The 72,089-nt window shown below is 26.1% G+C and overlaps 3 protein-coding genes across 3 annotated transcripts in view; 1 reads left to right on the top strand and 2 right to left on the bottom strand.

Moving 5' to 3' along the window:
• The window catches only part of LOC145842149 (lysine-specific demethylase 8-like), a 9,414-nt gene extending 7,561 nt beyond the window's left edge, over nt 1–1,853 (top strand). Inside the window, exon 9 of the mRNA XM_082949544.1 lies at nt 1,127–1,853. Coding sequence (XP_082805670.1) covers nt 1,127–1,343 — 217 coding nt within the window. The 3' untranslated portion in view covers nt 1,344–1,853. The remainder of the gene's footprint in view (nt 1–1,126) is intronic.
• Nucleotides 1,854–11,803: 9,950 nt separating this feature from the next.
• Nucleotides 11,804–39,907, bottom strand: LOC145843038 (uncharacterized). Its single transcript, XM_082950507.1, has 7 exons — nt 39,545–39,907; nt 39,068–39,224; nt 37,692–37,754; nt 36,511–36,625; nt 36,184–36,333; nt 18,023–18,377; nt 11,804–13,276 (listed from the first exon to the last, which is right to left on the bottom strand). The coding sequence occupies exons 1-7, from the start codon at nt 39,905–39,907 to the stop codon at nt 12,353–12,355; spliced, it is 2,127 nt and encodes a 708-aa protein (XP_082806633.1). The 3' UTR covers nt 11,804–12,352.
• Nucleotides 39,908–55,783: 15,876 nt separating this feature from the next.
• Nucleotides 55,784–67,674, bottom strand: LOC145842530 (neuronal-specific septin-3-like). The gene is made up of 8 exons (XM_082949991.1): nt 67,526–67,674; nt 67,288–67,413; nt 66,259–66,340; nt 64,549–64,686; nt 61,884–62,001; nt 60,645–60,761; nt 58,649–58,797; nt 55,784–57,096 (listed from the first exon to the last, which is right to left on the bottom strand). Exons 1-8 carry the CDS (start codon nt 67,641–67,643, stop codon nt 56,709–56,711), a joined length of 1,236 nt encoding a protein of 411 aa, XP_082806117.1. The 5' UTR covers nt 67,644–67,674; the 3' UTR covers nt 55,784–56,708.
• Nucleotides 67,675–72,089: the final 4,415 nt, after the last annotated feature.

Raw genomic sequence — 72,089 nt, 5'->3', positions numbered from 1 at the left:
TAACGATATGACGAAATTTGTATAAAGTATGGTAGAAGTACTAAAAATAATATATGACATATAAAACACTTTTTTTTCTATTTTATTGTTATATTAAATATTGTTATTATAATATTGTTACAGTTAATCACGTAAAATCACACTTGACTGAGAACTATTAATTAAAATAAAATGAAAAAAGCAAAAACATCATTTTTAACAAATCTACTTTCAAAAATTTAAGTACTTAAACAATTAAATTTGTTATCAAGACCTTTTAGTAATAAAAACACTTTTACTAAAAAATAGTAAAAATGCAAGCGGATTGTAAACTTATAAAATTTTAAAGGACCTAAATTACTTTGATAATGAAAAAAACGTTAGCATAAAAAGATTCTATAAACATAAATAATTTTATCATAAATGTCTAAACAAAAACAAAACTAGTATGTACAACAAAAGTTATTAGTTTTATATTTGTTTTTATAATGTTCCTATAACTAACAACTATTTATTATATCATTTATACTTTGATACGACCATAATTGTAAAATAATTTTATTTTTTTCAGTATTTCAAAAGTATATTTTGTGGTTTACAAAGTATTTAAATATTAGTAATCTTTAGCTATAAAAAATAGCTTGGTTTATCAAAGTTTTATCTTTTGAAATTATTTTATGAATGGTTTTAAATAAAACGTTCTCAAGTCTGTTTTAATTTTTAGTATACTTTTTTCATTCAGGTAGAAAATTTGAGTAAAAATAAATTGACTACTTTCGAAATCAAAAAAATACATACATAACTACTTAGATTGAGTGTATACAAAAAAAATTATCATAATTTCTTTATACTACGCGCACTGTAAAACTTTTTAATTCTTTGAAAATTAATATTGTACTAATAGATAAATTTTGAATTAATACAAGATTTACTCACAAGTGTATTCCAAATCTAAACTTTTACTAAGTTTAAATCAAACACTAATTTATGTTATGAAATATATTTTCAATCTGAAGATGTAAAACAAAGTTTAAATCAAATTTTTTTTTTCATAAATACTGGTTTATGCGCTTAATTTGTTATTCGATTATAACACTATGCAACATGATTTTCATAAGCCTTGACGTTGCAAAATACTCGTGTGCAGATTTTATCCTTACTTTGAGCTCGCGAGAAACGAGGTGTCCGAGCGCAAGAAGCAGACTCCTCACGCCGCCTTTCGTCAGCTCGACCTGAAGAAGAAGAACTACCTGACGGCGAAAGACATCAGGAAGCTGCCGGAGAAACTGCTGGAGAGAGTGGCTTCCCTGTTCATAAGGCCGGAGCTGGACGAAGACGAGAAGCTTCTCAAAGTCGAGCTTTAGAAAATATATTCGTAGCTTGATATCCAATAACTTATAAGTTTTGATTTTTATTTACGTATTTAAATGTACTTACGTCGCACATGCATAATGTATTGTTTTTAATGTGTTACCTAATAACTTAAAACTGTTTTATCTTAAAATAAAAGTTATAAAACTGAATAAAAAAAACTTTATCAGTAAGTAATATAAAATAAAACGTTGTTTAAAATATGTATTTCAACTTATTTAATTTTAATTTAATATCCTTTTATAAACATGTTTAGTTTTGTTCGAAAGTATTGTTTCATTCTTTATTTGTTAACAGTATTGTTATATATAAAAGTATTAATTTAAGCTTAAGAAAATTTAAATTATTTAATATTGTTTAGTTTTATTTTACATATATTTTTATGTCGCTTTAAAGATAAAGGTATATAACTTAATAATAAAATTCTATTCTATTTTCATGTTAAAAATTCAATTTTTTATTTGACATTATTATGACATATTTTGTTTAATAAACTTTATTTTATCAACTTTATTAATTTATAAAGACTCAAATAAATTTATATATTAATTTTAAAGTTAAAAATGTACAAGTTCAACAATTTATAGTGTATTTATTTTTACATTGTTTATTAAAAACATTGATAAAGAATGCCTTGTTTTAGAACTTTAATATCAAACTGTTTATACAGTTTTTTAAAATGTTTGTAGTTGAATTATTAGCTAAGTAAAACTTAATGGTCTTGATATAAACTGGTAAGTGCCTTTAACTCAAATTTAAATTATTAGATTTTATAAGTATTATTTATATTTAGGATAAATATTTTTTTTTAAACCGTGCATAAACTTTTAAAATAACAAGCAGAAGAAATATAATAATTAAAGTTTAAATACAATTTTATTCATATGCTAAGATAATAACTTTTAAGTGATTAAAAGCAGCTTTGTCTAATTGATATGAGAAAGAACTTTACATAGCCAAAGACCATAAAATCTTTTAGTAAAATACTAAACTAAGCTTTAATTACAAGTTATTAGTTTTTAATTTAGTTGGTTTAGAAAAAGCTTTCATTAGTTTGTGAGAGATAAGTAGTTATAAGAAGGTTGATTGCAATCATTTGAAATTGGAAATTTTGTGATATATATTTTTTCACTTTTCATATTACGTTTTTAATTTTTCTATATGTTTTCTCAAAATAGTAGGGAATCGATAAAGTACACATTTAAACCCAGGAAAATGTGCGTAGCTTAGGTTGGATGCATACCTTATGAAATTGAGAACCTATTTCACACCAATTATTAGCTAATACCAGCTTATTTTTTATAAAAACACAGTATATTCTAGTTTTTTTTTTTTCGAGTTACTAGACTTTTTCAAAACATTCTTGCGTTATGCTTGCAGAATTTTTTTTCTTCATTTAAATTCATTCGAATTTTTTAACAGTTTGTTTTTATTTTTTTACCCCACTTAATTTTGAGGTCTAGTTTAGTGAGTACCTTGCGCGGGTTTGTACCTTATCGATGTTCCTACAGAAGCACAGTTTTTGACAACAGCGTCAACAAAACTTGCAAAATATTTTCTATTATCAAATTCAGCATTGATGATAAACAAAGATTGAAACAAAATTAATATTCTAGAAATAGTTCTTAGTTTGGTACTAAGGTTTGTAAAAAAACTATAAAAACTTTAATGTGTACTTTTAAAGCCTTTATCATTTGTTTTTAAAGTAATATCAAAACTCAAAACATTTTTTTTAATTTATTAAGTTTATTCTTCTTTATTTTTGCGGTTATCTAAATTTAAAGAATATAAATGTTCTTTAGTGTTTTTTTTTTTTTTGGAAACTAAAAAACTGTATATATACAACCTAACATGTTTTTAACTTCATAACTTCATTGTTTTATAAGCAAACAAATTTAATGCCATTTTAATAAAAATCTAACAAAGTTATACCTTTTTAAACTAAAATAAAAAACTCAAAAATTGTTTATGAACTTTTAAAATCAGGAGAAAACTTAGATTTGACAATTTAAAAAAAAAATAGTTAATTGATTGCTGATTCTTCATTTCCAAAAGCCTTCATATACTAAAAATAACTTTATGAACTTGAATAGTACTTCTTAAACTAGCAAGTATTAAACAAAACAATTATTAACAGCGCAAAGTTAGCAAAGAAACGCAATGTAAGCTTAAAAGTGACATTTTTAAAATAAAGATTAAATTGATTGTCACATCATCATTTTTAGACGAGACTTAGCATTAGCGAGAAACAACACATGATAATTTTGCATACTTTAACTTTTAAATTGTATCTAGTTATAAACAGGTTCAATATTTTTTTAGTTTTACGGTGAACCACTTCATATCATAATGATTTATTTACAGCTCTTTCGGCTAACAAAATTCAGCTATGTTATTTTTTTAATAATGTTTTTACCGATTTCAGTAAAGGTTTGTAGTAGTAGACTTTTTAAGTAAACTATTAAAAAGTGTGCTATGTAAATAGTGTTGCGCATAAACCATAAAAGAACTAAACTAGCTATAAAAGCTACTAACACAGTTATTAGTGCTTCAAAGTGTAAAAACTAAACAATTTATTTTTTATATTTGTAAAAAAACTTACACATTTTAAAATCGATTTTTCTACATTATTCTAAAATATACAAATTTAAATAATGTAAGGAAAAATTTTAGATATTTATGTTTTTTCAAATAAGTATTTTTTTGTTTTAAACGAAAACGCGTCAGTTTTCTAACAAAAATCGGAACAATTTTAAGAACATTCTAGTAAAAACTTTTATAAATATTGTTACTAAATCATAAACTAAAAAACCTGTATAGTTTTATTTCTGATATAGAGCGACCTGGGTTAAAAAGGAAACCTTAATTAAACAACTCTTAAAAATAAAATAGTAACTGAAGAGCCGGACTAAACTAAATAAAGAAAATAACTGCGGAACAAGTAGAGCCATGATAAAAACATATAATTAAATAAAATTATACACGAACCAATAAGCACAACAGTTAGATAAGTTCGATGCAGGAACCATACAGTTTATTTTATTCAAAGACATAAAAATTCTAGTTTTATTGGTCAATAAAATACAGATACTGTAACTTAACATAGGAAGTATTTATCAAAATAAACAAACAGTAACAATACATGTAAATAACTAAAACTTAAAGCTTTTTACATCAAAAAGTTAAAATAAAAACATTACTAATAAATTAAAACTATATTTGTAAACATAGTTTAAATATATATATACCAAATGTTTAAGTGTAACTAAAAAGTAGTTTGAAATAATAAAAGAACTTAAATTAGAAAATGTATATTAATAAACACCTTTAAATAAATATTGCTAAAGACTATTTTAAAAATAGTGTTTCACTCTATAAAATATCTTTAGTTATATTTAAATGATAATATATATAGCAATACTTGAACAATTAACTTATTAAAAATGTTAATTTTTTTATGCGCCACAATATCAGAACTTTTGTATGTTATGATTGCTGTTCGAAAAAACTTTTTACTTTTTTTATAACTACAAAGAGCAGTGAAAGAAACACAAAAATTTGAAAAATAGTTTTTTTTTACTTTTTACAACTATAACACTGACTATATATCAAGTCACTTTTCACTTAACACTTTTAAGATTTACCATATAAATAAATAGATATACATATAACTTTTTAAATATATTTTGTGCCTTGACTTTAATATTCTATCAAAATATACAATGTCTCTTTAAAACTAAAAAATGAGAAACAAAAGTGTTTAAAGCTGCATAATGTTGTCAAGATGTAAGCAATCATCTAAATCTAAATCTATTTCTTAAATCTAAATCAACATAACTAACTTATAAATGGTATAATCTATTGCATTAATGACCAAAACTTATACAAACTGGTTGAAAGCCAAAACAAACCATAAAGAAACCACAATTTAAACGAATAATAAAATCCAATTTCTTAACTTTTCTAAATTTCGTTTTAGATTGAAAGTACGTCATTTTTTAAAATAAAAGAGTGTCAATAGTCATTTATTTGAAAACAAACTTAGATCTGTTGGTAATAAAAACTTACAAAATTAAGTTTAATTAAATTTTGTCGTAGTTAATTTTTTCCTGTTCAACTGATGTTTTAACTATTGAAAGCCGTATCATGAAAATTAGAAATAATAAACGTGCTTTATTCTGTAATGCTTACTTTTTATAAATATTTTTTATACTATATAGCTATATATAATTTCATACACATACCATACGTATTTGTTTTCTTATTCTTTCATAAAAATTAAGACTATTTAACATTCATGAAACCTTATAAAAGTAAAAATTACTTGGAACATCTGCTATTTTGTTTTACGATTTTGTTGTTAAATTGTTACTTATGAATAAGTATTATTTTATTGTTAGAGCAGATATTATATTCAGTTTCAAATTAAAATGCACTTGTAGTTTTTCTCAATTTATATTTTAAAAAAAGTTGTAAATGTCTCAAAAGACTATTGTTAAAAAGGAGACATGTTTGTTGTTTAAATAATTAGAGAGTAATGATAGTTTTTTAAACAACTGATTCACAAAACTAGGTTAATTTGTTTTTAATGTTTTAAACTTTATAGAAACTCTAGAAAAAACCTAAACTGTACACGTTAACAAAAAGCAATAGGATAATTGTGATGTGTAATGTTCTACATAGAAGATGAGAAATTTTGAGTAAGTTATAGAAGACCAGCTAATTTAACTATTACTATAATTTGTTTTGGTTAGATTTCAAACTAACAAAGCTCTTCTTTTACAAAAAAACTCCAAATGAAAAGAAGTGAGGTTATCAAAAAATGTATACTAAAACAACTTTACTAAAACAAGCAAAGTTTTTATTTCTTTAAAACCTAGTTAAACTTTTAATAAGAGGTTTCATTACAAAGTAAACTCTCTGGGTGGTATAGTTAATTAAAATACTATTGTTAAGAACATTTTATTTTATAAATATTTGCCTGCCTCATTATATTTAAACATAATTTTATACAGTATGCAAGAAATCGTTCAGTCTATTATAAAAAATTAAAGCAAAGCTTTTGTAATTTTCTTGGTTGTATGAAATTATTTTTTTCTAATTCTTTACAAATAAAAACAAACTTTGTTTTAGAAATGTCTCAACAAAATTTTCCTAGTTTACATATTTTAAACATGTATAGTTTAACACTACTATGAATTCAATTTTAAGGTTAATCTTTTTTTTAACTCTATGTAAGTATAAAAAATATTTTTAAATTTTTTTTTGTTTCCTTGTGGTTTATCAACACTTTATTTAGGTTTGTCAAAATATAGTTTTTCTATTTCTTATAAAAGTTACATTAATAATAATTTTGTAATTCAAAAGATATACTTTTTGATGCTATTAATGAGATAAGTTTTTTTTCTATTCCACTTAAGTTTTATACATAAAAATGTGTTACAGTAACCTCTCGCTTACTTACGCACATTGTTCCACAGACAAATGCGTAAAGATACGAGAGATTGTAAAGATACGAGATGTACCAAATATACTTACTATAATGGCTGTTTTTTGATATTGCTTCTAGTTAAAAGCATACTGGGAGTTTCCCACTTTTAGCAATTTGTTTATTTTATTTATAAATATAAAAACAAGAGATAAAAATATACATATATAAAAAAGGTTTTAAATTTATATAAAATAATAATACTTGCAGAAAAATTTTACTAATTTTAATAATAAGTAGACTTTATCTTTATCTTTATATATATGTGACGTATTTGATACTTAACATTTATATCCTATTATACTTAGCAAGTTCAATTTATAATTAAGTATTTGTTTACAATTAATAAATGGTGTGGTGTCTATATTAAAGTGTTACAGAAGAAGAACTCAAACTAAAAAAAAAACATCAAATGAAAATCAGTGATACGATTGCTAAAAAATTTTTAGATTTAAGTTAGTTGTAAGCTCTATATTGATTAAGTATAACTGCTACTTTTTGTTAGAAAGTTTCATTAGAACTATATTTTAGATGTTTATTAATATATAGGGCAAGTGTGCTGTATTATTCATTTGTGTTTTAAACTCTCATTATTCCATCATACTTTCATTACTTAAAAAAGTCATATTTCTTTTAGAATTTTAACTTAATCTCCTATTGTTAACAAAGTTTCTGATTAACTGAGGTAAAACTAAATGTTTATCAATTAATCTAGGAACATAAATTTACAAAGTCTAAAGATATAGAGAGGTGAGTAAGCATTTAAAAACACATTTTAAATTAAAAATATACAATAAACATCGTTTGTGCAATATTAAAAAAAAAAAAAAAATTTTTGAACTTTTTAGTTTTCTAAATGCGTAACTAAACGAGAGTGCGTAACTAAACGAGTGCGTAAAGATGTGAGATGTTACTGTATATGAAAATTCAAATTCCGACAATTTAAATTCTTAAAAAAATATTTAAGATGCCATATCTCAAAAAGTAACAGTTATTGCAAAAAAAAAAAAACACGTGCGTCGATTCTATTAATATTGACAAGTATTTTTCTTTTTTGTAAAACTTTTAAAATTTTTTGAAAAATTTGAAATATACTAAGAATTAGTATATTTTTAAACTTTTAGAGCCATTTCTCAAAAAATATTTAAAAAATTTCAAAAATAAAAAAATGGCTTGTAGATATTAATAAGACATAAATATATATATATATTTTTTTTAATATAGCTATCTTTTTGAGTAGCTTCCTTTTAATTTTTTTAAAGAATTTGAATTTTCTGAATTTGATCGTGCACCCATAAAAATGTTTAGGCGTTTACAATTTTAACTTAGTGCAATTAAATTAATTCATCTGTTGAATTGTGCTACTTTTTAAAATTTTAAAGCAGATCACCAACGATTAAAAATCAAAATCAGACTGTTTCTATACTATAATTTGTATTTATTTTATTTATTTATAATGTATTAATTGAAGTTTAAAATTTAACTTAGAGTAAACTTGTATTAGTTTTAGCAAACTATTTATAATTACATTTTTTTGTAATTAAATAACTATTTTATTTGATTTTTTCTATGATCGGAATAAAGGATCCTTTTCAGGCTTATCTTGCATAAAATAATAACTTTAACTTTTTTGGATCACTAGACTAGGTACACGTTTTAAAGTGTAGATTTATACTGAAAGAATAAAAAGCTTTTTGTTTTTAAAGTAACAAGCAGTTACTAACAGAATTTTAGATTTCAAAGTTGTGTCGTTTACTTTTTTTCATAATATACTTATCGGTATTTGTTTAAATAAGACTAGTTAATTAATTAGCATTGTGTTAAATTAAGGAAATTAAAAATATCATAAGTTGATTATATATATTTAAAAAAATTAACAAGTAAATTCGAGTTATTTTTATTTTCTTATATGTGATATTTTTTAATTATAGTAATAAATAACTAAAAAGTAAGTATAAAAAAAAACAAGCTTTAATTAAAAATAGCTTAATATGAAAACTTAAACAATTTTATGAACAGTATTTGTTTCTCGTTACTTAAGCAGCTTAAAAATCTCATTGTTAAAAAAAAATTGAGTTTTTTGTATGTATTTATTTAAGTTTTTAGTAGTTGCACTACTAAACTCTAAAACTAAATATTTGATTATAACTTTATAGAAGCCACAACCTAGTTTAAATAAAATTTCAGGACTGCATCACTTATTTAATACAACATATATGTATGAAATTTTCTAAATTTTTTATGAAGTATATGTACGATGGTTCTTAAAATTTTTATCATATAAGTTAAAATATACTTGTTAATTTAATTTTTTTTTAGATATTCAATTTTTTTCTAAAATGTAAGACCTAAGCTTTATGTAGACTATGCGTGCTTATTAAGCTCTTTAATTAATTGCGCTTTACTTTATTTCTAAAACATAAATGCATTTAATAAAAAACGACAAAACATTTTATAAATAAACGAATAAAAACCAAATAAGAAAAATGTGAATATTAAAGTGACATTTAAAATCATCACATATGCTAAACTAATTTGTATTTACAAACAATATTTTGTATGAAAAAAAATCAATACTTAATAAAAAATAGTATATTATAATTTTCAAAAAGAGTATAATTAGTTTTTTCACACAATGAACATTTAGTTTATAATTATAAATTCAAAAAAAAAAAAAAACTTCAGTCAAAAGCGCTTAACTCGAATATTTCAAAAAAAATTTTTAAACAAAAATTTTTAACTAATTTTTATCTTTAATTTAAACGAAAAAAGCTTATAAAAATTTTTGCTACTTGTCTTAATTAAAAAACGGTGCTTTAAATAAAATAATTCACAATTGTTTCGTTTATAAATTAAATTTTTTTAACAAACTTTCATCAACATTTTATAACACTTGAACAAACCAATTAAACCCTCATCACGTGTGCGCATTATTCGTTATGTAATCAAACACCAGGAAACTTGAGCTCAGCGCGACTCGACTCTTACTTACATAACAACGGTGCGTTTAAACCGTTTCTTTTGTTACGTCACAAACTCCCAGCAGAGCCACACCCTTCCAATAGTTAAAAACTTTGAGTTACGCAACTACCGTAACTGACTAGACCACGACCATATAGCAACTCTGCAGGCGTCACGCATGATTTACGTTCATGGCAATAAAGAATATTCATAAAGTTCGGTTTTTCGGAGCAAGTTATGGTTTTTTTCGAGGTTTTTAAATTTTAGTTGCAAAAAAAAACTTAAACATATTTTGTAGCGACTAGGTTTCCTCTTTATAAATCTTATGTTTGAATTATTGAAACTTTTTCTAGCTGCTAAATTTTTTTTTAATGTAATAAAAACTAAACTTATTTTTATTTTTGTTTTAAACCTATGTTTTGTGAATAGTAAAAGTTTCAAAGAAATCATAGTTTGTAAAAAAAATAGTAGTTTATTGTAGCTTAATATCTTTACTTAATGTTTCTATACCAAAGATAGTGCATAAAAGTAACTTTTATACCTTATGTTTAAAAGAATTGTTATTCAAGTATTTTACAGTTTAGAAAAGTTACAAAACCATATATATTTTTTTATAAACTACAAGAGACCAAAAGACGTTTGTAACATTATTAGTATTTATTTGTAAATAGTGATTACCTTTTGTTTTTAATTTACTCAATTAAATAGTTATACTTATTGAAGAAATGAGAAACTTCAAGAAATCCTTTATAATTTAAAAGTAGTTAGTAATATTGAAAGTTTTACTTTTAACGCAACTAAATAAATAAAACAAATAAAACTTAAATATAAGTATTCAAAAATTAATAGATTTAAAAACTAAAACTTAATATTTGAAAGATAAAACTACAATTTTAATTCTTAATAGTTTAATCATGTTTTTATTATCTGTTTTTATTAAGTGAAACTACAAATATGATATGAAGTATAAAAATGTAAAGTCTGACGTTAATTACGAACCTTGTGTTTAAATACTATAAGAATAAAACTATTCATAAAAAAAATTACCTTGAAATCTAAAAACACTGTTTTATAATTATTTAACATGTTTTTACTGACATTTAAAACTGGAATAGATAAATACTGATTGTCACTTTATAGTCTTTTTTAGTTTTTTAGAAAACTAAGTTGATAAAAATCTCGTATTGTAACTTTAACTTTAACATTAAATTAAAATAGTTATGTTTTCATAAAAAACAAAAATTCAAAATTTCTTAAAGTTAACTTTTACATGGTGATCACAGTTTAGTTTCTTGTTAGAATAACTTATTAGTTGAATTATAGAAAATTGATAATAAAAAAAGATGTTTAGTTTCTTAAATAAAGCCTAGTACAAATGCTTTGATGCTGTTTTTAAAATACTTAATTTTAAAGAGGTTTTTTAAACTTTTACTACAACATAAAATATTGAACCAATAACATTTTGTTACAATAAACAACTGAATTTGTTTGAGTGTAGATATTTATATTAAAGTTATACATCTTCATTCCTTAAGACTTACAAAGTTAAACAAAAAACTAAATAAGTTATTTCAATAATATTTACAGCATACTTAATGAGTTTTTATAAGTTTTACAAAGAGCTTTGTCGCTTTGCAAATTTTTTTTTTTAAATTTCCCACATTTTTTTCTAGACAAATGATATCTTTAAAAAGTCACCTAAATATTATGTCTATATGTCAGAAAATTAAACTGATATTTCAAATAATAATTGGGTTTCTTTGTATTTATTAATTTGTATGTTCATATATTTTAATAATTTAGTAAAATTTTCGAACAAAATTAAAAAGTTAAATCTTTTACAGTGTTCACATTTTAATGCAAAACTCGTTCACTGCAACCACAAAATACAAATGTTTAACATAAGTAGCTTACTTGTGGAACATGTATATTATAACTTAATATTTTCAAGTTTGAAATTTTTTCAATGTTGTAATTTTATTTATTAATTAAAAACGATATAAGGAAAGAACCTTCAAATAAGATTTTACGTTGATTATTTACAAATTCAATCTCTTTCTATATAGCATAACTGTTAATTTTCCTGTAGAGTGTAAATGGAACTAAAAACTAAAACAAAAGTAAGAAAGTATAACAGCAAAGTATAGTTATAAGATCGTCTAAGGCTTTGTAGAGAAATAAATATTTATGGGTTGATAAATAAAGCATATTCAAATTTTTAGTATCTACAAAAAAAATATAGAAAGGGTTATAAGGCCTATAAAATATTTCGTTAATATACGCACTACTTTGTTATTTTTTACAGAAAGTTCAAAAAGAAATGATTTTACTAGCTTCAAAATGTAAAGCAAATACATAAATAAATAAATATAGAACTCATAATTTCAATAAAAAGCAAGCAAAAACAAGCCCTGAAAAACTTATTTTGAACTCGAAAAAAACGTCCGACCATCACATCCGTTACAGCGTAGTTTACCTTTTTTGATAAAGAGTCAACAAATTAGTTATGTACAAAAATTGGCCCAAACACCTCAACATTATTACGTCATAACGCTATTCCGACGAAGACAGCGACCTGAAAACGCTCAACCTGCGGGACCCGATGACTCCGACGTCGGCCGGTTTCTTGAAAGCGGAACAGAAAGCGTCAAAGTCGTAATCGTTGGGCTTTTCGAAGCAGCGCTCGCCGAAAGCGGCCGGTTGGCGGAAGCCGGGCGGGGGCGAGCTTTTGGGGTAAGCCCCTAAACTGTTCTGGCCCGCGTCAAAGTGGTGCGAGTGGTGGCGCTTCTTGCCCATCACGTCCTCATTCTCGGTTTCGCTGCTTTTCGCAGAGAACGCAGTTTGGTCGTGCAAGAAGTGGCACCGGCTGCCGTAATTGCAGAAACCGGTGGAGTGGAACGTCCTGCACGGCTCCGTCTTGTACTTGGGGTGCCTCAGCGTGTCCCTCAGCTCCCCCTTGCCGTGCGCGAACTGGCACTTGCTCCCGTACTTGCACGCGCCCGAGGAGGAGTACTGGCGGCACAGCTCGGTCTTGTACTTGCTCGTGGTCACCACGCTGGAAGGGGTCGTCTGCTGCAGGTGCTGCAAAGTGGCCACGGCTAAGTTGTTGGCCAGGAACTGCTGGTCGACCGCCGTCTGGAGGTGCGAGGCCAGCGGGAGAGGGTTTATGAGCATGTTGCGGAGCGAGTTGGCTCCCTCGCAGCAGGAACTTTTGCTCAACCCCTCCGCCGCAGTGCTCATGTTGAGCAAAGCCATCAGGGAGACTTCTGATTGGTTGGTGGGAGAGGGCAAGCTGGACGACTTGCCGCTCGAGTACACGCTGCTGCTTAATGAGTTTTGCTGCTCGCTGTACGATGAGGGGGGTTGCCAGTGCGCGTTCTCGGATAAAAAGTTGCTCGAGTGTTCCTTGAAATTTTTCTCGGCGTTTTCTAAGCTCAGCTGCTGCATCAACACGTCGATTTGCTGTTTTCGGTCGTTCTGAAATGTTAAAGTTTGTTTTTGAATAAATTTGTTAGTTTTATTTAAACGTTTTTCTAAGTTAGTTATTTTTTTAAGTTGAGAAAGTTTAAGCATCTTTCGAGTTTAAGTTTTTTTGTTTATATAATAATAAAGGCTATAGAATAAAAAGTTGAAAAATAAAGTATTGTGACGTATATGGTATAAGGATACAAACTTAGATAGTTCAAAAAAAATTTTAAGTAATGTGAAAAATATCTCATTTTTTAAACTTTTAAAGGTTTAAAAGTAAAGAAACTTTAAAGGACATTTATGTATATCGCTTAATGCTTTGAATTACTTTTTTTTTAATGTTGTCGAACGTCTGTAATCTTTAAAATGACATTAAAGTCTTAGTTAAGGTTTCTACATTGCTGCAACACAAACTTTGCTGCACTCTGTTGGTACTATTCGTGGTTACAAGGCCAAACAATGAACACAGAACATAAAAATGACGTACGAGCAAAAACAGATTTTGTTAAATCGCTTTTAGCAAACTTTGGTTTTGCCCTTTCAAGCTTATGCTAAGCAGAACGTTTTCATGCGTAACATTTTTATGATTTCCGCCTGCTCTCTGTTGTGTTTAGCGTTTGCAAAAAGTTCAACTTAAAAAGTTTTCATTTGGGTTTGAAAACTAACTTATGGTTTAAATTAATCGTCTATTAATGCATAAAGTATGTTTTTGTAAGCATTTATAGCTAAATTTTACGACTTTTACATGCAAAATTGCATGCTTTAAAATGTCTTACACTTTAAGCGTTTTGTTGAAAACTACACCTTATTAGTACCTATGACTTATTTACTTCTATTACAAAAAACGTTCTTAGAAAACTTTAGGCTCGTTTAAAACCTTTATAAAGATACAAATCAGTTTTAAAGCCGCTTTCTTTCTTCGAAGCGTAGTTAGGCTTAAAACTGAAACATGATCTATATGAAAAGCTTTAGATACTAATTTTAAGTCACTTTACGTGCAAAAGTATTATAGAGTGAACTATTTTAGCTTCAAATGAGTTTTAAACTGTTTTGAAAATCAAAGAAAAAAGTTATTACTTTTATTTAAAGTTTGTACTATAAATTCAAAATCTTTTGAACTTATTAAGCTGATATTTTTTTAAATTAAGGTTATGAAAGTTTAAAGTTTTATTTTTATAGTTAAAGTTTATTACTTGGTAAAATTAAAAATTTACTTATTTTAATATTTGTTGTATTCGATTTTTGTAAGTCTTGGCATTTATTTTTTATAGAACTGAATCTAGTTATATTCAAACACTAATTTTGCTTAATAGTTATTAAAACAGTAATTTTAAGGAAAAATATTTTAGTAAACATAACTAATTTAGTTTTAAATGTAGTTAACTAAGTAAACATAGAATATATAAACTACCTTAAGTATAAGACGATAGACAAAATGCATTATTAAAATTTAACATGTTTGATTAACTTTTAAAATTTTTGTTAATTTATAATAAAAAATCATAAAAAAAGCATGTCATATTATTTATACAAGCTAGGATTTTAAATTATTCAAACTTTAGAAATTTTGAAAGTTTAAATAGCCTCTTAAAAAAGAAACTAAAAATACTTTTACGGATAGCTAGACATTTATGGCCATACGTAACATACATTTTTTACTTATCACATAGTACTTTGTAAACAATTTTGAGTTGAATTTATATTATTTGTTCACACCAAACAAACTCTGTATAATGTATGTTTGTAAACGTTTTAAAAGTTTTCCTAAAAATATACATACATTTTTTACTTAACTATGCTTCCAACTAAAAATATTCATTGATGTTATACTATTTAATTTAGTTAGAAACTAGATAGTTAGAAACAGATGTCATAGATTTTAACGTTATAAACAATATATTTAGCCTTTTTGACTAAAATAAAGCTTATTGTATTTTAGAAACACTTTTCTGAAAAAAAACATTTTTCTGTAAGTTTAGCTTTTAGCAGGGGCGTAGCGTGGGGAGGGACACTGGCGCATGCGTGCCACCCAAAAAAAGAAAAGAAGTAAAAAAAAAGAATATAATATCTTTATTCTTTATTTATTTTTTCTGACTAATTTGCCTTTTTTCAACTATGTTTATCTAGTATTCGAAAAGTTAAACGAAATTTTGCATACCAATTAGCGACAAGTTAGGGAAATTACCTAATATACTGACTTGGTGCGCAAGCGAAAGTGCGCACCGATGTTGATGAAAGACTCCATAAGGAAAAATTTTATAACTTCATTAACTTTTAAAAATTTAGACTCAAAAAGAACGCAACTAATTAGTGCACCGCAGTAGTATAACCTTATGACAGATTTTTCTACAAAAAATTTACAAAACTACGTCACGTTTAAAGGAAAATTAAACAATTTTACAAGTTTTATTTTTATGCTACAATAAATGTTAAGACTACAGCTAGTTTTCTGATCTTTATTTTTGTAAACATACAAGAAAAAGTGTGTCGGCCTATGAGGAATAAACTTTGTTTGTGATTTTTATTTGAAAAAAAATACAATCAGATTAATTAAATTTAAAAAGTATACTTTTAACTATTTTACATATCTGTAATAAATTGTAATAACAGTTTTAAAGTTGGTCTATTTTAATTTCTGTGTAACTTTATTTAAATTATGTGCGATGAGGTGTTGTTATCACTTTTGTATTGTATATTAAAAAGATTGATATTTTTTTCGTAAACAAAACAGATACTTTCGTTTTATTGAATATATTCATTTTTAAAAATATAAAGTTTACTGTAAGTAGTAAAAACAATTTTTATCTAGTAAGTTTACATTTGTGCAAGTATAAGTAACTCTAATGAAATTTTATACTTTTATTTAACTGTTTAATTTTGTAATATATAAATAATTTTTAAAACAGTTAACGAACTTATTTTACTTAATAAATTTATTTCAATTATATTACTTATAAAAAGATCTTTTTATAGCTAATTAACAAAAGTTTTAACTTAGGGGACTTTTTGAGAAAATAATTTGCGCACCCGCTGACCAAAATAACACGCTACGCCACTGGCTTATAGGTATACCTTTTTTCAATAAAAAAATCAAAATAGCAAATAAGACAATAAACCAAAGAAATCAATTCAATTTACAAAATAAAAAAGGACCAAAGCTAGTACTATTCATGTTCAACAATTTTTTCAATAAGTTAAATAACCTCTCCTCGTTTGTTTATGCACGCATAACGCACATATATAATTGAGAACAATAAATTTGTATAAACAAACATGTATATTAAAGTCATTTCGTCCGTATCACATAACATTAAGTTTAAATTAATTTTGTTTGAGGTTTAAAAATAAGCTCAAGTTGTTTAAGGTTTTAACTTTGTTTATGTATAAACTTCTTTAAGCACAGTATTTTGACTGCTTGAGAAGTAAGAAAAGGGACATTTAATAACTAAACCTATGCTTCTTTAATTTTTCTTATGAATCTAAGAACTAATTAAATATAAACGGTTTTATTTTGTTATTAGAAATAGTTTACTTTTTGAAAGAATTGTTTAAAACTTACTTTTTGGTTACTTACGTAGTAGAAATATAAAAATCGCTTGAGAAAATCTAGTATTTTTCAAATAGTTTTACTGTTAACAAATAAATTATAAAATGAACACTATTTTTTTATACACGATAAGTTTTAGTATTTTTATTTAAGTAGTTATTTTAGCAAAATAAATACAACTTTAGTAAAATAAAGTATACTTAATCTAACAATTTTTTTTGAATATCCAGCTTAGTGCAATGACATAAAAAAAAAAGTTATTTATGATGATACGTATTTAACTTATACTTATATAGGTTATGTTTGTAAGCAAATATACGAAGCATGCTTAAGTTTGATTTTTTTTTAGTTCATCTAACTTCAATAAACTTAACAAAGTTTAATTTTTGAACTAGTTTTTTGATTAAAATAAGGTTATTGGCTAGTTTGTAAATATAGTTAATATTATATCTACAAAACTTTAGTTTTTCCCTCTTTAAAACAATTTCAGTGTTATGAAAACAGATAAAAAATAGTTATAGTACAATTACTGTTCAATTAAATTTAGTCTTTGAAAATTCTAAACAACTACTAAGTAAAGTTTAACAAAAAGAATACAAGTAAAACTTTAAACTTTAATGACTACATTTAAAATATATAGCTAGAAAAAATAAAACTAACAATAATTAAAATCTTCTGAAACGCTAAAAAAAAGTTTAACTTAGGTTTTTTTTTAATAGTTTTTTGTTATTTTATCAAACACAAAGTTTATGCAGCATTATAAAATAGAATGTTTTCTTAATTATATGTTACCTATTGTTTCAACTTTAGTTTTCACCTAGTGTAACTTCAGTAACCCCTTAATTCCCTCTTAGTACTAGAAACGCAGGTTTTTTCTCTGTATTATCTTCTATTAAAAATAAAACACTGACCAGACCATATTTGTTTTCGTTTAAAATAATTATATAAACTAGTTCAATATTAGATATTTTTAAGTATATAGACCTTGATATTTCAGTAAAAAGTTCGATGCATTAGCATCACGCCAGAAACATATTTAAAACCAGTGCTTGTTTTATACTAAGCATTAGTAAACCTATAATCAAAACCTAATTTTCATAGTAAACGTCAACAGCCGGTACTTTCACTTTAATATTAAAACTAGCAGCACAAGTGTACAAGTTGATGTTTAAAAGTTTTTCAGACAAACAACTCGTAACAAAACAAACCTGGTCAGAACTGGTGCTCATTCCGAAAAACCTCTCGCTGTTGATCATCTGCTGCTCGCAGCTGAAGCTCATCGGAACGTCGATCGCTTCTGTCTTGGTCATTTTCAATGTGCTTTTGTGTGTATTGTGCTCGCGTGGGTGCAGCCTCAAAAGCAATCGCCTTCTCCGTTCGCACTCGTCCGCGAGTTTATTTGCGCAGTTGATTTCTTCACTCAACAAAACCTTTCTTTTATCCTTTTTGCTTTTTACGCGTTTCGAAAGCCTTTCTGCTGCGCTGCTGAACGGAGGAAAAAAGCAAATGCAGAATGCAGCTTCTCTCGTTCGCTTTTTTTTTTCTTTTTCGTAAAACACCTTCCTAGTAGTTACAAACTTTTTGAACTGCTTTGCAGCAGATAAAGTTACCCGACGAAAATTACTTTTTACTTCACCCACGTTTCATATAAAACATTTTTGTCTTGCACAACGAGCTACAATAAAACTTTAGAAAAGATAGTTACGTCCTTTTAAAATTGACTTGTAAACACTACTACATTTGAAAACAACATTGCAAGGTTTAAGCATACTCAAGTTTCATGAGTATATTTATTAAATTTTTTAATCACTCTCGTTACTAACTTTATTATTTAAATCTTATAATTCAAACTATATCGGTATTATTTAAATGTTTCGATTTTTTTTAAAACTCTTACGATTTTACTCCGCTTAATAATTAAACTTAGAACTAAAACTTTGTTTAAATAAACATTTAGCCAACTAGACTTGTTGCTATTGATTATTAGTATAAAAAGATAACTTCGGTTTAAACTTTGTCCTTATATATGAAAAAACAATAATAAAACTTTTTTATTCTACATATCCAAAAAGTTTTAACTAAACATGCGTAATAGCGTAATTTCGGATTTATTTTGAAAAGTTTTTAATCAAAGTTGAAGTAGACAAAGCTAATGAGAAATAATTCCAATGTTTTGTATATAGTGGAATCAGACTACCACTTAAGACTAAATTTCATTTTCCACCTGTTTACATCTAACACTACACCTTCCCCATATGTTATTTTCCCACCAGTTTGATTTAGAAAATCTTTTAAAAACTCAGCTAATGAAGTTTAAAGTCTATTCAAATATAAAGGTATATTTTGTCGGAAACATATACGTTTTCTGTAGATTTCTTTCTAGAATCAAAACTTCTAAAAACTTATTTTATAACTGATGTTTGTTCTAGCTATTGTTTATAAATAAACTAGAAGAACAATGCATTTGAAAAACAAAGAAGCATAATTTTTGATCACTTTTTTTTTCTGTTTAAAAGTTTTTAATGTACTGATGTTAGTTTTTCACAGAACATAAAAAATCTTTTTAAGTTTTTCAACACAGCGAGTTTATTGAGTTTGGTATAAGCAATTTTTATGCGGTTAGTTTTCACAGAAACTAAATCTATTCCAGGTACTTTTCTAAATTTAGATAGTTCAAACTTTAAGGAACTGGTTTTTTTATTTACATACAATTTTATAACAAAAGAAAGAAATCTTTACTTTGAACTTTTAATTTTTAAAACTACTTATTAGAAAATACCATTAAAAAATGAGGAAGAATGTAGTAAACTTTTAAAATAGTCATTAACGTGTATGAATTTAAAAAGTTACTTCCGTAAAAAATATAATATGCTTACAAACGTAAAAGAGATTTTTTTGATATGTTTTAGATTTACTATGCAATAAAAATTTTAGTTGCTAAAACTAAATAAATTTTATTCCCAGTTATCAAACTAAACCTTTCTTATTAAATTTTTGATTTTGCTATTTTTTTTTGATTTGTGTTATTTAATAGAATATATAATGCTGATACTAAATTAGTAAAAGTAAATATCATTCTAAAAATTAAGTTACATTGAAAAACTTTTTATTGAAAACTTATACATACCTTTTTGCTTTTTTATTTTTTTTTTATAAAACAATATTTTTGTTCTCTACTTAAATTACTATAAATTGTATAAGCTTATTAAATATTTTTTAAAAAGGCTATAAACCTTAGTGTTTATAGATACTTAGATAATTTTATGAAAGGTTGTGTTTATAACTTTAATCAAGTGGTTTAAATTTAAGACAGTTTACTACCGCCAAAACTATTAAGATAGTTTTAACTCATGTTTTTATTTTTAAAGTCACTGTATGATTATACTGTTTAAACTTCTCTTAAATGAAACTTTATAAAAGTGTATATTTTAGTTTCAACTTTATTTAATTTAATTCTATATCCAAAAAAGTAGAAAACTATCTTGTTAACTCTTAATTTAAAAAAAAATTAGCTTCGCTTTAAACTTTATTTAGTTATATATATTGTATAAGAACAAATGTTTATGTTGTGGTACTAAATAGTAAATTATAAATTATTAGATATTGAATTTAACATTTAATAAATAATAGCCTATTTTGCTTTTTCTATAGTTAATTATTTTTGACAGTAATCTTCAACTTTATCAGGTTAAGTTTTTTAGCTTATCTAATTTGTAAGTTGTTTTGAACATTTTTCTAAAAAAAAGCAAATAAAAGTATAATTTTGAGTTAGTTTATTTTTATACCTCAAAAATTCTTAATAAACTTGATTTCGAATGAATTAATTATATTTTAGTATAATGATTAAATGAAGATTTATAACAGTTCTACAGTAGAATCACTCGGTTTGATAATACAAAAAGCCTAAACTTTAAACTTTTAGAAATTACTCTCAGTTACTTTTTTTCATACCTACTTTCAAATAATAACTGTTAACCTTTTTTAAACTTAAAGTTTTAGACTTTTTATAAAATATTAAAAACAACAAAAATTGTATACATTTTTTCTACTTTTAATCTTTACATTTATACATTTTTAAGTAAACTGGTTGATTTTTTGTGTTTGTTTTTTTTTTCTAAGTTATTTTGTAACTGTTTTCTGTATTTTTTTAACCACTTAGTAAATAATAAAAAAAATATTTGGATTTAACTTTGATGTAAGTGTGCTTTTAATAAGATAAGTAATTCCCAGCTAAACAGTGCATTACCCTTTTGCACTACCAAAACGTTGACAGCTTGTTGCTATTTTTAGACTGTAGTATCACGTTAATTTTATATCAAAAAATAAGTAAAACTTTGAATTTTCTTATACTTTCTATCTAGTTTTTTTTGTTTTTTTTTTCACAATTTATTTTTGCTGTAAGTAAAACTTTTTAAATTTAGATACTAAAGAGGCCCAATCTCAAGTTCCTACAAGATTTTTTCAAAATGATAACTATTATTAATATCTTTGAAGACTTGATAATTTTTCTAAATCATTGAGGCACAGATTCGAAAGTAAAACAGAAGCTTGTTTTCATCTACCAAAAGAGGCTCAAGCCTAACACGTCTTATGCACACAATGTTTAATTTCAAAACCAACATTTTACACACCCAAACACAAGACCTCAACACAAACTCGCGCGTTACGTAAGTCGTATCTTCCATGTTCTTCTAAACAAACACATTAGCATACACGTGGCAAGGCAGGCTGCTCCGTCGGTCCTCGGCGGCAACAATGCAAACACGCTCAAGCGAATCAAGTGCTTCAACGTTTGCTTTTGAAAATCACAATGACTCACTCGCGCACCGTCGGTTTGTACAAAACTACTCGGCACTCTGTATACAATGGTGGTGGTTGTTTGAAATAGTTTTTGGCTCGCAAAAGTCGATTATATAAGTCGACCGTTTAAAATGTTGTTTCGTGAGTCATAGGATCTGCACATTTTTCTGCTATTTTTTACCTATTTTTATGTTCTAGTTATTTTTAGAATTTACCTATTTAATTAGAAAATAAAATAATCCATAAGCTAAAAGTTTTGTTTTAATAGCTTACGTATTTGGCAGTTTTTTACCTGGTAAGTGCATCACTAAAGTTAGTATATTTATTAACCTGTAAAGTTTTATACCAATATTTGGTAACAAATTCATCTTAATTTAAGTTTACATCGCATTGTTAGATAGGCGATGCGTAGCATTTGCAACTGCAATTTATTCATTTACAATTTGACTAAGTTAGATTTTAAACTTTCTAAAAGTTATAGTTACAAAAAGAAATAAAAAATATTTAAAATAGACAGCACCAACAACCAAAATTTAAGCTGAAAACTATACAATAACAGTATTTATATTGAGAAGGTTTAAAGGCAGAAGATTAGACTGTTTTCAATTTAGACAAAATTATTAGAATTCTGAAAATTTAAGTATAAAGTATAACAGTAAATTATTTTATTGTTTATAGCATCGGTCATCACTTCTTTGATTCATTACTCCAAAAAGAGTTATAAAAGTTTATAAAAAATTAAAAATAAGTCTTTAATTCATTTTTCAGAACAAGTTATTTTAATACAACTTATTAAAACTCGGTAAGATTTTATTACACCAAGTTTTTTAAGGCATTAAATAGTTTTTTATAAAAACCATACCGTTTTTGTTTAAGTTTAAGGTAAAGTAATAAAACACTCAGGTAAAAGAATATAGTTAAAATACTAAAATTATAGAATTTTTACTTTTTCTAATTAGTTGTTAAATTCAAAAACTAAAATTAAAAAAAACACTAAGCGAATAGTACATTTTGTTTTCTACAAATAATATGGGTGACTAATAATAACTAAATTACTGTAAAACAGCTTAATATGTTGGTATTAAAATCTAAAATAAATGAAAACATTTCTGATTTTTACTCAAACTTAAAAAAAAAATACTTTGTGATAAAAAACTTTTATGTTACTTTGAGGAAGGAGTTGTATCTTAAATATTTTTTTTTAATTTCCTCACGATATTTCAACTCTCTTTATTAAAAGACTGAAAAGTAGATACAAACTTATGAAGCTATTTTAAAAAGGACTTAATCAAAAAATATATAAAACTTTTTTTTTCTCATTATAAAACATGTCCTACAAAACACATTTTACAAGAATTTCAAATTGTAATGAATATTCTCAAAAACTTTAAAACTGATAAAGGATAGTTTTTAATTTTTTTACTCTAAAATCAAGATAGTATTTCTTATCTAATAATCTTTATAATACAATAATATATAGTTAATCCCAGGAAAAGCTAAACTTCTCTTCATTATTTGTCTAGATCTCTAATTTGTAGGAATTATTTTTATTGAAATAGTATTTGATAATCAAAACTGTATTTGTTAATAATATTTTGTATTTTATAAATTTCCAAAACGAATATGTTTCAGTATAGAATATTACATAGGTGTATAATGTATAATTTAAATAAGAAATAACGTAAAAACAATATTAAAATGTTTATCTTAAAGATTTTATTGTTTATATAAAACAAAAATCAATTTTTACTCCCTAATAAAAAACTAAACATAAATCTCGGGTTTATAAACAAATTTATTTACAAATTTTAACTTAAATTTTTTCTATTTTTAAAATTTCTAAATTTTTGGTTCATTTTTATAAAAGTCCACAGATATTTTAATCGTGTTTTCTTCTCGTTTTTTTAATATAAAAACATTTTTACGGATGAGATAAATAGAATGATTTAAGCATCTAAAGTAGATGTGGGCAACGTACGGCCCGCGGGCCGGATCCGGCCCCCGGAGTCAAAATGACCGGCCCCAAAACCTTTTTAAATTTAAATGGAATCCGGCCCGCGGACAAAATTTATCCGGCCCGCTAGGCATTTTAAAATTTATATGAAAACCTACAAGCCAATGTAAATGCTACAAAATTTGTACAAAAACTTTTTTAAACTATTTTCACAAAATAAACTATAAGAACTTAACCTGAAAACGTTTTAAAAAATGGCTTTTAAATTTTGTAGTTATAAAAACACTCTTTTGTTATAGTACCTTGTTCTGTTTAAAGTCAGTTGAATTAACTCTTTCTTAAATTATCCAAAAAAAATTTTTGCTGAACTAACTTTGATGATCTTACCGATCATAATGATTTTTATAAAAAATGACATGTAAAAAATTGATGTCTTTTTCAGATGTGTATTGAGTTGTTCTATAAATGCTAAGAAAAGTAGTTTTTTAAAACATTGACACTTACTTTAAGTAAAGCTGCTTAACTTTACATTTTAGTAGAATATTCCAAGTTGAGACTACAGTTTGCACTCTTTTCTGCTATTGATATTTTATTTAAGGAATTTTTGATTAATTAAATGGTTAAGTTTAATGATGACCAACTGATGTCAATATTTCAAAACAATATCTCATTAACTTAAAGTATGATTTGTTTAGGAAATTTATTTGTGTATGTTTGTAATAACAATTTACAATCTAACAAAAATTTGAATGAATCTTTATAAGTTTTTTAAATTAAAATATAGTAGTTTAGTATTGCAATGTTAGTTAATTTCTGAATAATATTATTAATGTAGCCTCGAGCCAAGGATTACCAAAATTAGACAATTTCGAAAAGATAAAAAAATTTATGTTTTAGTCTGAAATCTTAGGCTCAAGTAACTCATAGTAAGTAAATTATTGTTTTTATAAAACTAACTAATGTTATTTCGGTCCAGAGTTGTAATAAATATAGAATTATGAATACTTAATAGAAATTGACTTAAAATTTTATACTTGACAACCTTGGTAATTAATAAATTGATTCAAAATTTAAAACAACAGATCAATTAGCATCCAGCCGGATCCAAGTCTTTTGAAATTAGTTCTTTTCGGATACAAAATCTTGTCAAAAATTAGTATTTAGCCGGATCTTGATAACATTTTTGAATAAAGATCCGGATCTAAAAAAACATCCAACTGAATCCGGTAGATGATTTACTCAAAATGCTCCGGCCCGCTGAGGACTAATTCTTTTTGGATCTGGCCCGTCAATTATTTACGTTGCCCACCCCTAATCTAAAGCAAGCTATTTTCTTATTTTTTATTTAATTTTCTTTTGTTACATATAAAAGTTTTGGCATGTTTCAGATATGATTAGCATCAAAGTTACAAGAGTTTAATATAACTATCAAAATTTTACCGTCTGTAGACTAGGTTGCACCAGAAGTTTAAAATATAAGAAACTTATAAGAAACGTAGGAGATACAGATAAATAAAATGTTTTTTAATGAAGGACTTTCAAATATAAACAAGGTAATATAAGTAAAAAAGTTAAAGTTAATTTCTTAGCCATTTATTGGCGTAAAACATGACAAATATATAAATATAAGAATTATATTATTAATTCCCATATAAAACATTAAATTCAAGACTCAGATTTAATTTTTAAGCTAGTAAAGATTACATTTAAAAATAAAAAAATGCAAATTTCAGAACAATGCAGAACGACCATCTAATAAAATGACGTCATGGAAATAATGACATGAATCATACAAGCTTGCAACAGATGATGTCATCCACTGGTCATGGAAATTTTCGCTTCTGCAAATGACCAATTACTTATCGCTGTAACGGATGACTTTGCAAAAAAGAGTCAAGGTGCAAAGAATTGCAGAATTTTCTGTTAAAACTTCTCTTTAGAGTTCTGTCTTACAAAAAAAATCTAAAAACGTTTTTATTTTTTGCATATGTAACTTTTATAAAAACCGTTTAAGTTAAAAAGCCGCTAAACTTAAAAAAAGAAGTACAATGACTATCATGTAGTTTATTGACATGACAAAATTTTGCATTTTGAAGTTGTCTACTATCTAAAACTCTAAGTTTAAGAAATTTAAAACATCATGAACATACTTAAAAAGTATACAAACTTATATAGGGTATTTAAAATAGCTAAAAGGCAATATTAACTATAACTTTTTGATAGAAACAGAGTTAGAAGTACGCTTTCTAATATATATAGTCAGTACAATGCTAACTTTAACTTTCCCAACATTTCTAACAAAACATAACTTTTATAATTTAGTTTTATGTATATAGCAACTAAAAAGTTGAGTTTGTTTTATTTTAAATGCTGTAGCGTTAATCAAAAAAAGCTTTACTTATAACATCTTAGAAAATTTTTTTAAATATACTTTAAAAAAAGCACCAAGTTGTGTTTCCAATAACATTTTATGGTTTTATTGAATTGTTTAAACTAAAAGTGTAAAATGGTTTTTTAGTGTCAGTTTTTACAAAAATTTACATAAAATAGTTGTGTAAAAATAAAAACTATTCACATAAAACAGTATGCGCTGAGAACTTAGAATTTAGTTATAATTAAATAGAATTCAAATTTTTAATTAATTTTACTTATTTTTAAACCATAATTGGAATACTTGTACTACGCAACTTAATTTAACAGTTACTCCGGTCTTTTTAACTCTTACTTAAAACAGTACCTTAGCTAAATCAAAAGAAATAGGAAAGAATGTTAAATTAAAAAGCATTAAATATCTTTAAACTTTTCGTTAATTTTTTACTGTAGTTTTTAAGTTAAACTGCCTAAAGTTTATATATTTTATAATTTAGCTATATTAATGCTTAAAAAGCTTGAAGTCTTTTATGACTAAATAAATAAATGAATAAATAAATAAGGAAAGATGTTGTAAGGCTTTATTATTATAGTCTAATATATTTAGCTGTAGCCAACTTGTTTGAAATAAGCATTTAAAAGTTATAATCTTTTAACAGCTATAAGCTCTTTGATTACATTGGTAAAAGTTTTAGTTAAAACTTAAAAAAGAAATGAAGTATAAATAAACAAATAGTAAAACTGAAATATCGTGAAAAAAAAAATTCAGTTTATTATATTATAGGTCTCACATTACAAGTTTTAAACCTATCTAAGCAATTCTATACACAGCTTCGTAATGATTATTTACCAGACAATTTTTTGACAAAGAGTTATGCATAAGTTTTATTATTAAGTTTACTAAAATTTGTATAGAATAGTATATTTCATATAAAAAATAGTCTTAATTAAGTTTACCCGAAGAAGCATAAGCTTAAAAAGAGAAAAAAAAAACTTTGTATACAAATCAATATATGTATACACAAAAAACTTTATTAAAAAAATCGATTCTTAACTATATTTACTCAGAGTTATACAAAATTCCTGGTTTCGTAAAAAAGAATTGCTTAGGATAAGCATTATAATTTTTTACAAGAATATATCTTAAAAATCTAAACTTATTTGCTGTTTTTCTTAATTTTTATTTAACAGATACCAACTTATCACCTTTTTATAGTTATTGTTGAGTATATCAGTTTCAATTAACTATTATCTATAAAAATACTATAACCTGTTTTACAAAAGAGTAAACTTTTGATAAAACGCGAGTTTCAAATTTGTTAACTAAGAAAAATAATATCACAAGCAAGAACAATGTTTACTTTTTACTGCAAAGGTAGAATCTTAGAATAAGTTAGGCTAAGAAAATTAAAAAAAGTATAAATTTACTTTAACTAATAAGTACAGTATTTACACTGTACATAAAAACTTTAATATAATTTAATTTTTGCTTGTTCACCAACTAGAGGACAAATATAAAACACTATTATTTTTTATTATATTTTTTCTAAATAAAGCAATTTAATAAATAACTACAATAAGTGAAATTTATTTATATAAAAATTAAAAAATCTTATGAGTTACTCGATATATTGCCACATTTTTATACATATTGTTTACTTTTACAACACTTTGCACACAATGTTAAATTTTATAAGGAGTTCATTAAGACTTCTTGAAAAAAAACTTTAAAAGAAGACGATATTTTAAAAATAAAGATATCAAACTTTTTAAGAATCGGATTGCATATAATTTTAAATGTTAAATGATACAGAAAGCAGACTACAAACAAAGAAGAAACCATGCTAAACTACAGCTTAACTTTTTTTTTCATAATATAACAAAACTCTACAAAATTAAAACTAATTCTATAATAAGTCAGTAAATGAAACACGAAGTTTCTAAAAATGTTTACTACTAAAATATAAATGTAGTTTTTAAAAAAATACTGAAACTTGTTGGTTGTATTTTAATATAAGAAAGGGTAAGTTAAAGCTAAAATGAATTAGTATTATAAATTAAATCTGTGGAAAAGTTTATCAGTTACTAATACTAACGTACATGGTTTATTTATAGTTAATACTGTAACATAGTCTACAATTAAAACGAAGTAAATAATTATTTTAAGTTATACAAATTAAATCGCAATTTTCTTCATTTTCAATTTTAACTGCTGTTGAAAGTATACTTAAACTTGTTATTTGAAATACTTTTTTTGACACTTAAGTATTATTATTTTAATTTATAGCTTAAAGTGCTTATTTTTTATGTACTTACAGTACTTTTAATTTGAAATAAAGTAGAATAAGTTTTTTAATAATAAAAAACTATCTAAGTAACGCTAAATGTACTTACAAAAACTAATTAAACTTTTAAGTTACGCAGTAAATGTTTATACAAAAAAGTTTAGGTTTTAAACAAAAGTATGTAGTTAGTTAGTGGTTTTAAATAGATAAGTTTAAAACTGCTAAGTAATAACTCTAACAATTTTATTATGTATATAATAATCAAAACAGTGAAAAAAATTATAAAAATTTATAACTACGACAGCCTAAAGCAGGGTTTCCCAAACTTTTTTTCAAATTGCCGCCTTTATAGAAATTAAAAAGACTATGGCACCCCTCCAACACGACTACTCAAAAAGCTATTATCAAAAAACGCCTAAGACTTTTTACTTTTTGCTCTTCATCTGCAACTCAAGAATATATAGTGTAAGTTTCAAAATTTTTGAACTCTCCCCTCCCCCCTTCCAACCCTTAACTAATTATCGCCCCCGAATTAATAAAATCGCCCCCAGAAGGGTGGAACCGCCCACTTTGGGAAACCCTGGCCTAAAGTTAAAAATATTTTACAAGCATTTATGTTTTACTTTTTTTTTGCGTTTATGTTTTTATGATAAAAATTCATATTTATAAAAAACAATAATTTTTTTTTTACCCTAAATCATTTATATTCAAATGTGTCTTTTTTGAATAGGAGAACGCTAAAATAAAACATTAGAAAGTAAAAGTTTAATATCATCTATCGTAGCAAATTTAAAACTTTAATCAATTTGTTTTGGTAATTTTACTGAAAAAAGCTTTAGTGTCAAAAAAGTCTATGTTGTATACTTTCCTAAAGTGTTAACGGTAAGCCTAGAAAAAAAAAGTCTATAAAGCTCCCGAAATTCACATAATAAGAGATCTACTTATTAAAAAAAATGTAACTTAAATCTTAAGTGAAAAATTTCATTTGATGTTTTTATTATAAACATCGTTTGTTGACATTATATTATGTAACAATGGTAAACTAAATTTTGGTTAAAATTTTTTTCTAAAAAACTACTTACAGTATTTTCACAAAAAAATTTTCGGTTGGAAAGTTTTCTATATCAGAGAAGTATTAAAAAATATAAGTACAAACATTACTTTGAAAATAATAGTACTGTATTAGAAAGACTAAGAACATAATAAAGTTGATAGTTTAGTTTTAAAAGTATCATTGACAACATCGTCAGTTTTGAGAAACACATTTAGCTTATAGCAGGTTACCCAAAGTGGGCCAAGTGGCCCCCTTGGGAGCCATGAGTAGCATAGGGGCCAAAGGTAGGCATGATCATTTAAGGAGCCACAGGGGGGCCATGAGGTCATAACTTGAAATTTACACTATATATTCTGGAGTTGCTAATGAAGAGTAAAAAAAAGGTCTTAGAAATTTTTAACGATACTTTTTTGAGTAATTTTGTTGTCATGTTAGAAGGGCATAGCTTTTTAATTTATTTTAAAGGGGAAATTTCAAAAAAAATTTTGGACCCTGGCTTAAAATATTAATAGTTATTTTGCTAAAATATTTTTTTTCTAGGTTTCCTTTAGTATTTATGGCTGATTATAAAGTAAAGAAAACGTTACCGAAATTGTACTACTTAAGGACCAAAGTTGTTTGTTATCTACATTAAAAACATATTCATTTTGTTTTCAAAAGTGTTAACTATTACAGCTCGTATATATTCTAAAACTGTAATTGTTTTCTTGAATAATGTTGAACTTACTTCAACTTTGCAGACCCTAAATTTGTATAGGTAGCATTTTAAAGAAATATGTGTTAACTACAACAAATTAAGAACATATTATTAAACCTACATAACCATAATTTAATAAAAACTTTTGTTTAAGACTTTTATCTGACACAGTCAATACCTGTGACACATGCTTGCGGCTTAGTGGTCGAACTAAAACTTATAAAGTGAACGTTTTATTATTTTTTTTAAGTTATAATTAGTTTTAATTAATTTGTGTTTAACAAATTTTTCGTCGATAAACATATCGCACTTGGTGTAAACAAAGCAGAGTTTTTTGTCATTGCAAACACCAAATTACTTTTTTATCAAAGAGAAATTTTGTTGCCTTATTGCATTAATATTGTTTTTTATAGAAATATATAAACTTTTTTATAAAATCTTTTTAGAAAGGAGTATCTTGAATTTATGCTTAAGTTTACAATAGTAAACAAACATACTTTATTGCTCGGAACAAAAATATTTTCTACATAAAACTTAAGTTAATTTTATAGGGTATATTTACATAAATGTATTTTTTCTATTCACCAGACAATATTCTTAGAGCTCACTGTATAATGTAACAAAAAAGTTGCAAATTATTTGATAAAAAAGCTTGTAAAATTAGACTTAATAAAGTTTGATAAACTGTAAGCATAACAGTTGTACTTCTTAGACTACTAAGTACAACAATTTGTATCAAAGAATTGAAAATTTAAGAATTAAATTATACTTTTACTCATCGTATTGAAGATTGCCTTACAGAAAAAATTAAGAACGACATGTTTGAATTAACTAAAATTAACGGTTAGTTTTGAAAATCGATGGGCATTATAAATTGATTAATCGTTGGAAAACTTATACGACACGCACAGCTTAGGAAGCATTCAGGAAGCAATAGAGAAAAGTGTATTTTTTTAATTTTGAACTTATGAATAAAAACTAAGCAGTTTGAATTTTATTTTGCTTTTTACTGTTTAAGAAGAAATATGTTGCTTGTGTATATTGTAAAAAAAAAGACACAATGGAATTGTTACAAATTTACTTTGATGTTTTTTGTTTATTTATAAAGCTGTAAATTTAAAATATAAACTAAAATATACAATGTAAAATTTAAGTATAAACTTCTAAATGTCGTAAATTAAGAATCGCATAATGTTTTAATAATAGTCACCTAGAGTTTCTAAATTGTTTAAAAATTTAAGTATCGGAGAGAAAAATCTTTAAACATTAAATAGTTATGTGTAAAGTTTTGAACAAAAGTAGTACTAAAGCACAAACTTAGCAAAACAGTGTACTTTAATCACTATTTTTTTACAGTTAAAATTTTTTAAATTGCAAACGTGTAAGGTTAAAAGCTTTAATAAGTATTTTTCGTAGATTTTTATCTTTGCCTTAGCTACAAGTGTAATTTAAACTTTAAAAAAAAGTTATATCTATAAACTAATCAAGCTGTTTTTATAAAGTTAAATATATGTCAATCAAGTAGCATCATTGTATCTATTATTTTTGTGGTATATTGTCAGGCATCAGAACAAAAGCCAATTACACAGATGACACTTAATGAGTAAAATTACGACAACGGTTTAATATTAAACAGACACTTACATTTATAACTTATAAATACAGTAACCTACCACTTGAGTACGCATTTCTTGAGTACGCAGTGCAGGTTGAGTACAAACTAATAGCCAAAAAAATTGTGTTTAAAATGCAATCATTTGTTTTACATTAAACTTGAAAAAGTTATCTGAAAGTATTAATACAAAAACATCATGTCTAAAACTAAATTTTCTTGTATCAAATTCAAATAAAACGATAAAATAATACAAGCGAATACATTTGAATACCCCATCATTAAAACTTGAAAATAGAAAAATAGTTAGAAAATTTATATTTAAGTTTTTATAAACGAAAATAATTAACAGTGCAAATGATATCTATTTAGAACTAGATGTCCTTGAAAACATGATTAGTGTAGCTTATCGTTTGGCAGACACTTTTTCTTGATCGCAAGCTCTGTAAAAAATGTTTTAAACGTTTAAAAAGGCTAAATTGTAGCTTTAAATATTTGTTTTTACAAACAGCTACTTGCGATTTTCTGTTGAAGACAGTTCTCTTCCTAGTAGAGTTGAGAAATGTTTTGAAAAGACAACTTTAAGCAAATTTTAGTTAAGACTAGCCTTGATCAAACACTATATTTAGAGAAGCAAATTTTTTTTTAATCAAAAAGAAATATTAATTTCTCCTGAACGTTTTAGAAAACGTACATTAATAATACACAAATTAGAAACAAAAACTTTAAAAATATAAAAACCTTCTGTCTACTAGATTTGAATATTCACAGAAATTCTTTTCAATTCTTTTTTTTTGTGCTGGGAGTAACTGCACTATTTATGAACTTACTAGTTATTTGAAATCAAAAACATGCATGAACCTTAAACCAAAAGATTGATTTAAAATGCATTTGTTTTTACATCCACAAGTGTATTCTTTAGCCTTCTCTTTTTATAACTTAATCAAGGTTATAATAGTTAAAAAAAACTGTTTAAACATTCCATATATACTTTTGTTTAATGTTTCTGTAAAATTAAAATGATGATTTTATAAAACTACAAACTTTAAGGACTTTCTAAAGTTTTAATTTAAAATAAAAAGTAACGAATAACTTTATTTAAAATTTTGCATGAAAATAACATAGTATTGTAATTAAAAAAAAAACAATACTTTTGCTTATAAACTTTGTTTTATACGTTTTAAAAAGTAAAAAATATATTAGTTAAGTACTAATAATATGTTAATTTATAGCATACAACTTTTCAATAAACATTACTAAAAACTGTATTAATCATAACCGTTTAAACATTTTAAAAGAGTTAACAAAAAACGATTTACTGTACAACATTAACATAGAGTATATAAACATTTGTTATAGCTACAAAAGCAAAAAATAAACAACTTTTTGTTTTATTTGCAAATAACTTTTCAGCATACAAAAGTTAATCTTAAACTATAAAATTACTTATAAAAATTTAATGTTGAAGCAAGTCAGTAAAAAACCGATTTCACTAGAATTATTTTAAGCTAACTTAGCTGCTGTTAGTTTAATTTTTACCGGCTTGAAACAATTTGTGATGATGAATTTGTAGCAAATGAAAATGACTTTTCTTCTAAAAAACAAATTTTAAACTTTTCAAACCTGAGAATAAAACTCGTCTTCGAGTAATATATAAAACTAAAACTTACAGACTTGCGTCTGTATATTCTGATCAAAAATAAAAAAATGTTCCTAACCTGAAGATGAAAATTTTGCTGAAAAGAGAGTGAAAATAATGACACTACTAGTAAGTATATTAAAGACCATAAAGAAAAGGGAAGCCTGAAACTTTAATTAATGATTAAATTTAAATTTTGTCGCTGTGACTTGATTTTAAAATTTAAGAAGCAGTTAATTTGAATGATGTCGAAAACTATTTTTAAATTATCAATTATAAACTAAGTCACGTTGATTTCTTTATGTAGTTATTGGTTTAATCAAAAACAGCAATGCACTTTATCGAAGTAGTTTCTAAAAAAATATTACTTTTGTATCTTTCAACAAACAGTTTCTTGCTACTTTTTATGTATTTTAACGGTTATTTATTATATGCTAAAAAAAAAAGGTTAGTAAAAGTGTGTTGTCTTGTTATCTTCATTAGTATAATCTTTTAAAGGCTGTTATTTAGATTATTTCTGACAATAAGTACAAGGTTACTGCTACAAATTTTCACCAAGATGTGTACCTAGTAACAATATAATTAAATATGAAATTAATTATTTCAATTTTTTTTTTAATTGACTATAAAAGGTTTTAAATAAGACATAGTACAATTTACAGTGATAAAAAGGCACCCTATTAATGCTTTGACTTTTTTTTGCCGAGTAAGAAACCTTATTGATAGTTGCTAGTTGTAAAACTGTTTAACTGTTACAACTTATTGAAGTTAATTACCTGTTTGTGATAAATGTTTTCAATGTTAGTAACGAAAACTATGAACTAATAAAAACTTCTTTCAAACCATTCATTTACATATGCTTATTTTTTCTTCAAAAATAGCAAAAAGTAACTATTTGGTCATTTATGCACGCTACCCTGTTAAGTTGTCTACTAAACACACAATCCGTGTTTCTTAATTGCTACTAATTATCAGCAGTTTTCAACAATACAAAAAATTTTAACAATTAATGTACAAATTTTCGAGCATCAGTGTTAACTTAGTTATAAATTATATTAACTTAGTTATAAACTTATAACTTTTAAAAAATTGAGGTTCAAATATTTTAAATGTTCTGTTTTATCAGGTTTTACTTATTAACTTATTATTAGATAGTTTTATTTTTAAACAGAAGAAAAGACATCTACTTATTACGTATTTGATTTTGAAACAATTTAATATATTGTTTTAACTACTTGTATATTAATTAATTTTTCTCCACTATAACAATAAATTTTTTATGCTTATAAAAAAAATTATAAAGTTTTGATTATTTATTAAATATTGATTATAAATAACACATGTTACAATTTCCTTTTACTTTCTAAATTACTACAAACTACCTGAAATTTTTTTATCTAATCAAAAGCTCATTTGGCAAACTTAGTTTTGCATAAAGAGCTTGTCAGTGCTTAAAATTAAGTTTTATAATTCAAATAGTTTTTTTAAAATTAGCTATTTACAATCTTAAGTATGTATATAAAGTAATAAAAAAACTACTTTAAACGTGTTTTGACTCGTAGCTTTATTAGTAAAATCTCCCTCAAAGTAAAATAAAACTTCGTGCATAAAGCATCAATTCCAAAGCAATTGTAAAGTAGTACCTGTTTTATATGGGTAGGTGTCAAATTTGCACAAGGGGATTTAACTGCAAAAAGATACTTTTGCACGAAGACACTTTTGTAGGAGTAGACAATTTTGCACGGAGACATTTTTGCACGAGTTGAATTTTATTCTTTTTTTAAGTTTAAATTTTCTTTTTTTACTACCACTGTTACTCCTAACCCTTACTCTCAGTTGGTAGCATTTTTTTCATTTTGTTTTTTTATTAATTTTCTTCTGTTTTTCTGATTTTTTTAAATATAGTTTTGTTTCTGATTTTTTTTTATTCTCGTGCAAAAATTACCCTCCGTTTATTATAATAATACGTTTATTTTAATCCTAAATCCTCATATTAAGTAAATCAGCTCATTAAAAGTGATGGTGAATTCTTCTAAAAGTATTATAAAAACAAACTGTAAGTTAGGTTTGTAAATTTTGACTACACACTATTGAATTAATATAAAAACATATTTAAATAATTTTCAAGTTCTTTGCGGTTACAGTTTATTACAGTAAACAATTACTAAAGATTGGTTAAGATAAAAAGTAAGCAATAAAAATAAATACAATATTTTTAACAAAACATAATTTCATAATTTGAAATAGTATCATTTAACAAGATTGTCATATTTTTATTGTTCACACCTTCATTAAAAAAACCTTAAGCTTTGATTTTTTTTTTTTGCTTGGTAGGTAAAAAAAGCATGAATTATTTGTTTACAAGATCTCGAAAGCATTCAAAAAAGGTCATAAAATACCAAATAATTTTTATATAATTATACTTATTTTGTAATATTTGTGTAACTTTGTCGTAAAAGTGTAAAAATGAGTATGAAAGAAAACTCTTAAAGTAAACTTTATTTGAGTTAAATGAGCTATAATCGATGTATTTGCAATACTTAAAGTACCCAAGAAGTACCGATAAATTACTAAAAAGAAAAGTAAAAAGAAAAGTTTCCACTTAAACTAAAAAGAAAAGTATAAAGAAAAGTTTGCACTTAAACTAAAAAGAAAAATTTCGACTCGCAAAAATACAAACAAACTTAAAACAAAAGTCCATCGAGCGCGTGGATAGTCTTCAAGACGTGGCCCGCCAAAAAAAGCGCGAAAACCGGCAAGTTTACGCGGGAACGGTCAGATTTCGAGCACTTGCTGCAATCCTCATCCGGGGTTCTACACAAAACCTTAAACTTTTCAAGATCACATGCTAAGTTTATGATATTCCCACTATTTAAAAAAGCGCATTCAAAATCAGTCGCAGAATAAATAGGATAGCCATCTCGAAACTTAAAAGTCATCTTGTTGTCGTCAACCAACGTTCCGTCAGTGAAAACGAAGGGGTTGTCGGTGGACGAGGCATTCTTTTTTCTGTCCCTCACGGTTATTCCCAGAATTATTGGTTTAGTATTTTTAAAGTCTTGCCATCGGTGCTTGAAGACTGCCACAATTGCTTTTTTGGCATTGTAACTGTGAAAAAAAAAAATTCATTATTATTTAATTATAAATTCAAGTTTTTATTGTTGTTTAAGTAGAACTATGTTGTTTCATTTTTATTTGTTTATGAGTAAACTTAAACTCAGCGCATGAATGTTTAAGATCTAAACTCTTTAAGTCCTAGTTCTTTTAAGTATGCTTGCAGCCAACCTGTTTTCGAGGTCGCGAGACGCCACTTGGCCCTTCACCGGCTTACACGCGTCGTTGGCCGTTGAATGTGAATCGTAGTGGATCTCCGTTTCGCTCACCGTATACTTGAAGCACTCTGTAGGGAGAAAATTATAAGTGAATATATTGATTTTTGAATGATTTAAGAGTAGCTCATTTCACTGTGTGTCATTGTTTACATTGAATATAAGTGTTTAGTTTAACATATATTTATGTTTAGTTATGTTATACGTTTAGTTTAGTATTTCGTATCAGATTTTTTACTGTCAACAAAGTACTTAGACACAAGGAGTTTTTTTCATGAAAAATCCTTTAAACTAATAAACTGCCCAATTCGGGGATGCAACTACAATACGTCAGATCAACCAGTGGTTTAGTTTGCAGGCTTCTTGACAATTAGGATCATGAAAAGAATTCTGGGGCATCAAATGCTTTTGTAGTGCTAAATGCATTTCAACTAATACGAGAGTTTTCCGGGGGATCAGCCAAGAAACGTGGCTGGCCTTCATTCGCAGATGGAGGCATTCAAACTGGATCGAACATAAGCAGCCAAAATGCAACCACACAGCTTTTTAAACGCGTGCATGACAAACTTGGAGATCTTATGTTGGCAAATGATCTTAGGCTAATGGCAATGTCAGAAGAAAATGTGGCTAAATTGATGGAGTCAAGTGCGGTCATAAAAGTTGAAATTGGGGTAAAAAGAACAGAACTTACGAGCTTGCATTGAGACCAATACGAACCATTTAGATATTTGTTATCCGTATTCGTTGCAAAGCAGAAAGTTGTAGTTTAACAGCAGTCAGTGAGTGTGAATGTGAAAAAAGAATGTATCAGATTATAAAGAAGAAGCAATAAAAGACGTGATGCTTGCAGGTGTAGGTGACGATGATGTTAGAAGAGAAGTTCTTAAACCGGAGATATCTTGTCTAGATTTTATTCGAATAATTTCCTTTATTGAAATGGGTGGGTATGTAACGGAGAACTCACGTACTGTATCGGCAGTATCTTCTATTCAACGTCAAAAAAATCAAAACAATAGATTTCTTATGAAAAGTTGGAAAATCAAGTATAATCCTCAAAAGTTTCAGTTCTGCCGGAACTCACTTTATTTTGCAGGATTTAGTATTTCAAATGAACGCATAGAGCCTTTGTCAAAGTACTTGGACTCCATTCGGAAATTCCCAACTCCAAATTCTGCCACAGATACACGGAGCTGGTTTGGCCTAATAAATTAAATTAAGTCTCAAACAATGCCAAACTCCGTAAATTTTTGGCACCTTTTAGAGATTTTCTCAGTCCAAAATGTGGTATGAAAAATTAAACCAAGCATTTATTAAATCAAAAGACATGATTATTGATGCAATAAGAAGCGGTGAACAAATTTTTGATCCTGGGAACTGACATGTCTAAGACCTGACTGGTTAAAGCAAGACTTGGAATACTTTTTTATGCAAAAACACTGCAATTGCAATAGCCAGTTACCAGAATGCTACATCACTGGTTGTAAGGTGACACTTGCAGGTTTAAGGGTTTTAAATGGAGCAAAAAAGAATTTATAAAGCAATTGAAGGAGAATCGCTTGCCATTATGTTGTTGTTATAGCAAACAAAGTATTTCATAAAGGACTGCAAAGATGTTGTTGTTACGGATCATAAGCTACTAGTAATCTAGAAACAAAATTTACAACATGTGCATATTTAGACTGAAACATCGCATATTTTCATGGCTCTTTGAAGTACAATATATGCTTGATAAGACAATTTCAGCTCAAAATAAATATATCTTTCTTTGTTGAGTTTATTCACAAACTAATACAAGAATGATAAAGTCTGTAATACAAAACATAACTAAAATTAGATAAATACTTCTACATCTCCCCCCCAGATTTTATCTACTAAGGAGAAAAAAATATAAATTTACCTAGCAAAACAAACTTTTTTTAAAACAATTTGTTACAACTTAAACACTTTTTTCAGGTCTAAAATTCAACGAAGTTAAACTCAAAAAGGCAAAAACATTTCAAAAATTACGATTAACTTAGTTCACTAATAAATGATTTGTTAAAACAAACTACAACTTAAACAAACAAACTGTAACAAAAAATTTGAGACTTAATCTTTACTATTCTTCACTCAGTTGCTGAATACAAGCATTTAAAAACTTAATTGCTTCACCGATTTGAACTTTTCAGCTTTGAAGAACGAAACCACACGTCATTCATCTAACCACCTTGAAACTTTACTTATTTTGCTGATAAACATCTTTATCATATTTTCGACTTTAAACAAAGTAGAAGGTGCATTACTGATAGCATTAAACACTGACGAAATACTGCTACACTTATTTTCCAAATACTCGATACCAACCAACAGTTCGAGTTTTTGAAAGTCAATCTCTGCGTCCTCATCCAGGATCACTTTGAACAGATGGCTGTTAGACTAGTCTGCTGCAAAGTCAACTACAAACTTTAGGACGTCACCATTAGACTAAACTCATTCATTAGACCATAAAACAATAATTTAGTGAACATTCCAACTTGACAATAAATGAATAAAAGCAACATCAGTGTTACGAAACTTTTGAAAAGCATCGTAAAGTCTTACACGGAAACGCTGCAAATAATCCGATAATTTCACACACTCATCCCGGACACATTGTTGTTCGCAGTAAACTTTGGCGATCTGTTTGCTTTTCTGTAGAAAATATAAGTCAAGAAAATATTGATCAAAGCAAATCCGAGCCATTCCAGTTCAACATCAATTTTGAAGAAAACCATTAGTACAGAGGGAAATTACACAATGCTTATTCAAAAAGCATCTTCCTTCTATAAAAACACAGAACATTAAAACTTTTCTTGACATATTTTCCTCAACCTAACAGAAAAAACAAAATTTTACAGTGGTATGTTTGCTTTTCTCAGATAAGGGATATTGCTTAGAGATTTGCAAACAGAAGGGGTAAATCTTCTTAGAAACTTAAGATTTTGAACAGTTAAGCGACCTGATCCATCAACCTTGACAACACATTGATGGCAGTCCTTCACTTCCACCACCACTCCACTATTCCCCCACTTGCTAGGAAAGTTACCTGTTTGATTTAGTATCACGACATGATCAACGCAATTCAGTGGTGGCAACGATTTTGTGTTCTCACTTATATTTTCCAGAGACTTAACAAAACAAATATTGAGAGATTCTTCCTTTTTATTCCAAGCGTCACGCCACACTTTTGAGATCTGCGGGTTATTGTAAGTCATAACACTCTTTCTGACGTAAGGTAATGACTTCTTTAAATTTCGTCGCGATCTAGTGTGTAAAAGTACGTTTTTCTGTCCCTGTACCTCCTTTTTCTTCTTCGCGTTTTTCCGCTCGAACATATTTATTCTACGACCTCGGCTGCAAAAGCCATCAAAGTTTTGTGTATACAATCCACCAACTAGAAGTGTATTGGACTCATCAGCATAGTTTTGATGACTTTGATAAACTTTTTTACGGGACTTTACCCAGAATTGTTTACAGGCAAAACACTCAATATACCTCATATCTTTACTGCTCCAAACAAATTTATCAGCTAATTTATTACATATTCCACAATTTATTTTACCACTTGGTTTTCGTGTGGTTTTCTTTGAGGATTTGTATGAGAAAACTGATGCTGTAACAGCAGGTTTTGACATTGCATCACGTGCCATCTCTTTTCCTTCAATAAAACCGATTGTCTCATTGACACTTTTCTCATCTAGATTTTCTCATCCTAGCACCTCTTTACGGATATCCTCATCGGCTTAACCTGTTACCATGACATCTTTTAGGATTATGTCTGTAAAATCTATCATTTGATTACAGCCATCCTTTGGGCATTTACATGTATATGAGCATGTACTGGCTTTTCCCTTTAAACGGGCAGCAAATGATCTAGTGTTTTCAGTCAAATCCTGTCTTGCACTAAGAAAGTCTGATCGTCGTACAACAACTGAAACAGGAATAACTGCAAGCTGCTTGATCATCCTTAAAAGCTCTTGCTCACTTAAATTTACTACATCTTCATGTTCCTTCATAATAGCATCGCCTAAGTCTTCCTCACAGCACGGCGTTTTTCTACATCTGTCATCTCCATGCTATCTTTAAAAATAGTCCACTTTTGTACAAAAATTCTCAATAAAAGAAAGACTTTATCATAAATAAATATATCCTTTTTGTTGAGTTTATTCACAAACTAATACAAGAATGATAAAGTCTGTAATACAAAACATAACTAAAATTAGGTAAATACTTCTACAAGCTCTACTTTATCAAACCTTGACAAATGAAATTGCATGGTTATGATTTGACTGATGAAACACTTCTTATTGCTTTATTGAGTAATGAGGTATGCTTGTCAATGGCAATCACTTGGAAATAAGTTGTGGAAGAGACTTTAACTAACAAAATACTTTCAAAGACTAAGATATGATGGTGTACTGTATTTAAGTGATGGAGTTATGCTTTACAGGAAAAAAATAGTAGTGCCTTTAAACTTACGATCTCATGTCCTCAACAAATTACATTTAGCACACCAAGGGGTGACATCAATACATAGTTATGCCAAATATATTGTGCTGTGGTCTGGTACTACACAAGAAATTGAATCAATTGAGTTAAATTGTCATAGCTGCGAACGCAACTTTCCTTCTAATGTACAAGTAGAAGCTTTCATTAAGTTTTGTTTTATAGCTTTTATCATTGTTTTATTTAGTTCGTTAATAAAACAATACCAAGAAAATATTTATTTACGATAGAATCATACTGAATAGAATCAATAATGCCTGTTGTTAAATGCACACTAGAGGGTTGCACATATGAAACACCAGATGTCGATGCTTTTGTAGCTGTCTCTTTGCTTACAATATATAATTATGTCCATATTAATTCAAGTTCTTCAAAACCAAAGCCTCCAAAGATGGACAGTCCTCGAAAAGGGAGAGACTGAAATGAAGAACTTATTTCTGCAAAAATGGACAATGTTTAAAGACAGCACAGAGATGTCAGAGTCAGAAAAACGTCGTCAATTGTACCATTGCTGTGATTAAGATATAGGCGATGCTATTTTAAAGGGACATGCAGATGTAGTAAATTTAAGCGAGGGCTTTTAAGCATGATCAAGCAGCTAGCAGTTATTTCAGTTTTTGCCCAAAGTTTAGACTATGTTTGTACAAGACAGGATTAGACTGAAAACACCAGATCCTTTGCTGCCCTTTAAAAAAAAAATCAGTACATGCTCTTACACCTGTACTTGCCCAAAACATGGCTGTAATCAAGTACTAGAATTCACGAACAAAAGATATTGTGGCAGTCCTCCACAAAGCAGACAAACCATGTTTTGTCTTGTTTGGATTTTAATAATTGTTTTGATTTATCTGAAAGAAATTTTGTTAAAGATGGAGTGTTACCAAAGAATGAACTGCGTCGTTCCGATCGTGTAAAAACCCGGAGAAGGATCAACGATGCCGAAAGTGGTACCTATAAATCTGTTTAAACTGCAGTTTATACTAATGTTTTTATTCAATTGTAAACTAAACTAATTGTAAGATTTAAGTGATTTTTGTTTTGTTTGAGTTTAATTTCGTTGATTTTTAGAACAGAAAACTGTATTTAGGTTTACATCTGATTTTTAAATAATTTTGTTTTGTTAGCTAAATGTATCGTTTTATCTCCTTTGTAGATAAAATCTGGAGAGAGATTTATAAGTACTTACCTAGCTTTCATTATGTTTTGTTTTACAGATTTTATCATCCTTGTAATTAGTTCGTTGATAAAACATTACTAAAAAAGACGTCTATATAATCAACTATCGTTACCACATGAATTATCTGATGCACCTACAAGTCCTTTTAAAAGTAAATTTGCAGATTTGTTCCAGTTTGCTGGAAACAGTTTTCTTTTAGTGGGGGACAGATTGTCATGCCGGTCAGATTTTCAACACCCAGCGGAACTTCTCAAGAAGATTCGCTTGGGCTGATTAAGCGCCTTCGAGGCTTGTTTTCCAGGTTTGGAGTACCTTAGGAGATATTGAGCAATGGTAGACCAGAATTTTAGTCCAGTCCAATAAAAAAAATCCAAGAACTTGGAGCCGGAGGGGACGTAGAATAATTAAAATGTAGCTTACTTTACTGTGTATCAATTTTAACTATACATAAATATACACTTTAACATAAATTTACGTTTAATTTAATATATCGTTTCAAACTTTTCATTGTTAATAAAGTATTTAAACACAATGAGTTTTTTTATTAACGAGTACACTTACATTTTTATTCTTACTAAATTCTTCTACGTTTAAGACGCTACTGTACATTATATTTGATACAGAAAAAAAAACACTAAAAACATTGAACCAACCTCCATCCGAGCACTCCTTGCTGCATGTTTCATCTGGAATTCGGCACAGGGCAGCTCCCTCATATTGTTCACAATTTACGATTGACATTGTCCCCAAATTAGCATTCATAGAAGCACATCTTAAATGCGTCTTATCATAATCAGGTTCATTTTCTGCCCAGCTGAATGGCAACTTACCATCTTCCGCCAAAGTTCCGTTGGAGAAGGAGAAGGGGTTGGTTGAGTTTGATGCACCTTTTTTCATGTCCCTAACAGTTATTCCCAGCCAGGTGGGACTGCGATTTACTATAAGTTTAGTCCTTGCTCTGCTGGTATAGATTTCGACTACAGCTTTTTCGGCGTTGTCACTGTAAAATTAAAAGCTCGTCAAAAATTTTTTTTTTGGTTTCGTCAATTAATAATTTGTTTTCTTTGTTATAAATTTACAGTTTTAATATGTTATTGTTGGTTTAGTTTATACGATTTTTTAGTTTTTGAGCTAATCTATTTAATACTTATTCATTTTTAATATGTGTGTTTTGAACACAGCGCATGAAGTTTAGATGAAAAATAAAAGTTTGTCAAATAAAATGTTAAACAAAGTATAAACCTTATTATTGTTTACTAATGAGTGAAGTAAGTAGAAACTTTTTTCGTGATAAATTAATTTAAAATAAGTTATGTAATGTTTATATTAATTTAATTTTTACTACGTTGTGATTTTATTATATTTTATAGAAGTGAAAGTATAGTATAAAGATAATCATTAAAGAAATATTGTTTGGTTTGCAAAGAAGTTTTTTTGTCATTCATCTAAATATTCTTTAATGTTTAATACTACATGTAAGTTGTTTTGTCTTTGCTTTTTTAAAAGACTTCGATAGTTTTTACGACTATCAAAAGCTTTATATGGGTTACACTTGAAGTTTTTAGTTGTATTAAATGTACTTAAAAAATTGTAATTTCTTCTATGCTTAGAAAAACAGTTTTAAAGTTATTTCAACTTAGGCTTTAAAAAATTTTACGATTTACTTGTTTTAGTCTTATTTTGATACTATTTATACTAACTACTAATTTTAATTGTTACTTTACATTTAGATGTATATAAATAGAATTATATTAATAGATATAGAAAAGTATGAAATTGAAAAAATAAAGAAAAGAGTCGAGTTATCACTTAACAAAACAAAAGAAAGACAGCAACCCTGTCTCCACAACCAAAATATGTATTTTAAAAGAATACTAAACATTAATTTATAACAAAATCAGCAGCAAAAGAAAACTAAAAATAAGACAAAACAAGGTAAAACAAAAAATAAGTTAACTTGTACAGAAGTTGTTTTTAAGATTGGCTAACTAAAGATAACATATATGTATTTATAATATAAAAAACAACTAATGTTTCAACGTTTTACACGTTTCATCAGAACAATATAAAGCAAACAACAATTTTTTTTTTAACGTCACAAAAAAACATATTATCATGTTTCGAATAAAACTTTAAATAAATAGTTTAAGTTAGCTAATCTTAAAAACAACTTATGTACAAGTTAACTTATGTTTTGCTTTGTTTGTTCTTATTTTTAGTTTTATTTTGTTGCTATTTTTGTTTTTAATTAGTATTTTTGTTCTTTTAGAATACATATTTTGGTTGTGAAGACATAGTTACTGTCTTTCTTTCCTTTTATTTAGTGATAGCTCTTTTTTAACTCTTTTAATCTAATACTTTTCTAGGCTACATAAATGGCATGTTTTGTTGTTTTTCGGTTTTGTTTTATTTCTGAAGAGTATTTCTTCCCATTTTAAACTATTGTCTTTGTTTGCGTCTTTTAACTCCCTATATAGTTTGATAACTTAGTGTTATTTCTTTTTAATTTGCTGTTAAAGCTTGCCTTATGATTGCTATAACTAATTTGAATGTTGTGCTTGTTAAACCTACGTAAAATTTTGTTATGTTTTTTGTGTTTAATGTATCTCGGTAGATTATATTTTTTGCTAGGCAGTTATTGTTTAAAGGGCATTTTTTTTCCCGCAGTTGCAGGATTTTTCTTGTTATTTGAGGTTTAGGTTGTTTTATATTTTTTTGTTGTGTTTAAGAACTTTTGTTTTGAAATTTTCCATGAAGCTATAAGAAGTTTTAAGTTTGTTCCTGTTAAAAGTTTCGTGGTATGGTTGGTTTGCGTCAAAGTGTTTTTTTACTAAACTTAAAAATTTTTGCCTACTAAAAGAACTTAGGAAAAAAAAGATAGGTTGAAATAAATTAATTTTTTTATTCTTTGTTTTTTATTGTTTTATTTGCTTTTTCGTATTTTTAGATTGAATTTGTGCTTAGCGGGTTTGAGTGCTAAATCGTAATTACGTTTTATAAGGTTAAATGGATCTAGGTTACTTGATATATTGTTTAGTCTTTCGTTAATAGTTATAGGTAATGGGCGTGGTGTTTTTATTGTGTTTTCTGCAGTTCTCGGCGATTTAGATTGTATGACCGCGAAGCCATCGTCTCTGTAAATTCCGAGTTCTTTTTCACTAAATTTTTTTTTTTGCTTAGCATGAAGAGTCCTACCATGTCGCATACTTCAGCTCCATTTTAGGACATGTAAATATACATATTTATTTTTGTATTTTTAAATTGATTTTTTATTGACCTAACAATGCTTGAAAGTTTTAGATTTAATAGTATGCGTTTTTACATATGTTTTGTGTTATTATCTACTTAATAAACTGACTGACGAACTATCCTACTTTATAAGATAGGAAAACAATTGTGTCAATAAATTACGGCGGTGTTTATTTAATAGTATATGTACTTATATACTAATAATTGTATAGCAACTTAAAGCTGACTTAAAATAAGTAAGTTTATTTTAAGATGTTTCAGGTAAAACACTTATAAATTAAATAAATTAAAATTTACACTAACAACATACAAATTACACAAAATATAAAAAATCGTGACGGAACTTTGAATTTTGTGCAAAATTTCAACTACGATGTAGATTAACATACAAAATATATTAAATCTTTTATTGACCTTAATATTCATTTAAGTTTAACAGTGTATTTTTAATATGACCAAAAGAGAAAATGAACTTTCTCTATTGTTAAAGTAGCCCTTTCAATTTCTACATTTTATTATAATTTATTTAAATCATACATAACTGCGGTAACTTTTTTAAGCACAGTCTATTCACCAGGTTATTAGGTTATATAACAGTTAAAATTTTTTATTGATATTTAAGATATTATATCTCAAAAAGTAATATATATATATATATATATTATATGAAAAGTACGTATGTAGGTCTTATTAATATCTACAAACATTTTTTTTTTCTTTTTCGCAAAACTTTAAATGTTTTTTGAAATATTTAAAAATAACTAAAAGTTATTTTATTTGAGAATATATTTAAGCATTATCTAAGAAAATATTTAAAGTTTGGTAAAAAAAGTTGTCCGAATTAAAAAGACCTACATACATTTTTTTTAAGTATACATTAGTTTTTGAGTTATAGCCTTTTTTTTTTTTTTGATCTATAGGAATTTAAGTTGTCCAAGTTTGAATAGTTTTGCACCTGGGTTATAACTATCGGCTATAAGTTAAGCTCTTTTTTAAATAGAAAAATCTTTCAAATCTGCGTATATGAAAGTGAGACTGATCCTTCGAAGTATGTTTGCAGCTTGATAACGGAAAACATTGACTACAAAGTACTTAAGGATTTGTAAAAAGAGCACATCCTGAAGCCAATGGTAATTTCCGGTTGTGTAGACTGTACTTAAGAGAAGCTTTCGTCGTTGTATATGCTTTAAATCAAAAGGGCTGCCTAAACAAAAGTAATGAGAACATTTTCTCTGATATTCATATTTATCAATCTCTTTATGTTTACTGAACTTTAAAATTTTCATAGATTTTGTATGTTAGTCTGCAGCGGAGTTGAAGATTTTTTACAACAACGTTTAAAAAAAAAAATTATTTCACAATGTTTTTAATTATGAGTAAGTTGTATGCTTTTAGTGTAAATTTATATTTATATAGTTGTTGATTGTTATACAAGAAACTCTTTTGTTTCCTTTTGAAATAAACTTACTTACATTTATACATTTAGTTTATATAACTACTATTTTTTTAAATATGTAGTGATAATGTTTATCTATTAGATCGGAGCTTTGACACAAAATACCTAATATCTTGCTATTCTTTGAATAATTAGTTCACAAAACTTATATCAAAGAAATCAATCTAGTTTTAAAGTATTATTCTTTGAAGTAAAACATATATTTTTTTAAGTTTCAATTTTAAATAGCATTTTGACTTTTTTAAACAAAAAATAGAGTTTTATCATACAAAAATATCATTTTACAAAGTAAATTTGCTCTTAAAAATTCCATCAAATAGTTTTTCATTCTAAACGTCTCTTTCTAAAATAAATCTACCCCTTTAACATACCATGAAATTCTAAAATACTTAATCATAAAACATATTATACCTCTATTTTATAATCAACAACCATTATCGGCGAAAGTCTGCAGAGAAGAAGCCTGGACTTTCGTATGCCGAGACAAGCTCAAGTTTAACAAAAGGGTTGATCATACCAGTTCGATCATCAGACCACAATCCTTCGGTAGACTGAGACCGGTTGAGCAAACTTGCATTCTTCAATCTAGTCTACCGAAAGGCTTGTTGTCTGATGATCGAATTGGTATGATCAATCCTTTTGTAAAAATTTATTTTATGACACATTATTTTTGAACAAATTTACTATTTTAGTTATAAAATTATTTATACTGATACTTTACAAGTCAGTATGTTTTGAACAAAGGTGCACTTTAAGTTCAAAAAATGTGCTTTTGTTTTTTGTTTTTTTAAAACATAATTGAATTACTTTTGAGTTACTTTTTTACTTATAATAAAGTTGCTGTTGAATTTGTTTTGTACAAGTAATAAATAACTTTTTATTCGTTAGGAAATAAAACAACTAATTTTATTTTTAAGTCTTAAAAAAGTATTTCTTTTATTGTATTAGAATAATTTTGATACTTTAATGAAAATTTTGTGCTCCGTAAAACATTACTTTTTAACAAATTATTTATTTTAACTAAATTATAAATCACACTCTCATTTTATAATTAAAAGTTTTTAACTAAAATATTTTATGTTCTATACTTATAAGATTAAAGTTGCTATACCAATAAAAAATATATTGTACATGTCTACTACATTTTTTTTTGTAAAGTAATTGTAACATGTATTTTATTATAAAATTAAGTCTTTAAGTCATTGTTCTTTTAGTAAACTTGCAACCAACCTGTCTTGTAGGTCTTCCGACGCCAAATCGCCGCCCAACAACTCACAGGCATCTTTGGACTTTGAGTAATTTTCTTTTTTTTCGGTCATCTTGTAGTTAAAGCACTCTGTAATGAAAAAACATTAAAACAAATAAACGGCTGCTCATAACATTTATATGTTTATTTGTTTAGTAAAGTTTTTTTCGTTTATCCTATGATCAGCGTAGGGGTTCTTAAAATTAAGCAATTAAAAAGCAGAGTTTTCAGCTTGATGTTTTTGAAAGTCGGAATTTAAACTAAGAACTTTTGTTAAAAGATTTTGTTAAAAGTTGTTAATGTAAAAAAAAAAAAAACATTAGTTTACTTAAATAACCTAGTGTGAAAAATTTATACTTTGTTTTTTGTTTGTATAGATTTGATCTTTTAGTTTTTTTAAACCGTCTAAGAAACATTGTATTATTGAACGATTCCTTTTAAAGAAAAAAAAATATTTTTTACGATTGTTAATCAATCGGAAGTTTTTTGAAAGGAATTGATACAAATTAACTTACTGATAATAATGATGTTTAATACTATTTATTTGTACAAATGAACTAATTTATAATTATTGTGAAACTAAATAAAAAAAAAAACTACTCATATGAAAATTTAAGCACTGTTATTAAAAATTATAAAGTTTTAAAACATACTTTTTGCTTCTGATGCCTGCGTGTGGAATAGCAAGGCAATTGTGATTAACAGTAACTTCATTTCTAAATAAAAATGTTTGCAGTTTTAAACAAGTTATCTATTCAATGTTTTAAAGTTAATTTTTGCTCGTGTAAATGCTTTATTAAAGTTTTAATCAGAAAATTAAATAAACTTGTCTTTACAGCAGTAGAAGACAGACCTAACAACCGTTTTGTCTAAAGAATTTTAAATTAATATTATCTAACTACATAATTAAACAAAACATCTAACATTAAACACCTTAAAACCTAATAGTGCACTTGATCTAAAATGGTATCACTTTTATTTGTATTTACATAACTTGTAAATACTTACAACAGACTAATGTACTTGAGGCTGTGAGCTTTCATTTATTCTGTTTGGAAAGGCTGTTGGCCTGTCTTGTCATATTAGCTATGTGTGAGTAAGAAATGAGTAAAATAAGAAATAAGTAAGATATGAAGCTTGAGTAATTGCTAGCTGCTTATTAATTGTTGACTTCATCAAACGTACTGTTTATTGCATGTTGTGCAATAAGTACGTAGGCGCAAGCTTGTTGAGCTTCTCAACAAAAAGTGCAGCTTGCTCATTGAAACTGTATAATACATAAAACACGATAGTAGTAACCCGGTGTGTAGCTTGAAAAGCTACCGCTGTTATTATTGTAAGTTTATTATTGTAAGTTTATTGTCATACGAAGGACCCAGGCATCAAAACCTAGGCCACTTATACAGAAAGACATACAACAAAAAGACAAAAATAAACTAATATTGTACATTAAAAATGAAAAAAAAAAACTGAGCTTAACTAATTAGAGTTTAAAAATTAACATAAAAACACAAAAATTATAACACAAAATTTATAATTCCGGTGCTTCCGAAAAGAGAACAACAATATCCTACTTCAACTTCACCCGAACAAATGGTTTCACTCCAAAACTGGTTTCACTTTCATTCGAACGACTGGCTTCACATTATTTGAACAACTGGTTCAGCCTTCATTTGAGTAACTGGTTTAACTTTTATCCATACAACTTGTTTCACTTTTATTCGTATAACTAGAACCGCTTTTATCTGAACAACGTTTTTCACTTTTGTTAGGAGAGCCTGCTTCATATTTACTTTCAAATCTTTAATACTCAGATAACTCAGCGTTTGTTGGACTTTCGTAGTAGCTGATAAATGTTGAGAACACTGACTATAAACAAAACTTAAGAACCCAAGGCCCCGAGCACTTTAACAGGCCAATAAACTATGTATGTATTGTTATGTATGCTTTATACCAAAACGGCTGCTTTAACAATAGTGACAAACAAGTTCATTTTATCTTATAGTTTAATAAAATTTATTGTCAATTTTGAATATTTGATAGAAATTTTTTGTCTATTATGGAGTTGAAATTTTGCACAAAAACGTTATGAAAAAAATTCAAAGTTCCGTTGTAGTTTTTATACTTTGTGCAATTTGCATGTTTTTAGTATAATATTTAATTAGTTTAACTGATTAGTGTTTTACATGAAACATACATTCTATACTTTTTAATTTCTGTATATAAAAATACACTTTCTTGTTTTAAATTACCTTTAAGAGATTTTACGATTTTTAATATCAAAGTGTATATGATATCAATAAAAGACTGCTGTTTTTTTTTAATTTTAATTTAATTTTTTCCTTATCATTTTATATAGGATAATTCGTGAGTCAATTTAATAAATAGATAATAATAAAAAATATATGTAATAAAGAATATTATTATATTTAAAACTTTCAAGCACTTTTACGCCAATAACAAATCAGTTCTTGAATACAAAATCAATAATTATATGTATTTAAATATAAAGTAACAATTAAAATTTGTAGCTAGTAAAAATCGTAACAACGTACCACTCACACAATTGTACAGTTGAAGTTTTTTTTTTTCTTGGCCTAAGTTACAGTAAAAATAACAAACCAATACATAAAACTTTAAACATTTTTTTCTCAGCATGTTAAGGTCTAAATGGGAATGGGTCTTAAATGCAAGAAGACAAAGTTGCACGAGGTTACTAAATTGCATGAGAACAAAATTGCACGAAGCCAAAGTTGCACTAAGGCAAATTTTCACGAAACCAAATTTGCACGAGGGCACAAAATTACAATAGGGAACAAAGTTGCACGAAGATGATTTTAAACCAAGGGTCAATATTGCACGAGTTAAACTTTTGCACGAGAGTAAAAAGTAAAGAAAAAAATAAAACAGAAAAAAAACTAAAAGATAATTTAATTAAAATAAAAAAAAAATAAAAAGTTACTGACCGAGGGTAAGGGTTAGGGGTAACAGTGATAACAAAAAAAAAAAATAAATAAATAATAAAAACTATTACAAAAACGAAAATAATAATAAACTAATTAAAAGAAAAAACCAACCGACCGCGTAAAAAACCAACTGGTAATAGTGATAGTAAAAAGAAAAAATATACAAAAAAAATATAATAAAACTAACGAAATAAAAATGTCTTACCGATCGAGGGTAAGGGTTAGGGGTAACAGTGATAATAAAATAAAAAAAAGTATTTTAAACAATTAAAATATTAAAAAAAAAAATTAAAAAAAAATTTAACCCGTGCAAAAATGTATCCGAGCAAAATTTTCTGCTCGTGCAAAAGTATCTTTGTGCAATTTTATCTTCGTGCAAAAGTGTCTTCGTGCTAAAGTGTCTTCGTACAATTTTGTGCATTCGTGCAATTTTGTACGCTTGCGCAAATTTGACAGCTACCCATTTTAAGTACATTCAATACAACTCAAAACTTCAAGCGTATTCTATATAAAGCTTTCGATAGTCGTAAAAACTCTCAAAGTCGTTTAAAAAAGCGAATATAATAAAATTTTATAAACACCTAAACTTTCATGCGCTGTGTCCAAAACACATAAACTAAAAATAAATAAGTATTAAACAAAATAGCTCCAAACTAAAAAGTCATAAAAATCAACCAACAGAAATTTAATACAACTATAAATTTATACAAAGAAACCAAATTAATAATTGACAAAACTAAAAAAAAAATTTGACAAGCTTTTAATGTTTACAGTGATAACGCCGGAAAAGCTTTATTTTAAATTTATACCAAAATATGAAAGACCAATTATCGCGATAGCACCTGGCTGGAAATAGCTGGGAAGGTAGATCCAAGACAACCAACTCCATCTCCTTTATCGACAAAACTTTGGCGTATGCTAAAGCCGTATGCTTGCATTTTGGTTGCTTATGTTCGGCCCAGTTTTAAATGCGTCCTACCTGCGAATAGAGGTCAGCCACGTTTCTTGGCTGATCCCCCGGACAACTCTTTGCCGTATTAGTTGAAGTGCATTTAGCACTACAACAGCATTTGATGACCCTGCTCTCTTCTCATGTTCCTGTTTGTCAAGAAGTCTAAACAACAAATCACATGGTTGATCTGGCGTCTGTAGTCGCATCCACGAATTGGGCAGTTGATTAGTTTAAAGGATTTTTCATGAACAAAAACTCCTTGTGTTTCAATACAGTAATTGACAATGAAAAGTCTGAAACAATATATTAAATAATAATAAACCTTGAGCATATATTTAGCGATCTGTTTAGATAAAATTTCATCAAACTAAGTTTCCAAAATTTTGGACAAATACTAAAATATTGCATCATTAGGCTTGTGTTTTTGTTGGCTTTCTGTAAACATTTATGTGTAGTTGATTTGATATATGCTTTACTTTGCTGTCTAGAAAACGTAGTTTTCCGTAAAAAAATAATTTTAAAGTCAGTTGTTTAGGTGTAGAGTATGCACTTCATGCTAGAAGTTGGTTAAATTAATGTTTTTTTCTGTGATTATGAATATATTATACACATATTTTGTATAGGCTTTGTTTCAAAGTTTGTTTGTATCTAGTAGTTTCTTTTGATGTTACAAACCAATTGGCTAACACTGAAAAGTCAAAGTTTCGTTAATCTGCACGACTTTTACTAGTTTAGTATTTTTATTTTTAATGCAGTTTTAAAACTTTAATTTTATTGGTATTGAAAACTTGTTAACTTGTTACTTTTTAGATAAAACAGAAAATTAAGATAAATTTAATTGAAATAGTATTACTAACAAAACTATATAAATTGTTTCAAATCTTAGAAACAAATAATAATAAAAATACATTTTTTTAGTATTAGTTATTTAATTATCAGGCCTCTAGATTACCCGCTAGTTAAACTACAAGTTATATTTTAGTCACTAGTTATAAAAATTACTAGATGTAGCTAAAAGCGAAGTTCAAAGTATGAAATATTTAAGGAGAGTCATTGTTTATTTTACAAAAGAAAACTTTAGGAAGGTGCTTGAAGTTTTTAAATTTTTTTAACTATTGCTTATATTTTTCAAGTGTCTTTATACCTAGTAAATTTTAATTACAAAAATTTTTAATTTTATTTGTAGACGGAATTATAAGTTCATGCAACACAGCGCAAAAATAAAAGAAATGTTGAAAATGTTTTATTAGTTCAAGCTACTTTAAACTTGTCATGTTATTGAAACAAGTGAGCTTGTTTTACATATATACATATATTGGGAAAGAATACAAAACATTTTTTTATGTACAAACACTGTATTGCACCACACAGAGTAAAGTTTATGTGGCATTCTGCACAATTCTGTGCATCATATGAACTGTTCTTGGTGGACGTGCAGTGTGTACTGGGAATTATTAAATGGTGGCGTAAAAACATCCTAGCTTTGCTGAAGATAGCCGAAACAACTAGTGGTTAAAAACAGCTTAGACATCAGTTTTAAACCTGAGCTTAAAAGTATATTTTTTAAATTTAAAAGTACTCGACTTTCAAAAGTGAACATTTTCCTCTTTCATAGAATACTTTTTATTTGGTTCTCGAGAACCTAAAAGTAAATAAGAATTTATCAAAAAGTAAAGCTTATAGTCAGTAAAAATATTTTTAAAAATTAATAATATTTTTTTTTATAATTATTGAATGTTAATTTCTTATGATGACGTATGATTAAATATGTAATAAATTTTAATGCTAAAAAACTAAAATAAATAATATATCAACCAATCACTGCTGAATGTCAAATTTTCATCAACTGATGCGATACCTAATTAAAAACTAGAATTTGGAGCTTCGTAATGCTCGTTGATTTTTCTATCACTAATGGTAAAAAATGCGTCATTTAACTTTATATGTAAAACTGTAACAGCTTTTATATTTTTCCAACGGGCCTTGTAGCCAAAGACTTTTAACTTTATGTCTACTAAGTATTTTATATAATTTTAATATTTTTAAAGAGAGTAATGAAAGAATAATCTGAAAAAATTAAACGAATAAAAAACTAAAGCTTTCAACTTAAAAGCACCATTTTGTTTTAGATAAATCCACTTCTACAAGAGTTTATACTTAACTTATAATTCTTTTTATAAAAATTATTCTTTTGTATTCTTGTTAGCAAGCTAAAAAGTAAAAGAATAACTTTGAAAACATATGCTTGTTTTAAAAGAAGTTAATGTTGTTAGTATATGTATTTTTTAACTAAAAATATACCATTTTTTTGTAGATTTTACATCTACATTCACGTACACTTTACAGTTACTTTTGCAGTTTTAAGACATTTTTTATTATTTTATAAGGAATGTTGGCTTATAATAACTTATTTAAAAAAGTATAAGTTCTTTTTTATTTTAGAAAATTAAGCAATATATTCAAAATTAAAACACCGTTTAAAACCATTTTACTTTTTATGATCGTCTGTATCTTAACCTTTTTAAGCAGCTTCTTATTTAAGAACTTATATATAAAAAGTAAGTTTTATGAATGATGCAAATATGACAAACTATTCTTTTTTCATTAGTTAAACTATATATGTTATAGTTGTTGTAAAACCTTATCCATTTTATAGTCTCCACATTTTTTCAATAAGTTATTTATCTCACGTGTTTTATAGTTCATTATTTAATGATGTCACTTACTCCATCAAACAATTATTAATTGGTCTTGAATAATTTTTTCGTTTTGATTATCTGCTGAAATTTTTAATGGTTAGCTGCTTTAATTTCATTAAAAAAGCGAGTTCTTATCTCTAAGTAAACAATTAATACTTATTCATGTTACAGCTATTCTATTATCTTTTGATTAAAGCTTTACTGCCAATGAAGATACATTATAAGTTTTAAAATTTTTATTTATTTTTTTTAGCTAGTGTACAAATGGACTAGTACTAAATAGTTTTAATTACTTACTAATAATACTTACGTTTGCATATCTGAAATTTCTTTAACAAGATATAATGTTTTTTCAGCTTTAATTTTTAATAAAATTATCCATATCAAAAAATCTTCATTTCTTTAAGACGTTTGATACAAATTAAACTCGTGACTAAATATAGTTTTTATTGAAATTTCTTTGGTTTTAAAAAAATTAAAACATTTTTGTTTTTACATTATTTTGTTTATTATTAATTGCAATTACTTTTTATTTTTTAAATCATAAGAACCACAAGTATTTTTGTGAACAGGGTACTTAAAACTAAATAAACGAGTTTTACGATTTATTTACTTAGAGTATCAATAGAAAGTTATGTATAACAAAACTGTAAAATAAGTAAGCAGCTAGTTATTAAATAAAAGTTTATTTATTCGCAAAAATGAAAACATTCATAAAAATAAGAAACACAAGCTGTAAAAATTTTAAGGCTTTATAATATTATTAAATTTAGTACAACTAAAAAGAACTTATAGCTTTTTTAACACATTTAAATTGTTTTTTAATACGCAGATATAATAACAAAAAATTATTAATACGAATGTTTTAACTAAAATATTATACAGTTTAAAATCTACTCATAATACACTTATAAACTTGCAACCGAGAAAAATTTAAATGTTTTTTTCTAAATATATCGAATAACTTTGGAATTATTTTTTTAATAGTATTAAAAAGCTTAAAATTTCTTTATTAACAGGCGGGTGGTTAAAAAAATACAAACGTTTTTTATCAGACTTTTAAAATAAAACCTCGTTTATCTGTAAGGTAGTGACAAACTTATCTAGTTACAAAAGTAACCAACAAGTTACAAGCACAAACTTGCATCTTTCATAAACATGTATAGCAGCACAATTATACGTAGAGTGAAATATATTTAATAAAAACTAAGTACTAGGCATAAGTGGTATATTAAGAATTAAAGCTAGGACTTTGTACTGTGTAAAGTTATATAAGTCATTTTGAAAAATAAGGCTAGGAAGAATAATTCAAGCACAAAAAAATTGTTAAACGTAAAAATTATAAATGTTTAGAACTCTGGAATATACGAAAAACTCAAATTTTTAGAAGTATTTGTTCTTTAGTTTCATAGCGTTAAAAAGTGAAAAACATACTTTAAAAGTTGGTTTTAAATAGAATTGCACTTAAACTTTTATACGTACAGAAACGTAACAAATAAACCGAAAACTTTTATTTTTTTAAAGCAATATTTATTAACTTAATTCTTACAAATCTTATTTTACCAAAGCTTGGTATTTTTAAATATCAAGTTTTACTCTTTTTTACAACATGTTCTTACGCATAAAAGCAATTAAGTTTTTATCAGCGATAAGTGTTATCAGCGAAAAATTCTTTAAAAACAAATCGCACCTTCGCTTCAAAAACTAACAAAGATTATCAAAAGCCAGCACAATTCAAGTTTTATCTTTTTTAATGTTGACTTCTAATTTTTTATATTTTACTGTAAACTTGCTGACTTTTAAAAAGTTATACACAAACTTGTAACAAAAAGGCTTAAAAGGGCGACGAAAACCTTTTTTCAACGCTAAGCAACATCACAAGTGATCAGTTTTCCCTGTCGACCTTCACCTGTGCCTTTTCTGGCTTTTTTGGCGACGCGCCGTTTTCCATTGCCGCCAGTTTCTTCCCCTTGTGAGCTCCCACGTTCTTGGACGGCGTCGACACGCCGCTGGAGGACGCCGAAGAGCTGCTCCTCAGCGGGATCGGCTCCAAGTTGGTCGAGAAGTTGGAGCTGGTGCGGCGTGAAGCAGAGGTGGAGCGCCTGGAGTGGGGGTTGATGTGGAGGCAGTTGGGGGGAGGGGTGGCGATGGGCGACGGCGGGGTGGAGGTGATGTCGTCGAGGGGGAGGTGTTTCATCGGGTGCAGCCGCGCGTGACGGTAGTGCTCGTAATGGACTTGTGACGTCATCTCTTTCAAATCTTGCAGGTTGGTTCTGTTTTTGAAAAATCTTTGAGTTAGAGTTGCAGTTATGAGTTTAGTTTCTTTTTTTATGAGGCGTTAGTTTATAATCTTGTTATGAACTGAAATTATTAGTGTTTGTAAGACTTTGACCTTAAAATAGTTAAAAGTGTTTTTGTAATTTCAAAACACGTTTAATATTATAAAACTTTTGTTTAATGCGAAATATTTTTATGTGTAATTGCTTTATTCTAATCTCAAAACACAAAGTTATTGTTTTCGTTTTTTGCGATACTAGCTTTAGTTTAGTTTAAGCCATACATATTATTGTTTTTGTTTGTAACAACACAGTTCTGGGAAAAAATAGCACTACAACTTAAGCCTTCGTTAAAGCTTTAATATTTTAAACAAGCCTCTTGCGCTGCGAAAATCTGCTTTTCGGATCAATTTCAAATTAAAATAGGCGCGGGGAAAAAGAAAATCTGAAAAAAATTGATGCTTGCCAGCGAGAGGTTTCCGGAAATTGTTGTAGCAGCCAAGCAGCCATTCGCTTTCAACTGCAAATTACACCGTTGCCATACAAAGAGGCATTCATACGTCACAGTGTACGAAAGTTATTTTTGAAAGTATGTTTTCGTTTGTTTACGTTCAGCTGCAACACCGTGCCAAAGGTCAGCAGGTATATTTTTCATTTGTGAATTTAGATATTAGTAACGGCCAGAAGCTTAAATAGTATCCTTTCTTGTTTGTATAGCTTCAGCTATACTTCTTCTACTGTTAGTAATACATTTAACTTTTTTTATAGTAGTTAAGTATAATATTTAAATTAAAAATCGAAAATAACAATGAAGTTATTGTGCCCTAAAGTGGGATAATTTACGAAATTATTTAGCAAAACGGAAAGAAAACATATTATCAGTAATTTGATAAAAATTATTCGAAGTAACTCAATGCTCGGTGCACTTTTGGTGAAATTAAATGTATGATGTCATTTAAATATCATTAACTACACAGTGGTGAAAAAAAAATTGTTTGATTGGAGAGCAAATGCTTTTTTTTATAAATTAAGCACAACTTTATGTTGTATTGCAGTTTGCTTTTGCAGAGCACACTGAATGTCCATACTAAAAGTTTATTGAACTAATTATATAAAAAAATATGTATCTAAGTGTTTAAATTTTTTAATGAAGATGTAATAAATTACAATTATTAATTTGCGAAAACAAAAAATATGAAATAAAAAAATAACACTCAAACATAGTAAGTTGTAGAAATTAATAAAATCATTTTTAAATGTGTCTAATTACTAGTAATTTATTATAAAGTTAATTCATAATTTTATACAATAGACAAAAACTATTTCTACTTAATTTTTTACTTAAATTTAACAAAGTTATAACTGTTTTTCATTACTTTTAAAACTTACTAATATCAAAAGTTACTGAAGCACAAATTGATTGTTTCGTTTATTTAAAATATTTTGTACACTAAATCAAAGTCTGCTTTTACACATTTTTAGTAAAAACATATAAAAGTCGTACTAGGTTCTACAAAGATGAATTAAATGCCAATTTTTTTTTAATAACCTGATGATCATGTTCCTCAGTGCTGAAAACTCGCAATGGTCCTCATTCTCCACTTCCACGATCCCCCACTTGGTTTTCCTTCCCAATACTTTACTCCCGTTGACATCGTGCCTCGCCGACGAACCGACAATAGCAAATGGGAGCATGCTCTGAATTTTATTGTAATTTTTTATATAGATTTTCAAGTTAAAAACATGAAAATTTTTATCTGCTGTTATAAGAACTACATGTATAAGTATTCACATTTGATTGAGAAAATACTCTGTAATAAAAATAAAAACTTAAAATGCTAAAAAAAATACTTTTGAGATATTAAACGAAATTTTGAGTTGCATAACTAAAAACAAGATAAAAAATTGTACAGCGCACTGTGATAAATTAAAGTTAAATTGAAAAGCTTTTAGCTCTTTTTGCATTTTTACTGCTCTGTTTTTTTTACAGCATCGACCTTTCCGACATGTAATTTACATTGCAACAAAATTTTTCTTATTTTATAATCATTGTTTTCCTATGTTGCTATTTCCACATTTATTTTTTGTTACAAATCAAGGTTTACAAAAATATTTTTTTAAGTTTTTTTATTTTTTAGCCAAGTCTTATACTTTAAAATTATTTTTTAAACAGTAAAGTTAGATTCTTTTTTTCATTTTGAAAGTAATTTAATTTTACTCTCACATAAAACCAAATTATTTTCTTAGTTTTATATATTAAAACGAAAAAGGTAGTTAAACTTAAGAAATAAATTAAATCCTAGTTTTATAAATTATTTACTTTGTTATAGAGAAATAAAATGTTTGAAAATAAAAATTATAAAATACGTCTTTTATAAGTTTAACTACCTTTTTCATATTATTATATAAAACTTAGAAAATACTTTTGTTTTATGTGAGAGTAAAATTAGATTACTTTCAAAATGAAAAAAAGAATCTAATTTTACTGTTTAAAAAACAATTTTTAATTATAAATAAATTGATAAGTATAAAGTATAAAGTCTTTGTTAAAACTTTGTGATCAATATGCATTTCGGCATTTTTATCACAGTATTTTTTTTCTAATACATTTGAGTTTAGCATTTAGTTTACTTTTTATATAATAAGTATAGTTTGATGTACATGGTAGAATACAACAACAAAAAAACTTACACAAAAAATTGTATTGCGAAATAATATTTACAATAAAAACGATTTCCTCAAACAAATTTTATACAACATGCAATAATTCGATATGTAATTATAGTATTACCTATAATTTTTTTACCTGTTTATGGTACAAGGAAAAACAACAAACAATAAGTTTTCTTTGTGAGCGCTTACAAAGAAAACCACGTGTTTTTATTTATAATTGACAAATTTATCTTTTTGTTCACAATAAAGCAGACATCAACCAGATTACATTGTAATCCAGTTAATGGCAGAAATAAACAAACTTTAACTTTCAAGTCTAGACCTGGTAAATGCAACACTTTGCTTATTTTTCAGCATGTGTTACAAGTAATTTTGTTTGCATTTAAATTAACCACAAAACAGTTATTCAAACTTTTCAAAACTCTAAATAATTTTTTTATAAAATAAACTAGTATTAATTAGTTTCATTTTATAATGTTTGCATTACGTTTTTTTAAGTTAATAAAAATAATTTTTAAGTTTTGTCGAGCAAAATCAGCTGAAATTTTATTAAATGTAAACAAAATATTTATATATCAATGTTTATACCACTATCTGATAGGTTTTAATGAACTTACAAGAAATTTTAAAGTTCAATGTTTTCTTTATTTATGGATTAATAAGATCTGTTTGTTATAAAACTATTGTTTTCTAAAATACACTTTAATTAAGAATGAACTTAGTTTATACTTATTATCTTTGTTGGAATAATATTTTTGACTTCAAAAACTTATATTTATCAAACTTGTTGGTATTGCAATAAAACTGTTAGTTTATATTAATGAAAATTAAATTTTTCAAATCTGAAGTCTATTTGACTGAACAAATATTACCAGTAGTTTTTTGTTTAGTTCTTTTTCTTGTTCGCTTATTTCGCTAGGCTCATTTTCTTCATCTATTTCGACATCGGGGTACACACGAATTCCATTTTCTTTCAGATTCTTTTGAACCTGCAAGACAAAAACAAAAAAATAAAACCCATATTTTTATTTTACAAAAAATAAATGGTATTTAGATACATATTGAAGAAAATTTTTGGACAATTTGACACATACGTGTTGAAATAAAAGCATATTTAAAAAATTATATTTTGAGAACTTAAAATCATTTTTGAAAAAATCGTTGCATAAAAAAGTTACAAGCGGAAATGTTATTAGGTTGTGTTCTATAACTTTTTAGCTTATTGACATTATATAACTTTTAGTTACGATTAGAAAAACTACCAACTTGTTTTCAAAACATTAGTAGTATTAATTTTAAGTTAGCGACTATAAATCAAATCTATACATCTGACATTTAGAATATAGTTATTGATGTTGTAAATTTTTAAGACTTTTTGTAAAAAAAAATCCTAACTTTGCTTTCATTTAACAATTTAAAGTCTTAAAACTACAGTATTTTTAATGGGTAATTTTTAATTTTTAAAACACTAAATTTTTTTTTGTCATAAATTGAAAAAAACAAGTTTTGGAAATATAGCCCTAAATAAAATAAAAGTCTTTAAAACTTATGTAAATTTTTTAATCTTCAAAATTGTAGAAAATAAACAGTAGAAAGTTGATAAACAGTAAAATAAAATAAACCTTACTTATTAGGCTGCTTGTTTTTATTGCTTAAGGTTAATTGTTTACAAATATCATACAATATTATTATTTTTTCTTTATCTTAAAAATATATTTTCAAAATTCCCAAGCGGTACATATAATACAAAACAATTAAGTGTAAAATAGTTTCTCACAAATGTGTAAGTTTCAAGCTTATAAGTAACTTAATTGTTAACTTAAAGTGTATTTTAAATTCTGTCAACATATCATGTATATATTTGAATTTAGTTTTTTGTTTTAAGTTTTTTATTCAAAATAACACAAAAATCTGTTAATTAAATAACCTTTATCCTGAATTCAAAAAAAACAGCTTATGATAAGAAAGATTGCACTTATTTTAAGAGCATAATGCACACCAAAATGTTACGTTTACATAAAAGTTGTGTCAGAAAGAACACAAAATAAGCTGTTAGCTTAGCAACGGTTGTCAGGCGCGCAGCTGTTTTCGTTAACATGACAACGGATCACCTGTTTACGGAAATATTCTCTTTCTTCGAGAGTCATCGAGTCGGATTTCGCAATGACTGGAATGACATTGACAACTTTGACAAGCTCTTTCATGGCTTCGATATCCATTTTTCGCAAGCTGTATTTACATAAAGCTAGCATAAACAAATGTTTTTACTTTATAAAACTTTTATATACAAAACAAGATATAACTTAATAGTTGCAGTACAATTAAACTTGCCAATTGAATAAACAAACTACTAAAAACAAGTTACAATTTTCTAATTAAGCGTTTCTAATCATTATCTAATTAATAATACTATCAGAAATAAATACAATTTGTTATATTTTGTTGATTGATGTTGTTTAAAAATTTGAACTAGATTTTATTAACTGTTTTAAACTTTGAGCATTATAAATAAAAATAATAAATAAAAGAATCTAATACTTATAATATTTTAAATATTAAGAACTTGTGGCATTTGAAAAAACCTTTAACCGTTTTCGTTTTCATTTTTAAGCATGGAGCATAATACACTCTAAAAAAACAAAATTAATTTTATTCTTTAGAACTAAAGGAATAAGTAAATACAAAAAGTTATATGCACTACATTTACTTGTTCACGTAAATGATTTATGACGTCCTTTTATACAGGAAACTATTTAATAAGTTCTATGAATTAGCCAGTTTAATTTAAACCCTAGTATGTACCTACTAAACTTATTTAATGTAACTAAATAATGTATGAAAAAATTAACTTTAAAAGTTATTAACTCAACAAAGCTTAATAGCTTTAGCTTGTTACCTTTGAAATTTACTAACTTTTTTTAATCAACTGTAAAGTTTAGTGTATAAGTTTTAAAAAACTATTTTATGTATTTTTGCTTCTAAAAAACTTATACAATTTATGTTTTAATTTAGTGTTATTTTCAGAAGTTTATAAAAAAAAATATGTTATGTTTTATTACTCTTTTACAATAAAAAAACTACATACTTCTGTAATTCATTACGATTATATAAACTTAAACCAGCTTAAAGTATAAATTTAAAAAAAAATACTGAAGTAAAATAATTGAACTAATATCTAGAGATTACGAAGAGCTTTAGTGCTAATTTAGGAATGTAGGTTGTAGTAACAGTGATTTTAAAAATATGCATCGAAGTTTGTTTTAAATAATTGTTTTAAGACAATACTTTTTGAAATATCAAAGCTCAAAAATATGGCAAGCTTTAAAATTAGTTAAAAGTTTATAATAAACAAAATCAACGTGAAAGATTGACTTTTTTTTTTCTTAAATAATCCGTTGTAAAACTATGTATTAGTGACAAAACATACTTTGTAAGTAAACTAACTCTTGTTTTATTATTAAATAATCTTATTCAAAATATTTATTTTTAAGAATAATTCTTCACTAAATCAACTAAAAAAAAATTAACCTTTATATAAGTATTTTTAACATTATAATAAACATATTATGCTTAATAATCTTACAGTTTATATATTAAGCTAAGTTTAATCATTTGTAAAAAAAACATTAAGTAAAATATCTTTGAGCTAAAATACCAAGTTTGCCTCAAAATCAAGTTAATTTCTTTTATAATAAGTTTTAAGGTAAAAAAAATTTCAGGTTTAATTTTTTAGGCATTTTAACTTTTTTTCAATCCTCTAAAATTGTCGTCTGAGCTTCTAATCTTTTTTTTGTTGTGTATCAACAAAGAGCATACTAAGCCACCTTATTTTTTTCAAATTAAATAAAAGTAGTAAACATATATTTCAGTTTTATTTCAGCACTTAATTTTAAAACTAAATCACAAAGTAGACTCTATTGTCAAAACTAAACAAAAAGCAACAAAGAGCATTTAAGTATAATGCCTTCTAAAGATATTTTAAGTTTTCCAAAACCTATGAAGCATATTACTGTTTCAGTTCAGCATATGTATTTTGTCCAAAAACTTTAAAGTTGTATCAAATTTAAAACGCAACGTAGACTGTAAAAGAAGTTACAATGCACTTTGGTATGTTTAGTATAAAGTGCGTAGTATAACTATTACAAACCGTAAACAGTAATTATAAAAAATTATAAGCTGTAGTGTTTATACGTGAAGAAATTTGAAAGAATTGTGCAAACAAAAAGTTTTAGGTTTTATAATTTTTAAAAAATTATTTTTTACGCTTAAAGTATGATGTGGAAGTTTATTTACTTTCATTTGGTAATAAAAACTGTTTTTTTATATATAATTTATAACTATTATTTTACAAACAACCTTCGAAATTTATAATTCTAAAAAAATTTTAACTTTTCTAATTAAAGCAGTGTACTACATATTTGTAAAGTTTAATACTAATTAAAAGGTTATGTTAAAACATTTATACCCAAGATGCATGTATATACCTTTTTGGATGATTTTCTGTTTTAGTAGTTATAAAAAGAATATATTAATTAAAGAAATCTATAATTTTAGCTAAAGTTTTATTTTGATTATAAAACAGTCTGTTTTTTTTTACACAAATAGTTTTTATGTTTAGGCAATTTTATAATTTATAACTACTTTAAAAGTATTTTCTAGCGTAAAATAAAAAAACATGTGCTTTACTCAAGCACAATTATAACAACGGCATACAGTTTAATATTTTAAAAGCATTTAAAAACTACAAAGTACAAAATAAATAAACAACAAACTAACTTGTGCGTCGAAGGAGGAATGAAGTATATGCAGCAGTGCACCCTAGTGTCGGGAATGCATCTTCTTCTTTTCACCGAAGTTTCTTCTTTCATGTACAACTCGTACTGCGCGTTTATGTACTTTACGATGGGAAGCCAACTGAAACAAGAATTTTATGTTTTTTAAAGCACCATTTTGATAAACAAAAAATAGTTTGTTTATAAAAAAGCGTGACTATTTTTACAGTTTATCGGTTGTTATTAGATAGATAGTTTTGTACAGTTGTTTGTTAAGCAGTCAAAGTAAGAAAAGTAATTCACTATTTAAAAAAAAATTTAATCAGTCGTCTACTTTATCTAAAATATAAGTTGCAAGACCTTTTTTAAGTTAGTTAACTAGTAACATTTTATCTGTGAATTTATTATCCTGGAAAAGACTGTATCCAATTGTGGTGTACGACTTGATTTTGGTACACAAAGTCCTAAGACCAATTATTGTGAGCGCTTTTTTGTCAGTAAACAATAATATTTTATGGTTTAAGGTGAACATTTTATCAAAATAAGTAATAAAAAAACAAATTTTTTCTTTGAACGTTTTACAAATCACTAAATTAAACTTCAGAGTTTTGCTAAAATATATTCGTAAAAAAAACATAAACTCATATGCATTACTAACAAACTTAAAAGGTTATTGGAATTATACTTTTGATATTTTTTTTTAAACTGTATAGTTTAACATTTATTCATAGTATTAAAACTTGTTTGACTTTAAGAGTTATACTCAATAAAAAAACTCAGGTAAACTAGTTTCGGAAAACAAAAAATACATTTATTTGTTTTTTAATATTTCTTTAAAACATGATATAACTAAACTCTTTTATGCTTAAATTTTAAACCTTACGTTTAAATTAAAGAAAAAATATTTAATATATTCAGCTTAAAGCTTTAATCATACATTTCCTTTATATTTTAAATTACAAAGTTATAATTTATTTAATACTTTTGAAAAAATATACAAAATTAAACTAATGATAAATTTTTCCAGTACTCTTTCCTAATTTAAATTACATTTGTTAAGAAAGAGTACTGCGAAAAACTTGTTATTATATATTTGCTTGGCTAGGATCTCTATTAGCAAACAATTAATTCAAATTTTGAGTATTTATTTAAATAAAGTTATATGTTTGGTTTTTGTACAAATCTTAACTTCATTACTTACAAACAAACACTACAAGGCACTTCAGTAATGTATTTTTAAACGGAGACTAGATTTTTGCTTTCCTTGTTTTATAATTGTTGTTTAACTATTACTCATGCATTCACTTAATTAGTTGCATTGGTTTGTAACATTTTCAAATGAAAATATTTTTGGCTCACATATGTAATTACTATCCGAATAGAGAAAACCTGCTTTATTTTTAAACCGTCTCGTTCCAACTATAAGCAGTCAGTAAACATAGCAAATGTTGGGTACGTAGTTTAAATCAGACAATTGTCAGTCGTTAATGGCAAACGAAATCACGTTTTGTAAAGTCAAAATACATATTACATTACATACTACGTTGATATTTTCTCTATTAGTCGCTACTAAACCGATAACGAAAAAAAAACAACTTTATTGAGTAGCACTTGAAAAGTTTTAAATCATTGTTTCGTCCTCATCAAAGAATTTTCTCTCTAATTGAAATGATTTTCTATTTATTTAAAAACTTTATATAGAATTCAAACTTACCACTTGGAATTGTCTATTTGGTCAGCGAATCCCGGTGTGTCAGTTATGGTTAGTTTTAGGCAAATTCCTTTTTCTTCAATGACTGTTTTAAAATGTTGTTGTTTAATTAGGCATGTTTTAAAAACTAAAACAAAAAACTTTTTATCACATTATTGTTTAATAAATATCACTTAGTTACATGCCAGCTATATTGACAAAAAAAAACTTAAAACAATTTCGAAACAAATTAAGCAAAAGCTGTTTCGTACAGTAATTTACACTGCACAATTGTGAAAAAGTGAAAGTTAACGAGTTTTTTTTTCGTTTTTAAAACATTTACTGTGGTAAAATTATACTAAATTACTTCGAAAAACGAAAATATAGGTGTTTAATTCAAGAAATTAAACTAATCTACTGAATAATTTTAAAAAATTTTGAAACATGCAGTTTTGAGCAAAGAATAAAAATTGCATGCTAGCAAATCAGAATTTAAACAAAATTCAGCTTTCAAAAAGTCACGTTTACAAGTACATGCATTACAGCAATTACTTTGCATTCGAGAGCTTCTTAATTTACTTTAAAAATTCATCAATTGTGTATAATGCAATTTTTGGTATGCTTAATCAAGTGCACTCTTTAAATCCCTAGACTTGTAATAATAATTAATATTTTAAACCTATATTCTTCTTTTAATATTAACAAACCGAACTACACAACTATATGTGGCAGAACAACTTTAACTAAAACTATATTTTGTGTCATTTAGTTTGTTTCAATTATAAAGTTAAACATTGAAAGTTAGTTAAACACTTACACTATTTAAACATTCTTTCTGAGCAATGAAAACTTAAATTAAAACATCTTAGCTCCTTTTTATATAAACTAAACTTAAAACAGAGTACAAAAAAGTACTGCTAAAAAATATAAGTTTTTTTAGGTAATTTTCTGTTTAACTTTCTTATTTTTATTTTTTGTTAAACAGTCTGCTAAATGTTTATTTATATTTACAACCACATTAGCATTATCAATATATGCTAAAAATCGAATTACCATGGCTGATAGATTGGATTGAAACTGTTTTAGGAATTTTTCGGTCTTCTTCCACACAAGACTTTCTGCTAACTTTTGATTTGAATATAGTGTTTACTAGTGTTGACTTTCCAAGTCCTGAGCCACCTAGTTCAAAAAAAACATTATAAACTTGAAGCAAAATATGTTTTTTTAACAAAATATAATAACCTAAACTTTGTATAGAACACTTGTCTTTAAGTATTTTGAAAAATCTTACCTACAACCATCAGGTTGAACTCGAAACCTCTATGCAGGTTTTTCATTCGAATTTGTTCAGTCAGAGTGTCTATTCCGACATACCCTTCTAAAACAGGATTCTCTGTATCAACTATCATAATGTAGAACAACAAGCTTAGTCTTTTTCTAAAATCTGCTTAAAATGAATTAAGCTTTAGTCTTTTATACATAAAATCATTATAACATAATTTAAATAAGCTGTATAACTACTTATTGCTTTATATTAAATGTTATCTGTTTAAACAATCATTAAAAATTTAATTAAATTTACTTCTTCTGTAATTGCAAATAATTTAATTTTAAGTTTTCTTTAGTTGCTAGGAACAAGAAAAAAGCATAAGTTTTTGAAAATATATTTTTTTCATTAAAATATGTAAAACTAACTTAAGTGTATAATGGTCAGTTTACGTATGTTTAATTCTTAATAAACTGACTGTTTTATAATAAAAACTTTTATACTACTATTAATTTTTACGTAAGTAACACATCAATGCAAAATAATAATTAAAAAAATTATTATGGTTGAAAATAAGCATTGTTTATTTTCAGTATTAAATAACTTTTATATTGATAAAGTATACCAATAAACTATGAAATTTACTAATTATTGGTAGTTAATTATTTAAAATTAAACTCATTTAGTTTGTATATTTATTTTAGTTTGTGATTTTTCTATAATATTGAAGTATTTAAAAACATTTTAACCAAAACTATTTAACTTTAAACTGTGTAATTATATTACGTCAATGTAACTATAAAAAAGGAAAAAAAAACATTAAGCTATTTTATTGTAGTGTTGAAAGTTTTATTTGTAAATTTAAATATATTTTTAAAGTTTTATAAACTGCCGAATTATTTGTTTAAACAATAAAACTATGTTGTTTTTTGTTTTTCAAACATAACAAAATACTTTTGTTGTTATTTTGTTAGTATATTTACAATTAAAACATAAACATGTAGTTTATGCGGTTTGAAACTTTTTCTCTTTAAAAACTACTAAAACTTTTTAGAACAAAAGGATTTAAGATTTTTAAATACATTCCTTATATGCTCAAAAATATCAAATCTATTTACTTTTCAGCAAAACAGCAAGTTTTTAACAGAATTTAAAACTTTCAACGGTTTTATTTTTAATTTCTAAATAACGTATTGAAACTTAAAACATAAAAATGAAGAACTGTTGAAATTTAAATTTAAATATTTTCAATATACTTTTTCTTGATTTAAACTAAAAGTTAAAACACTAGAATATTTTCTCTGAATGAAAACTCTGTATTAACCGGCTGTCGCTAGTTACATTAGGTCAAGACTTTTCACATATAATAGAAAGCGAATATATTTAATTTGTGGACTTAAATAAAAACTATATTCATTACATAAAAATTACTCTCTTTTTTTATTTTCTAAACTTTTCGAAGACAGAACTAAAACTTAAAACTTTTTGCTCAACCATCTCATAAAAGTATATCTATAAAACTAAAAACTAACTTTAAGTTCAACAAACAATAAATTATTATATTAATATTAATATAAACAAATCTAAAAGTTTAAAATAAACTTAAAATAACCATTACTAATTTATTATATCCTTTTAAACTAGCTGTTAATACGCTAATTAAATTATACTAGAAAAATTTTAAAGTATATGAAATACATGAGCATTTCTAGAAGCTAAACTCTTCTAGCTTTCATGAAATCAGCGGAAACTGTTTTTTTCTCTTTTTAATTTATTCTCTCGTTTTTTATCAAAGCTTATTCAACTGAGTCAGCCAGCTTAAAATATTAAAGTTGTTACTTTTAAACTACCTACAATAATAGTTTGTACTTTGTACAGTTGAACGATATGTTTAAACAGTTCTTTGACTAAAAGTACAACTTTAACTAAAACTATTTTTATGAGTTATTACCAAAAATTTATTATAAAATAATATGTTTTTTTGTAAAAGTTTAATTTTTAATTTATTTGACTTTACTTTCAAAATAAGGTATGGAAAACGAAAAAAAATATCTTAAAAGAACGCCATCATAGAATGTATTTATAGTCAAGTGTTGTATATAAATCTAACTTTGATAAAGATATCTAACGAAACACAATATTTCCACTGGTTTTTAACTTTTTACATAGTTATAAACAAAAGCTTTTATTTTTTATAGTAATTATAAAATAAACTAAACTTTTTCAACTGAAGCATTGTTCCGGTACCCTAATTAAGTGCACTGCAGGATATATTAAACATTTAATAAGGGGAGATTAAATCAGTAAAAAAAAATTATACAAAACTATCTGACATATTCAACAAATTATCTGCTTTTATAAAGTAGTCAATAGAATCAGTGTGTATTCTTTATTTTGCATCAATTTCAATTATTTAGTAACACTGTTTTATATGCATTTTTATAACATATTGTTTAATGTAGAACAACTTTCTTGTGGCTTGTTACTAAAAATTTCTATTAGCAACTTAATATTTGTAAATAGATTTCAACAAATGTTATGTTAGTAAAAGTAGTTAGTATTAAAATGTTGTGATAATAAATAAATAGATAACTTAATTTTACAATTGCATTATTTTTTCAATTTGATAAAATTTGATAAAGGTAATAAAATTTAACAAGAAAACGTTCTCAATCTTTAGTTTTTTTACTTACAGAAAGCTACTTTAAATGTTTTTTTCACGATCTTACTTCATTCAGGAAAGGCGAATTGTTTTATAGTCTTAATAAGCTTGAAACAAAAAAAATAGTCTTCAGTATGTACAACGACGGTGTAAGAGACATGTAAGATAAAATAGAATTTAAAGTTACCTACTGAATAGTGTTTTTTGTCTATATATTTTTAAGTAGACTAAACTTTAATAAGTCCGTTGTAAAAATTTGATAAGCTTCAAACTAAAACCCTACAAAATCATTCATAGAAAAATACAGTTTTAAGCAATAAACTTTATATTTAGATGATTCTTATTTGTCTCTAATATAGCATACCTTTTTAACCTTGTAAAATTTTTGTTATTAGTCTTTAATTTTTTTAAATTAAATTATATTGAAAAAGAAACTCTTTGATAAACTATATATAACAACTTAATTTAAAACAACTTGTTTCTAAGTTAATATAGTTTGTTCATGAAAAACTATTATTTCTAAAAGCATTTATCAATAAATTTTAGTTGTCTATGCTATCAGAAGTTACATAAAATGCTAATTTAATTTTTTTTTAATATTAAGACAGAGTATAAAAAACTGAATAACAGATTATTAATTTAAAGATAGTGACAGCTTAAAAAAAATTAACTAGATTTAATTAAAATATTACTTAACTAAATCTTTTACACATGTTCGATTATAATTAACGGTAAACTTCCAACAAAAATATGAAAAACATTTCAAACAAAAATTATCAGACATTTTCCACATTTTAAATATAAATTGAAATGGAACGATTCTGTCTTTATTTTATAGGTATCAAAACTGTCAGCAGTAAAAAACATAATTAAAAAGGTTTTATAAATAAGTGAACGATAACTTTGTTCGTTTTTAAATACATTTGTAGACATTACTAGTTTAAATTTTTAGACTCAAACTCCATTTCGTATACCAAAAAACAAATATAAGTTATTAAAACAAGTTTTAAAATTCTACAGCAATAAAAGTGTATTTTAAGAAAGTAACAAAATAATCGAACAAAAGTTTATCAACCAACTATTTTCTAATAATTGTACTATTTATTTTTACAGCTTATTAACTTTTGAAGTTCAATATGTTTTTTATTTTAATTGTTCTGTAAAGTATTCTACACTAAAATTAAATAATTAACATTATTTTCTAATTGACAGTGTTGATAGAAGGATTTTTCTAAACCAGTTAGAATGTTATGGTGTAAGAGGGAACATGCAATTATTAATTCAATCTTTCTTGACTGAAAGGGAACAGTATGTTAACTTTTGTGGGTATGAACAAAACATGAAACGATTTACGTAAGAGTACCATAAGGTTCAGTCCTAGCACTTCGTTTTTTTATTATAAACATTAGTGACCTACAAAACGTTACTAGCTCATAAGTATTAAATTTTGCAGACGATACCTTACTTACCGTATAGAACATTTAATAAAAACACATTTTACAAAACAGTGAAAACTTTAATTTTGAACTTCAAGAGGTCTCAAATTGGCTTCTAGAAAATAGACTTAAATTAAAATAATAAAGTTAGAAGTATTTTCATCTAGTTAAAACAATTGGTGTTCTTTTTAATAAAGGTACTTTTTAAATTATAAATTTTTATAATTAATTTCAAATTCACTTTTTATGAGCCATATAAGGTATGGTCTGTTATGCTGGGGCAGAACTAATAAAAGAAAAGTTAATGAAACTAATGTACTCTTTGATAAAGCAATCAGGTACATTCATTACGATTCACAATGAGAGTGTAAGAACTTTTAAAATAACAAAAAAAAATATCAAATGTTGAAAATTTATTCAAATATGAGTTTGGAGTTTTTTTGTTCAAATTTATACATGGTTTTTTACCAGTAATTTTTAAGTGTTACTT

This window comes from Thalia democratica, chromosome 8 (genome assembly GCF_965202585.1).
Source record: "Thalia democratica chromosome 8, ktThaDemo2.hap1.1, whole genome shotgun sequence".
Classification (NCBI taxonomy): Eukaryota; Metazoa; Chordata; class Thaliacea; order Salpida; family Salpidae; genus Thalia; species Thalia democratica.
The sequence above is the reverse complement of the archived record's forward strand: the minus strand, read 5'-3'. Positions and strand labels throughout refer to the sequence as shown.

Excerpts from the sequence above, each read along its gene's own strand:
- LOC145843038 (XM_082950507.1), bottom strand. The coding sequence starts at position 39,907 with ATGTTCGAGCGGAAAAACGCGAAGAAGAAAAAGGAGGTACAGGGACAG. Across the intron at positions 37,755-39,067 it reads TTTTATTCATTTATTGTCAA|GCCAAACCAGCTCCGTGTAT; the intron begins GTTGGAATGTTC and ends TTAATTTATTAG. Across the intron at positions 36,334-36,510 it reads TCTCGCGACCTCGAAAACAG|TTACAATGCCAAAAAAGCAA; the intron begins GTTGGCTGCAAG and ends TTTTTTTCACAG.
- LOC145842530 (XM_082949991.1), bottom strand. The coding sequence starts at position 67,643 with ATGATAGTTGATACAGAGAATCCTGTTTTAGAAGGGTATGTCGGAATA. Across the intron at positions 67,414-67,525 it reads GTTCAACCTGATGGTTGTAG|GTGGCTCAGGACTTGGAAAG; the intron begins GTAAGATTTTTC and ends TTTTTGAACTAG. Across the intron at positions 60,762-61,883 it reads GAGAATATTTCCGTAAACAG|GTTCAAAAGAATCTGAAAGA; the intron begins GTGATCCGTTGT and ends TTTGTCTTGCAG.